The sequence below is a fragment of the Cinclus cinclus genome, chromosome 2 (assembly GCF_963662255.1).
Source record: "Cinclus cinclus chromosome 2, bCinCin1.1, whole genome shotgun sequence".
NCBI lineage: Eukaryota > Metazoa > Chordata > Aves > Passeriformes > Cinclidae > Cinclus > Cinclus cinclus.
The window spans coordinates 73,180,600-73,252,688 of record NC_085047.1 but is presented as its reverse complement, the minus strand read 5'-3'; the positions used below and the strand labels follow the sequence as shown (position 1 = coordinate 73,252,688).

At 35.2% G+C, this 72,089-nt stretch overlaps 1 protein-coding gene across 1 annotated transcript; it reads left to right on the top strand.

The window, feature by feature from the left end:
• The first annotated feature begins 52,516 nt into the window (after positions 1–52,516).
• On the top strand, positions 52,517–55,039 carry SLITRK6 (SLIT and NTRK like family member 6). The gene has a single exon (XM_062514812.1). The coding sequence runs from the start codon at positions 52,517–52,519 to the stop codon at positions 55,037–55,039; it is 2,523 nt and encodes an 840-aa protein (XP_062370796.1).
• Positions 55,040–72,089: the final 17,050 nt, after the last annotated feature.

Here is a 72,089-nt window from a genome sequence, read left to right as displayed (position 1 = left end):
TGTGCAAAGAATAATTTCCTAATTAGTAATGTGCCATGGCTGTAAAAAAGAAACATCATTCTACATGTTCTAACCATCCTTATGCTTGTGGTGGCTGTAGTGATCACTCTTAAAAGCACAGTAACTATAGCTCTCACACAATATTGTGAACCAACCATCCTTGCAATGGACAAGAAATTAAGACACCACATTTAAGATACCAAAATTCATTTAGAAGTGTGGAGTAAGAATTAGAGGCCAACTTGTGGTGAAAATTTCAAAAGCTTTTTTTTGGTCACATAGGGATAACTTAGATACAGGAAGCAGTACATCACTCTAGATCTTGTAAGTTAATGCAGAAATGTGAGCATATGTCTTTGTGCCATTCAGCACTGACTGCACACATTGTAGGGGTGAAATGGATTTACAGGTCTACCCTCCCACCTAGGCCACTACTGGATGTAGAAAGTGTGTGGTAACCATGGGTATTTGCATGACACTGTTTTGGAGGTAAAGCCTAAATGCCTTTGGTAGGGTGGTGAAGGCAAAGTCCCTCATCTTTTGCAGTTTCAACGTCAATGAAGATTTCATCAATAATTCTTGGAGAAGAATATAAAATTATGTGTATTCTTAAGTTTTTCTGTGTCTTGAAGGAACTTTGCTCCAATTTGTTTAATATGTTCTGATAAAAGATTAAAACCACAGGAACTATCTCTCTAGCTGTCTGTTTCAAAGGTGAGTTGAATGTGATGGCAGAACGTAGTGTTAAGTGACTTAAACTTGATAGCTTTGAAAGTCTAAAACTGAAATTCTGCCATACTTTTGTCAAGGCATAGCATCAAGGATGCTCCTTTACTACACCGGGCACAACAGTTTCATTCTGGCAGCATGCAGGAATAATTGTGTCGTGTATTTCTTTGTTGGATATGGGACTGTGACTACAACTAAACTGTGAAGGTCACAGAAGAATAGAACATCTGAATTTGCATTCAGCAATATGTGCTAGCAGGCTCTTCAGTTCATATCATTACATGCCATCTTGCTGACGTGTAACATCAACTACCAAAGCAATTAAGGATGTCACTAGTATAAATGCAGCTACCCCAGTCCATGAAACTGAGCCAAAAATATTTCACATCTTTGAAGGGTACATAGGTATGATTTGCCCTGTTGTTTGGCAGATACAGGTAGCTCTCTGCATTCTGTCTTTGAGGGCAGACAGGAGATTTTACTGCATGGAGCATTATGGAGCAATTATGGGAAGGACTGAAAGACCAAGATCTGTAGCATCTAACAATGTGACAAATGGATACCACTAATGTGAGAGATAATAGATGATGCCTGTACTTAATAGTAGTAGGTCCTGGACTGCTTATATCTTAAGCAAAGGCAAAAGACCATGAAAACAAACCACTTCAATGTCTGCCACACTCCAAGGCTGCATGAAATGCATAAATGCAGAAGGAAAAGCACACAGAGAACTTATCCAGCTAATATCAAGAAGGTTCTTAATTGTGTTGATACTCAAGTTTGTAGACAAAGACCGATAGACATGGCTACATAAAATGTCTCTCTATTACATATAGAATGAATGGGGGCTGTTTGGTTTGGTTTGGTTTGGTTTCAAAGGAAGCATTTACCTCTATAGAGATAATAAAATATGAAATGCAACTCTGTATGCTATTTAATTATAACTTTTAATGTAACATGCTTGACACAGGTGTCTCTCTTAGTACACTCTGTATTTCAGAGATGAAAACAATCCCCAATTAAAAAAAAATTAAAACCAAAACAAACTAACAAAAAAACCCAAACATATTTGAAAAAGGAAGCATTTTACATGCTGTCATAAATTGGCCATGTGTGATGAAATCTGGGCCAAAGAACACAGTGGGTGCCATGGAAATTCTGAATAATAGATTTCCTCATGTGAAAGTAATTAAGACATTGATCTAAAGACTGAAATAGTCTAGTTGATACACAGCTTGCAATATATTAAAGGAGAGATGATCTGTACAGAAGTCCTTACAACACCTGAATAAAATAAATTCTGGTTAAGATTCAGACACCATGTATTTTGAGATACAATGTGCAATTTCAGGTCATGGATGCACATAATGGAAAATACAGTCTAAACTCTAGGCCTGTAAACTACATAAAAATTTATCATATGTGTTCCAAAATGGTTGACTTACTAGTAAGGATTTTGGAAATACAGTTAATAACAATGTTTATGGACTAAGAATAAGCTCATGCTAATAGAGAATCATGAATCTTGAGTGTTGTAGCAGCATGGCTGCTAAAAGAAAAAGCAAAAAGAAAATCAGTGTCCTGACACTCTAGTCTATTTTGATGTAAGGTAAAACTTGACATTCATCATTATGTACATATTCATCTTTATGTACATGGTAATACAACAATGCCATAATAATAGGAGTCACTTTAAATTCTTATTGTGATCAGTTGGACAGAAGATAAAATTTTGGGATTTATGCTATGCAGAGAAAATGTCACATCAAGTAACTAAATATCATCCTAACACCTTCCTGAAATTGCAAATTAAAATTCATACACAGAGACTCTTCGACACGTAGACCAAAGAGTGAAAGAAAACTTTTATCTCAGTAGTACATAGGTCTGTACATGGGCTGATAACAGCCCAGGACAACACGGTAGATAATCAAGAAAGATTCAGAAGAGCCAATGTTTGAGAGTATGCCATAGCTGTTCTACCATCATCTCCACAAGGAAGCTTCATTTCATGCTTTGGACTGAGTTTTAATTGTTTTGTTTTTGCTTTTGTTAATGCCTATGTACAAAAGAAATCACCCCTCTAGCAGAGGAGGTCTCTTCAGGATATCATGTGCTCTAACATCTAGTTCCTCTCTACAAGTGTAAGAAAAAAAAAATAAAAATCTTGGAGATTCCAGACATTTTTTCCCTGCACTGATGTGGAAAGAGTGAGTCTGGATGAATGGATCTGAATTTCCTATGTATAAATGAAGCTGCAAAGGATTCAGACTAACTAAAAATTCTACATGGAGTGTAAGAACTTCTGTTATTTACAGTCAGCTTTGTTGCTACTTATTCTATGTGAATTTTATCTGCTACAGGCAACTTCCTTGTTCTAGCCACAGGAGGCATCGTGCTTGTGGGCACTTTTCCTGCTGGAGGATTTCAACCACACTGATATCTGCTGAAAAAGCAGCACAGTGACCTTCAGGCAATCCAGGACACCCCTACATGCACTTATCAGTGTGGGATGTATTACTAGACCAGTTGGCCACTCATGCAATTGAACTGATCATGGACATTAAGACTAGAGGCAATCTGGGCTGCAGTGGTCATGCACTAGAGGAGTTGACAGTCCTGAGGGATATGGGTCAGGTGAAGGATAAAGTCTTCAGAGTAAAGAATTTCAGAAAAGCAGAATTCCAGTTGTTTCACACTTAGTCAACAGGACACCCTGGGAAATTGCCCTCAGGAACAAGGAAGAAGAACAGAGTTGGTAGATCTCTAAGGACACTTTCCACAGAGTGCAAGACTTCTTGATCCCCAGGCGTCATTAATCAAGAAAGGAAGGCAAAGACTGTCATGACCGAGTTGAGACCTGCTGAGCAAACTGAAGGGCAAGATGAATAACACAGGAAATGAAAGCAGATATAGGTATCCTAGAAAGACCATGAGGACATAGCTCAGTTGTGTAGGGATGGGGTCAGGAAGGCCAAGGCGTGGCTGAAATAGAACTTGACAATGATGCAAAGGGTAACAAGTATGTCAGCCAGAAAAGGATGGCAAATGAAAGCATATGCCCCTGATGAGCACAACTGGCAAACAAGAGCTGAGGAGGAGAAGGCTGAGATACTTAACTTTTGCCAGTTTTGGCAGCATCTCTTCCCACATCCCTTGAGTAGATGGATCATAAGACAGGGACTGGAGGGTCAAAGTCTTTCCCACTGTAAGAGAAGATCAGATTCATGACCTGCTTGGTGGCAAAACCAGATTGATCTCCACTAGTGCTCACACATTTGTTCACATACCTACACTTGCTCCAGTTCCTGATACCACTGATACTGATCTATCAAGATATGATACTGCCTTAATAAGAACAAGACATTCAGCTAAAAAACAAACAAACAAACAAACAAAAAAAACCCCTGGTGTTCAGAGAATAAAGAATATCATAATCATGGCCATCTGAGGAACCTGAATATACCTAAGTCTGTGGGACCTGATGCCATGCATCCCAGAGTCCTGAGAGTCCTGATGCAGTTGCCAAGTTATTCAGCACCGTATTTGGAAAGTCATGTCAGATGAAGTCCCAGGTAACAGGAAAAGGTAGGCATTGTAGCCATCTTTAAAAAGGATATGAAGGAGGACCCTGGGAACTACTGATCTTTCAGCCTTACCTCTGTGCCTGATATCATGGAACGGATCCTCCTAGAAGCTCTGCTAGGGTACATGGAGGACAGGGAAGTGCTTAGGCTTCACCAATGGTAAGTTCTGCCTCACCAGCCTAGTGGCCTGTGAGGGAGTGACTACATCAGTGAAAAAGGTAAAAGGCTGTCAGCTAGCTATACTTCTGGAGTGCCTTTGACACAGTCCTCAACAACATCCTTCTCTCTAGATTGGAGAGTGATGGGTTTGATGGATTAACTTTTTGATGGATAAGGAATTGAATGGGTTTTTGCATCCAGAGGGTAGTGGTCAATGACTCCATGTGCAGATGGACACTGGTGACTAGTGATGTCCCTCAAGGGTCCATGTTGGGACAAATGATCTTTAGTATCTCCATTAATGACACAGACAATAAGATTGAATGCATCCTCCATTGTTTATATTGGAGACATAGTAACACAAGATTAGATAGATATCTTGAAGCACTAATTCCTGTTTCTTGCCATTCATGAATTCAGCAAACTCAATGTGGAAGACCACCAGACAGGTTTCTGGTATTTTTTCCCCCCATAACTCCATTGATATCACAGTTAATAATGATTATCTCAATATCCAGTGGCATTTATACAATTAAACATCAACTTTATCAGCAGGCTACATGTTGTACAATACATCTGTCCTTAGGCAGAAGATAAAGAAATTATGAAAGTCTAGACAGTTCCTGAATTTAATCTCTAACTTTTATCTGAGAAAGTTTTTCTATATCCAAGACCATAAAATGAAAGATAAAATACAAGGATTAAAGTTCAGAGGTGACAGTGATGTTTTAAGATATAATAGGAAAGGAGAAAGCAAAATATTTTTTAAAATCCTCTGCAAATAGAGTATCTCATTGTATTAACTATTATTACTGGTTTAAGAATTGGAAATGTGGTTTCCACTCCATGAGGTGAGAACATTAAAGGCTTAAATACCATTGATTCTGGTTGTAATGCTTAACACAGTTTTGAGGAAAACACCATGAAATTAAAGAAACATCTTGAAAGATTGATATTTAGCTGGATGGCACAGAGACAATTTTTACATAGACATATATACCTCCTTTTTCTTGGTCCACGTGACCTCATAGTGAGCCACATATATAATTAAATATAATAATTAGTTTCATACAAGCACTTGAAGAAAAACACAACCATGTTTGCTTCCTTTGTACTTGTGACAAACGTCTGTGATAAACTGGTTTTATTCGTTTTATTTTTATAAACATAGCAATGCAAATGCAAGGAGATGGTAATATTTAGATACCTATTTTTAAACAGATATTGGAATCCACTGATTTATGAAGAAAATGGTGTCTAACTGTAGGTTGTATCTTTCCCTCTCTTCTCTCCTCTTCATATACTGGTCTTAGACATTTAGCTTTTCCCTCCTCCCTCCCTGATCAGGCTATGATACTGTCAACCTCTATCTTAACAGTACATTCTTCTTTAACACCTATCTTATATTTAACCTCCCTTAAATCTCTTTTGATATCATTTGTGGGCTCATGGCTCATCTGAATGAGGAGGAAAAAGGCAATGAAACACCTCTCTCTTATACCCTCTCAAAAAATGGAAACTTGCTGCATGTGTTAAACCCTACTAAAGCCCTGTCAAAATCACGTGGGCAAGAGTGCAACTGTCTGATATGGTACCAAATCACTGGTTAATTTTCAGGTCACAGAAATTAATTAAGTGACCCTAATTAATGTCAAGGGGTCAAGAATACCTCCATTCAGTTTCCAACAGTTCCCCCACCAAATAATGACTATGTTTCTGTGGCTTTGTATTCTATAAATATTATTCAACATGAGACTGTACAGACTGCTGCTGACATTGTTGTTTGGTGTTTCTAGGTTCTGACCCAGAATCCCAAGACCAAAAGGGAACTGACCTTATGAAGCTGAAGATCCAAGGATTTATTTTTGCCTAAGTGTAATCTTAAAATTTTAATGAACACACACATTTGCTTAGATTAGTCAAGCTACAATATTATTCATATATTCCAAATGACTACAGAAAACTTTGTTTAAAATCACTCTGAACTGTGTCAACAAACATGTTAATATTCATGTTTAGCAAGTACAATAACAATAACAAGTTCAATTATTTGCCTTTTCCACCGCCTCAGATTCTTTTGATGTTAGATGTTACTGCCTAATTAGAACAACTAGAGAGATTAGATTTTCCACTTGTTACTCATTTACACATTCTGGTAAAGTTAATTCATATCAAGAGATAAATTCCTTTTATCCAAACTCAATACCATGTGTTTATGAAGATTTATTATCAGTGGTTTAATAGGCTGAAACAATTCTGAAAAAAAACTAAAATGTCAAAGAAATTTTTAAGAAACCACATAAATTCAGATAAACTGCAAAGGGTCTTTTATCCATGTTTATCATTGCAAACAGCTGTTTGATTATTATCAGAAGATAGTTAATTCATTGTAGCATAAATAGGATTTATGTGATGATGAAGTATGACTTTCAGATCAAACTTCCATAATTCATTAGTTTTCTTTGCTGTTTGTGTTTTTACTCACAGTACAAATGAACTTTAAATCTACTTTTTTTTTTTTTTTTTTTTTTGTCTAGGGGTGGTAAAATCCTCTAAGGAAATTGCAAAATCCTCAAAAAAGTATGAAAGATTTTATCTAAAATTTCTAGAGTCCTTCTTTCTGTTTACTAGACAAAAAACTGTGGCTGCACAACAAGGTTTAATTGTCTTGACCAAAAGTTTCAGGTTTTTTTCCTACAGTTCAAGAACTAGAGATATCACCAGGCACCATTTACATACACAGACACACACAAAGACATTAAAATTTAAAAAAAAAAAAAAAGAACAAAGCATCCAGAACATAGACTGATGAGATAAAGGGGACAGACACATTCAGTTGCTGACTATCTTTAATTAGTGAATAAACGGTATTTTGTTTAATTTTGTCCAAACATAATAGCCTCCTACTACTGATTAAAAATAACATTGTGATACTTCTGAGAGACTTTGAGATAAAGTGCTTTTCAGAATTTATTCTTCTCTAAGCTAAAGTCCAATGTGTTTTTGAAAGAATTGTGAATGTCACCAAGTGGCATTTTTCTATATATTTTTTTTTTGTTATAACATTGTCATCTTTAATTTGGCATTTGTAAATATCAGTGATCTCAGAATACCTGTGTATATTTTTCCACTGCAGACTAAAGAGATCTATGATTTTGATAAACCTAAACAGATCTACCATCTGTTCTTTTTGGCAGTACAATGGAGAATACATTAAACAGAAAGGTGCCATCAGGCAGTTATAGGACACTATTTCATAAAACCTCTAAAAATCCTCATATATCTATTTTATAAAGCTGGTGGCAAAATCAAGTAAAATAATATACTAAAGAATATGCTTGGTTTTTGCGTCTTTGAAATATTGTGGGGTAAGTTTATAATTTATTTATTGTTGGAAAAGTTTATAATTTATGTGTGTATTGTAAATGCAACCTGTAATGTAAATTGCCAAATAGTGCCATATTCCCTTCAGTTTTGTACATCACAACAGGGAAAAATGAAATCTTCCAGAAATTTAACAGGAAGAGTAAAAGGTACTGGATTTTCCCTCCTGCATTTTTTCTAAATTCAGGATTTTTAAAATGGTGCAGATAGGTCTGCATTTCACTGAAGATGTCAGTTATTTTTATTACTGTTGTTTCTACCCTCTTTCTGTGTGTGTCCTTCACCCACACAAACAGGTATGTATGTAAACACACACACACAGATAATTAAATATTGGGAGGCACACTCATTGTAATTAAATTACTAGCTCCAAATAATAATAATAATAATAATAATTAGCTCCAAAGAAGTGAACTGCGTGAATGCTGATTATACCAATCAGTTTGGATAGTTACAACTAAATATAAAGTTATACAAGTACTTCTAATCTAAATATACCATAATTTAAGATAAATAACATGATGTTTAAAATTCTGGCATCCTCTGGACAATTATACAGATTAATCTATGTGTTCATGTTATTTTTGCCAAAGTTGAAGCTATAACTAAAGTTGGGGGTTTTTTACCCTGTCCAAAGGACAGCAGTGAATCGCTTTAAATATATTTTTCTGTTTGCAAGGGCTTTTCTTTAAATCATTCTATATTTTTTAAACCCTGTCAAAATAGAGCTTTTTAATCTGTTCCCAGAAAGATATTTAATATGAATATTGACAGTATCTGTCATTTTAAGAGAAGAACTGGACAAAATACTAAGCGGTTAAACTCAGTGATTTTTTTTTTTAATTAAAATAGATTTTAGAAGTTATTTCTTCATTGCAGCCTTACTATACATACCTTTATTTTTAATATCTCCGAATTAAGTGGAAACCATAATGATATTTTCCTTCATTATAGTCCAATTATTGGCAGAAAATAACCATAGTGGGCAAGAGATTAATCAGTAAAACAGTTTTGTTTTGGTTTTTTTTTTTTTCAGTTAAAGTTTAGGAAGTAAAGGTTCTTCTTAACTCAGAGACATTTCTATGTTTTTGTTTTTCAGTAAGACAAAATTCATTTCTAACCTCATTGAAATTCCCAACCATAAGGAGTTTTATTAAAACAGGTAAAGAATAAGGTCATTCTGTCCTTTCCATAAAGAAGATTAAATAGCTACTCTATAAAAACATTAGAGATGAGATTACCTTGAGATTCACTGAGGAACTTCAGACATCCCATAACAAATTTTCTCCAAAACTGTGTAGATAATAAACAAACAAAAAGGACTGGTCCGCTCTTCTGAATAAAAGAAGAGCAAGATGTATCACTGAATCCAAACTTAATTCACAAGGACATTTTCTTTTATAAATACTGCTGAAATTGAGCATGCAATTTAAAAAGCCTCATACTAATAATGAAAAGTGAGCTGCTTATTCACAATAACTATGACAACCAAAAGACAATTTTGGTAATATTGAAATAATTCTGTATATAAATATATTTTAAAACTGGTTCATATGTAAAGCACATTTGGGCAAAGAAAAAGAAAAGTTATTTTTTTATAAAATATGCTGGGGATAAATGAAGAAAGCTTCAGCTATATATAGCATTCTGCTGCTGGGAATCTAAAGTAATGTTCATGATTAATGTTCACCATCCCTTAGCTTTCATCCTATTTTTGCAGGTAAACCACCAATTTATCGGATCATCTCTGACAAGATCATAAATTCAGAGCATTATTTATATGTTTGCTAGTTACACTGAGTTCTAGTTAGTATGTGGATGAACAGCAGAGTTTGGTGGTTTTTTTGAAAAATTTAATTGCTTCATAAATATATCATGAATGACTACAATAGTTTGATTTAATAGGTGAAGAATGTAAAATGCAAACTTATTTTTTCACACTCTTGGCTGTTTGGGCCCTTCTAAAAGGCCTATGTTAGGAGAGAGGTTTCCTTGTTTCACTGAGGGAGTGCTGTGTACTGCACCTAGAAGTAGCAGTGGGTAGTGCCACTCTATATGCAGAAACTCTGTCCCAGTTGCCTTTCCTAGTCCTTAAGCAAGTGCCCTGCCATCACAAAGGGAAGTACAAATCTCCATCTCCTCCTCTACACGAAGGCAGCACGAAGAAGGTGAAATCAGGAGCCTGCTTTTTAAACACAGACACATAGGCAAAATTACCCATCTGTTTGAAACTTTCCCTCCTCCTTTCCTGGCTTTTCTTTCTCTTTGCATTTACTTCAAGAGACAGAGGAGTAAAGTAGGCTCTAATTTAGACGTATCACTTAGGTGCCTGGGCTACATGAGAACTGTCCTGTCAGAAGTGACTTGTGAAGGATATACACAGAATTAAGTTTGTGCTGCTGACTTCATGAGAGATCTTGGACTCTCTGGCAGATGCCGAAACTGCTTATGACTCAGCTCTGGGTCAGAGCCAAGTACTCATCCACAGTGCTCCGGTTTCCAGGAAAATGAAAGATGAACTCAGAGGCTAACTCTCTGAATTTATGAAGACACATCATCTAAAATAAAACTGAAGACAACTATAGTGAATCACTGCGAAGCTATATATCCTGACTTCTGGCTGTTTTCTTTCCCCTTGAACAAAGTGTAGCTATTAAAATAGTATTAAAAATGGAAAAATTTAAATAGTTCCTAAAGAGGAAAAAGACTACCAGTTCTTGAAAATATTTTAATAGAGACTATATAAATGAACATATTTCAGGTGTGTTTTTAAGTAGCTCAATATTTAAAGCCCATTGTTTAAAAAAAAAAAAGAAAAATGTTTAGGTTGTAGGTCATGTTCCTGATGAATACATAAAATTTTTCTTTTATGAGATAGTTTTTCAGTATTTCAGCTTCTGAGTTTATGCAAAATAATTGTAATTATTGAAAAACAAATACAGAAAAACAATGTAGCTTAAACTTGACATGTTGTTATGCAGATCAAATTCCAAATAGTGCTGAGGCTGTGCTTGTAGGCAAAATGCAGGGAAAATATTAAGCTTGGTAAGACCTGCCTTATAAGACTAGCCTCAGGAAAGAATTGCAACTGCAGGTTTCTCAGTCCTGTACCTATTTTTCAAAAGGTACAGTCAAAGGTTGATAAAAAACTAAAGTGTAGTCTAGTTTGAGGATGGATCACTACAGTATTTTTACCTTTTTGTCACTCTACGTCCTTGAGTAAACCAACATTTATTATTCAAGTGTTGCACTTCCATTTCTTCTTCAAAGGGCACACACTCTTTCTGGATCAGCTTATTTTATAAAAGCAAAATAAACCTCATGAAACAGATATTTTTAGCATTTTATCCTTCATTAGTTCCAGTATCTTCTCATATACACCTTATTCTAGGTGTGCATTTATTTGGTTGGTTTGTTTTTGTCAATAGCTCATCATAATTGCATGGCTTAAGCCTCCAATCCGTATATTTTCATGTCAGCATGCCATTACAGAATGTAATATATATGATAATGGTGCAAAGCTTAACTAGTAAGCTCCTTCTTGTCATCAAATTCGAAATACTACCAAGGCATCCGCTTCTGTTTGTTGCAGAAAGATTACACAAATGCTAGAAGGACTAGTATTTAATGCATCCCAGTCTTAGAAAAAAACATCTTACTGTTTCCTTACTGTTTCCTTTAGGTGGTTGAAACTACATTTGCCAAATATGTTTTTCCATGTGTCTTACCTTTCTTATCTCAGAGGCCCAGAGTATAACTTAGCATAACATTTTAAAAGTGATTTATGTGCATAGGAGCCTGAATCTCAGAGGATAATAATGATCATAGGATCATAAATTATTTGCCCTTTTGAAAACCTGAATTTTTGCCTCCTCTGTGTATAGAGAGTAAGGACATAACCTTAGTTTTATGTAACTAGAAAATTAATAGGCATCTTCTTATAGAAGAGGAGATGTTTTCATGCTTGGTCCTACTATAACTGTGGAGCAAGCAACCATCAAAATAATGGAAACATATTTTTGCCCGTATGTCTTGTCAGCCAAGGGGAACTGAGTCATCACCACAGGAGACAAAATTTATCAAAACTTTTTATACTGGCCCAACTGCACTGATATACATATATATATATATATATATATATATATATATATATATATATATATATATATATAACTATACACTATACTTACTCATTAACATAACAAAATGGAGAGCCACTTTGCTAGATGAGCTAAATGTATCCACTCTTTCATATCACCTGTGAACTGACATGATGATTTTCAAAGGTAAATCTTATCACTTTGAAGAATGGAGAGCCTAGAATCAGCAGCTCACACTGAATTTCCAAACCTCATGTTTTTTAAAGGTTTCTATGAGCCACTATCATCATTGAAATATGCCTCTTCATTTTTCTTGTTATTGACACTTCCTGATTCAGAGTAGTCATTATTTACTTCTAATTCAGGAAGTCCCTGTATTTTGTAATCTTTTAAAAGTGTCTTCCCTATGACTTTAGCCTTGTGCAGATGAACAGAGAAAAATGGAAAAAATGAACATTGAAATACCTACAATTAACTTCTCAGAAGCATAAATGCATTTGTTGTTTCCTGTTGGCTCCAAAACAACTTGCATTTTTCTCTTGCTTTACACTTTAAAAAAAAATTTAGATCTGGTAGCTGCAAAGCAACATTCACACTGTAGTCTTACCTCTGACTTTCATATTACAGTTTATAGCACCATAGATAATCCTTATTCAGGGAACTCCACCAACCCGAGTGAAGTCTCTTGACCATATCCAGCTGTAAGTGAAAATATTTACTAATACTTGACACTTCAGCTTCATAGCAAGGAATGGAAATAATAAATCAAAAATACTCTTTGCCCTTCATCTGAAGGGAGTTATTCAAGTATTGATCAGCTGTCAGATGTACAATAATCAACACAGCATGGAACAGGCCATCTTTATTTCAGTTGTCCACTGAATTCTCCTCCGAGATGATCTGGGTAGAAGCACTTTATGCATTTTAATCTGAAAACAGTATTCCACCTCATATCTATTCTGCATTATCTCAAATTACCACTGTTACATTAAATTCAGCCAGTATGCCCTGTTTTATATATATATATATATAAAAACATATAGATATATATGTATGTATGTGTGTATATATATAATATAACTGTTGTAGTAAAAAAGTTTTAATGACAAGGCATATATTTATAAATAATTACTTGTAACTTTTGTCATTTAACTTCAGGCTGATGCAGTAATGTTTTTAAGAAAGATATTTCATTAAGATGGGAGACAATGAAAACCAGATATCATATTGCAGTGAATGTTTTGCTGGAGAATTGTGCTTGATATCTTTCAGATAGTAGTTTTATTTATGGTTTGAAATTTGCTAAGGAAGTTTCTTTATACAGATATATTCATGTTTTAGATCCATAAAAGTACTCCCTTGCTCTTTGTGTGGCTTCACAGGAGCTAAACCAAAATAAAGCAATTATTTGGGCATTGGCAGCACTGGAAACTTGAGAAAGCTAACTTTCTAAAGAATTAGAATTCTTCTTTTAAGAAGTTTTGGATGTTATAGATCAAAATATTTCCCTTGGTAGCATCATGCTGGAAGAAAAACAAAACTGGTGTAAAGAAATGCAAAATATCACAGAGATTCATAGGTCTGCAGAGAAATTTGACTTGATTAAAGTTCATATAGATAGATTGTGATCATCCACTATGTAATGTGTGTATATCCTCTGGCCTACATCAACATAAAGAGTTTACAATTAAAAATATTAGAAAGACTTCAAACCATCTTATTTCAAATGAAAACCTCCCAAGGACAAGAGGATCTCAGTAGTTTACCAGTACAGGAAAATTAAAAAATAAGAAAAGAAAAGAAAAGGTTTTAAGAAATTAAGATAAATAAGGTTATTTTGAGCACTGCTTAAAATCTGTTTAGTTGTTCAAATTTTTTCTCTCTATGAAAAATTTGAATAAAAGTTTTAGGTGTACTTACTTATAGGTAAGTACCAGTAGATGTAACCAGGAAGGAAAATGCTGCTCTGTATGGTGACTTTCTATTATGAGCTCAGCTTTTTTCAACATATGTGTCACACAGAACTTATTTAAGTTTTAAATATTAAATATTACGTTAAAGATTTTAATTACTTCCAGGTTTTAATTTTATTATTAGGAAATGCATGTTAGGTTGCAAGAAACTCTGACTCACAGATAAATCTGATAGTTGTACATAATGCCTTCTGAACACTTTCTGAACAAGCACAAAGAAAGAACATAGCATATTTTACTATGGATAATTTAACTTATATTAACACTTGACTTCAAGAAAGCAATGAACTCCAGCACACTCCCTAGATTTCATGCTCATCACTCCACTCTCAATTTGCCCTCAGTGCTATGAATCAGAGTGCACAGGTCTACAAATATGTCAATCACACTGTGCTCCTTATTCAGGATTTGTCAAAAATCCCAAGCCTTGTCTGTACAGTCACTTAGACAAATAATTTCATCCTGGGTTTATGTATATTGCTTTCAAAGCCATTCTGGTTGCCTCTAAGAAACACATATTCAAGGGGGAAAAAAACCCCTGAGATTGAATGATGTTACCTAAATAAAATATTAACCAAACTTCACACTACCTTCTGAAAGTAAGTGGAATGTCTGGCAGCATCCTCAGACACATGAATGCCTGAAAGTCTGTTCCAAAAGAGGTATAACCTGGGCTCCCAGGCAGCTTCATCTGCTCTCTGACAATTCTGGGTTGATGTTTGCTAGTGATCACACACTCACCTACACAGCTGCATTTGCTCCAATAACTGGCAGCACAGGCACACGGGTCTCTACGACACTTAGGTCCCACTCTAGCTGTTGGCACATTAGTCCACTCTGCTGTCCCCAGTGCCTGGCACTGTGACTCCTAGGCCTGCTGATGTGTGGGCTGACTGTAGGGGCTGACACTCAGACTCTCTCCTACATTTTCCTCTCGATACTGAATGAGAATACATACACTGCAAAAGGAATTAGAAATAGCATTTTATAATTCAGGACACACTATGCTGATGACATTCCAAGCATTGCCAGATAAACGGCCATGGGTTTACATGGAATCAAGCCTTTTATCACCTTATTGCTCCGTTCCTTTTTTCGGTCTTACACAAAGCAACAACTTCCCTCCCTCTCCTAACCTTCACTTTCTCTAAGAATCCCACAGTACATCTTGCACTATCCCAAAATGCTCTTCCCCTGCATCCCATAATGTGTCTTGGACCTCTAGGCAGTGACCCCTCCTCAGCCCCAAAGGATCTCTGAAGATCTACTCCCTGTCTCTTCCTGATGGATGTCACACTTGGGCCAGAGCCTGGGAGTCTGCATGTGAATTTATAATTGTGGACATGCAAATTTCTCAGCTCCAGCCAGTGTCTTCGAGCCAATAGTTACAGACAGATGGAGATTCAGAAAGAAGCACTTACAAGAGAGACTGAACTCATCCTTATACAGAACTATTGTCCTTGATTCTCTGCGATTTTAACTAAAGAAAAAGCAGATATAGAGTGCTGCATGAAGCAGCTGGAAATCAATTTTCAATCTGAAAGCTGACAATCAATAATACTTTCCACACCTGAGAAGCTGAAGGCTAAGGGGCAAGGTTTTCCCTCTGGACAACCAGAGCATCCATACTATCAGTGTGATCCACCACAATCTTTCTTTTGGTTAATTCAATGTATTCTTTATGTTGCATTTGAATATGTGTTTTGTGGCTACAAGATAGCCTAGACTTTGTCCTAAGATCCCCTGGATAAAGAGCAATGGGATTCAATGCTTCTGAGATGCATTATTCGAACTGCTCTCCCAGATCCATATTATAGCATATTTGAAAATCATTCCAATATCCAAACGTTCATTTTCATAGTGCTTCATTTTTTCTTCAAACAACCTACAACACAACGGTCTGTACAACAGTGTGTCGCATTGATATAATCAGGGGAATAACATATGTGACCCAAAGGCTTTTTGTTCCCTGCAGCAGTTCTCCTGGTAATATCCCTGCAGTAATTATGAAGAACATGCAATGATGTGCAGAGATACTCTTTCCTCTGACACCCTGGGGAATTCTACAGGGACATGTCCTTGGACTTTTAACTAGATTGATGTCCTACAGCTCTTTTTTTAGCATGGTGTATGTGGATAATTTTTTATTCTAATGTCTGTGGCACTCTTCAGAAGTGATGCCCTTGAACCCCTGCCAAAGGGATTCCCTGAAGGCCTTGTGTTAGACAAGCATAGTTTGTCCCAAATCTTTCAGAAAAATGAGTTTATCACTCTTGGAGGTTTTAAGAGGGTGATGACTCCTGCAGTGTATATTTGCTTCGGATTTTAGAATGACAAAACCCCTGAGAATATTCCATGTTGTTGTTTTGTCACTTGTATTAGTTGCATTAATAAAGGTTTTCCCCTTGTCATTCTCCAGCACTTACACAAACTACTATTTTCATTTAGAAAAGCTCTTGTGTATTCCATGTCTGATGTCACAATCTTATCCAAGACTACTTTATATTAGCTGAGTATAGGCAGCACAGCAATCATGTTGTAAATATATATGACAATACGTAACCGTGGAAATACACCAGTGCTGGTGTGATGGAAGTCACTGAGAGCAACTTATGAGACAGAATCAAATGGAATCAGGGGAGATATGTGACTTGGGTAAACAAGCTCACCAATTTATAGCTGGGTGCAGAATCATACTGGGAAAAGTGAGAAGCACATAGTGTTCTTTCCATACTATGAAGAATAAAAATTTTAAAAAAAATTGTGAGGAGTTAAGGTGATTAGAGATTGTGTCTCCATTTTTATTTTCAAAATCATTGCTATGGTAACACTCATAAGAAATTCTGCAGCTACTCTGTCAGAAAGTTGGAGGGAAAAATATGGACAATGTGCCTTCTAGGATAAAACAGTATGGATCATAAATGCTTTACCTGAATTGTTATAGGTCTTTTGACTTCTACTTCTTGCAATCTTATTTAATATATTCTTTGATATATTGCACATAGATATACATACTTTTTTGTAAATTAATTACTTTCTAGTTTTCCTTACAAGAAGTAAAATCTCAACCTCTTTGCTTTTCACCTAAAGCCACAAGGATCACTACTAGGTTCAGAAAATCCCTATCAGTGTCTGACATAACTTTCCATATCCTTTCTTTTCTACAGAAAGCAACTCGATTGAAATCAGTCTGTAAGTACATCTATTCTTATCTACCTGCAGGATTTTCATTAAAGATAGAGGTAATGAGGCTGTCTAGTGCAAAATAAATGATACAGAGTTCTGATCTCCTGCCTGTCCAGGGCATATGTGTTCTAGTCTTTACTCCAGGCATTCTTCTTATACTTCCTCTGGTTAGTCTATTCATGTATGTACTGGGTAAATCCTAGTACTTGCAAGGTTAGTTAAGATTTATGACATGGTAGAAATTATCTCACATGTTCACAGGCTCTCATAGAAATATGATCATGTGGAAATTTTATTTCGGAACGACAAAGACATTACCTAGTTTAAAAATCATAGGCAACAAATGTAGCGTTAGTTAGATTAGAGCATTAAAATTATCTTAGATAAAACATTTAGAAAATATTAATTCTTCAAGTGTTACATTTTGACACTTAGCAAGGAGCATTTTAGTGGAAACAAACTTCCAGAACTGGCAAAATAGCAATGTGGTGAGATATTAATAATAATCCTTGTGCTTCAAAAACTCTTCATAAATCTAATTTGAAGATATTCACTCTTTCAACTGTAAAAGAGCCCCCACATTAAATTGTGGGTAAATATAAGCAGTCATGTATACAAAATCTGAAATGTCTTAACAAGTGTTTGATTCCACACCTTCTAAATGGCTTTTGAAAATACTGTTTTCTTTTTTGCTCCTTGCTCAATGGTTATTTATGCAGACATAATATTTTTTAGAACTTCTGAAATGGAAAATCAACACTGTAAGGTTGTGAAGAGTTCCCTGTAGCCCTGGTGATTTACCATTGCATGAAATTCAACCTTTTTTTAAATATAGCACTATATTAATACTTGTGTACAAGCCATGGGGCAGGGGGGCAGGGGGGTGGGAATATTATTTGCAATGTGATTGAAACAAGCAAAGTGCCACATGGGGTGCTGAAGGTGTAATGGTTGATGTTCATTCACAAAACTTGCTGACATTAAAGCTCATAATAGTCTTTGAAATGTAAAGTGGATATATAAGTCAATGGAACAGTGTGCCTTTCTTCCTTTGAATATAAAATAAAATATAAAATGGGGCAAAGAAATCCTGTTCAGTTTTCCTTTATCCTGACAACTTTCAAACTTAGGATCCACAAATAGTCTTAATAGTTATGCAAGTGCATTATCAATTCACGTGACCCAACATTACATGTTTCCACAATGCAATACAGCCAGTAAACCCACACTAAGACATAGATATGGTTAAAGACATGGATTTTTATAGGTCATCATATAGCTATGTCAAGTCTCACACAGTGCACACAGAACTTGTGTGTCACTGCTGGGAAGCCTTCCCACTACGGTTCAATTGACACTCACTCTGCACATGCAGTAGAAGATGTTCTGCATGCAGGAAGGTCTTTGAGATTCCCTGTGCTAGAGGAAAAAGATTCTGTATGACACTTGAGAACTTCTTTCCTTGTTGCCATGTCAGTTGGTGTACTTTTCACAAAGCAGATGCAAGATAAAATTTGCATGAAAATCCATGAGACTTGGCACCAGAAGCCACATATGCATTTTAAGAGAAGAGTCCGCAGATACTCCAGAGCACGTTCTCTTTAAAGTTTATGTTTTAAAGGAATTACAAAACCCCAAATTTGTTCAGTAGTCACATCCATAGCTATATCAGGGTCTTGACCTGAGCTGAACTTTGACCCTGATTCTTTGAACTGAAGCCTCTGACTTTCACCACTTAGCAAGTATTTCCAGCTACCTGTTATCAGCTGCATTCTGCTGCTTTGGTATTTCAGCCTCAGGTAAAGTGTTCCTTCTAAACATTTTAACCAGGTTTAAATTGTTATTTCTAATTCTTTCCACACACTGCATAGGGAACAAAGGTATCTCTACTATGAATCTTTTATTTTCAAAATGTAGGCTAAGAACCCCACAGTTGTTTTTAGTCATTAAGTAGGAAGAAAACCAAGGCATATATGAATGTGCTTAGAATAAAAATACTAATTTTTTTCTTGCTGATCTCGAGAAGTGTGCCAAAGGTGAAGGCAAAATATTTTTTAATTGTTTTTGCTTGAGCCACATTTTAGAGGCAAAAATTAATACAATAATATTATAAATCTGCAGCAATGTTTCCATGTTGTATTTTTTTATTATAATTACCCCATAACTTGAAGATGTGAATAATTACATTGCATTTTATAAGTAATTTTATAAACATCAGAATTTTTTATAAAATGCTGAAACTACCAAAATTTCCTGATTTTTTTTTTAACCTTTTGTGTTTATTTAGTTATTAAGTTAATGAAGTCCAGCATTTATGAACTTGAAAAGGAAAATTTATTTTCATAGTTTGGACTGACCTTGAAATTTAAAGTACAGCAGCATGACATGAAGAAGCCAACACTCAAATAATACAAAGATAAAAAATGATGATTTGCCTTATTACGAAGTTATCCTTATACTTGCACCTTCTATATTGTGAATGACAGACATTATACATAAATCATGAAAATGTTTGCATAATTTGAGAAAATGTTATAGTAGCATAATTATTATTTTAAATAAAATATTGCCATGGTAGTTATCAGACTTAAGAAATTGGCACTACAAACATCAGTGAAAACATTGAACTACTGCACATGATCAAATAATATTTACACAAGTGGAAAGAACAATTGGCTTTTTGTGCATCTGCACATATCCAAGTAACAATTCAGTTCACAAGAATGAAGGTTATGAAAATGTGGAACAACATTGAGGCTGGGAGCATTGCTGTCTTTTCTTTTCTTTTCTTTTCTTTTCTTTTCTTTTCTTTTCTTTTCTTTTCTTTTCTTTTCTTTTCTTTTCTTTTCTTTTCTTTTCTTTTCTTTTCTTTTTTTTTTCTCTGTTAAGGGATATCCTTGTAATAGAGCCCTACTACATTGCAGGGTAATTTGGCAAAGGTTTACTAATGTTGTCTTAGTTTGGCATGAAGTAGACAGAAGACTTTCTGGGTTTACCCAGAATAAACTCCAGTGTGACTTCTTTCTGCTTAAGAAGAGTAATAACTCTTTATTTAAAAATTTTAATAACTAGTTTTACATAATGATGTCAATATAAATATCTGAGTTGCTTCATCATTTGCAAGGCAAGGGAAGCAGGTGCCAGAAATTTCTGTGTCAAGGGGTTTAGTCTGTTCAGTAAATAGTGCATTGCTTTCTTTCACATACAAGAAATTACACAATCTTTGGAAATATAGCAGATTATGTCCTGCAATAGTGGAAATTATAAGGACAAAAGTATTAGTTAAATTATTTTGTGCCTGAAAATATTATCTCCAAGGCATAATTTTTTTTTAAAATTAGGTTGCTATAGCATAGTGAAATATTTAAGGTAATGTCTAGTCAACCAAACAAAAGTATTGTGGAGCTTAATAAAAATCATACAGAGCCAGAAAAAGAAAGAAGGCTCCAAAATAGGTGTTTTGTTATATGTTAGAGTGGCAGTGAAAATCTGCTAGAAATCTTGTAATAGACTTCATAAAAATATTTTCATTTATTTTTCTAAAAAAAAAAAAAAGAACATAACTATAGCACTTGCATGTAAAACTGGTTAGTCTAAGATATACAGGAAAAGATCTCCAAGATTCCCTGATGATACTTACCTAGCATGATACAGGTACATATTATAATATGTAAAGGTTTGTTCTTTTCTCATTGGTTTTGCATGAATCATTGTAGAACAGGAAATTTGCATTTATCAACTTTACAAATATTGCTTGCTTTAAAGTAAAATAGTACAAAGCAGTGTCTGGAGAAGAAAGTAATGGAGTTATATGCGTGGAACATCAGTGCAAAGAGGACAAGGAACAATTAACCTTTTTTTTGTACTTTTGAGAAACTCACTGGCAAAAGCAATTAGATACTGTAGGACAAGCTAGAAATAACAGATCTCAGGATGAGGTGATCAAGAGGATTATACTATTTCTTGATACAACATAATATCTGGAGAGAGAGCACTCTGTTCCCCAAAGTAAACAGTATGGTTGTCCTTTTAAAATGACTTGGCAGTTACAGACTCCTTTCAGTAAATCCATTTTTGCTGATGCTAAAGTACTTCCAAAGCAGTTAATGATTGCTAGAAAATGAAATCAACCTGGAAAGTAGAAAGTGGAAGCTGTCACCCTCAGTACAGAGCAGTGCAGCAGTTACAATGTAAGGGGTGAGATCAGACTAAAATGCCAATCCTTTCACTGCGTAATTGGTAAGACCGGGAGTACAGTACTTTGAAATAGGTTTAGCAGTTATATAATGCAGGCAAAACATATGGCCCTGAAAAACAAACAAAAAAACCATTAGATTACAGCCATAAATATTTCAGGAGGCCTATGATTTCAAAGTACACATTTGATTTTAACTTACACACCCTCCACACCAATTATTTTTCTTTATGCCTAACCAGGGATCTTCATTCATAAAAGAGGAGATCATTCACTCATCTCAGATCCATAGACGAGGCAAGAAAAACAGAAAACATTCAGAGCATAGAAGACCTTTCTATAGAGATCAATCTCTCCTGCAGTTCTTTCTGTCATCAAAGACCTTTTGTCAGGACTGCACTTTTGGTTTAACGCAGGAAAGCTGATGAAAAAAATCAGACACTTGAAAGAATAAAGGGAATAAAGAACAGCAGAAAGTATTGAAAATCATTTTGAATGCTCACTTTGTAAACAAAGCTACAAATGTTCCTCTCTAGTCTATGACTTCAGGGGCTTCTAGCACAAGGAACAACAAATTCAGCTGACTGGTTATGATTGTAGAACAGTGCCAAAATCCCAGTATAGGTCAGAAGAAGAGAGAGATTGATTGACCTGTAGAGCTAAAAGGCACAGAGAAAAACAAATGTTCTGTATTTGCTGTCCTTGATATGTTCCAAATCCCCAGTTGTCTGGTCAAGTGGATTATTGCTAAAAATGAGGAGGCAACAAATCTTGACAATTCTTACTATTGCTAAAATATCTAATATCTCAGGAAGTGACAGAAAACCAGGGTGTTATGATTAGTGAAAAATTTAGGGCATGAGATACAACTTTAAAGAAACTTTGCTTGTCTTCACATATCTATATGTAAACATATACATACACATCTACCATGCTATTTGATAATATCTTATGCCGCTGTACACTGCTCCTCATTTATGACCATCAGAAAACATTATTTTATTAAGCAATGAGATACTTTAAAAAAAAAAAAAGGAAAAGGAAAAGAAAGCTCCCTGCAAACTCTCTTTGAGAAAATGGTAGTAAGAGAGAGTGCTTGGACAAAGAAGGAGAAAACAGAGAAATGCTGCAACCACTGTTACTTTGAGACTCCTGCTTTTAGAGGCAAAAAAGATCAAGAATTCCTCTGTGATATCCCAAGGAATTTTTTTCCTTGTACTTGCTTTTGGAGAAACAAGGTCAGTCTTTCCATATCACTTTGTAAATGGAAGAGATCTTTTGCTCACCTACCCAGCACTATAGAGCTTTTGAGACCACTGCATTATTGATAGGGATGTTGCAGACCAGCATCACAGCTTTGCCCTATTCTTCAGAATGATTTCAAGACAATCTGTCCTTTCAGTTTTACTGTTCTTCCAGTTCAACTACTTCTTTCTATAAATCCTCAGAAATCTCAAGATTGCTTTCTATTACATGGGAAGGGATAAAAAAAAAAAACTGACCACCTGAAAAACCACAAAGCACAAATTAACCAAAATTCTTACACAGTGAGAGATAAATGAATGTCTTCTCCAGAAATGTGATCAAGTTCTCAATGCAAAAATATAAATTCCTATATAAATCTGCCTTTTGGAAAATATGCATGGCATTAGCCTAAATGACTGATAAAATGATGTATCTTTAAGGCTCTGTGAAAAATAAAATACCCAAAGTTTCTTATAGTTCAATATTTTTCTCTTTAGCTTCAAGTCTTTTAAGCACAGTTGATTTTTGATTTTTTTTGCATGTGACCATGAACACTAGTAACCACTGGAGTACCAGTCATGGGAAAAAGGACAAGTTTTGCACAACAATTTTCTTAGATACTGATGTATGGGTCGTGAATTGGCCTTCAAAGCAATGACCATTCATCTTCACCACTTTCCAGGACTGTTTTAAAACTTTCAAAGTTTCCTTTTATTTTTAATATCAAATCAACATGCATTGCAACTTGCCTGACAGAAAGAGACGACCATTTTAATTGGTGTCTCTGCACCAAACTGATAAAATCCCTGTAAATATCTATAGTAATCATATGAATGGTAAAAAAATCAAATTAAAATGTTTTTTATGCAAATGATTCCTTATTTCAGAAACAAGTTTCTCTCCAAGGAGATTTTGTATCTATTTTTGCTGAATTACATCAGTCAATATTTTATGGCAAGACTAAATGTCTATTTTCAGGTGGATATTTTAAGAGCTCCAAGCAGGAAAATTTTTCCACTTCTTGGGAAGCCATTCACTGACATTTTTGGGTGGTTGCATATCTGAATAAAATACGTGATTAGAAATGAGCTTGTATTTTTTTTCCATCATTAGTATCTTCCTGCTGTCACTACATGGATTTTTTTATTATTTTAGTCTTTGTATTCCATAGTCATTCCTGTAATTTTAATGTATTCCTGCTTCTGCAGAGATCACAGAAGAATAAGTTGCAAGAAAAGTAACCAACTCACTTATTTTTTACAAAAGAACTGAAAAATGCAGGAAATTATGGCAGTACTTATGATGTACTAGCATAATGAAAAGAATATATAAACAAAAGACTCCCACACAATAGTATGGTGATGACTCAAATCATGAAGAGGAGAATTTGCATGTTAAAATAAGCTATTTTAAGTAAAATAATATATTTTATCTATTAATCTGTAATTAAAAATGTGCAAGTTCCTGTCTATACACAAAGCACCAAATAGAGTTATGCTCCTTTTTAAGACAGTGAATGAAATGAGAGGTAGGAAACCAGGAAATTCGTTCTTAATTCATTTGTTAACTTGTTCAACTCACCTTTCATATGTGGAGATGGTTTGAATTCTTATCTGGGTGCTGTTGCCTGTGCTCCCTTGAGTGTCTTCTCAGACAGCAACTTATTAACAGTTATGATAAACACCCTAGGAAAGTTGACTGAAAATGTACAAACTACCATTGAGAAAAAATTATTTTCATACATCTTCTAAAACTCCCTATTCTCTGCCTCCATCTACTGGGGAATTCTCAACAACTAACAGACTGAATTTTCTAATTCTTCCTCAATGCATCTGTCATTTTCAAGGAAAGCTAAACCCCAGTTTAGGGAAGGAAAAATACTTCAGGCTATATCTCTCAAAAATAACATTTTAAGCCTAATCATTAGCTCAATCATTTATATTTGGATATAACTACTCTTATAAACATCTAAAGTTACAAAAAATATAGTGACCTAAATTAACTAGCAATAATTGTTTTCAAAAAAAGACAAACAAATGAAAAGCAATCAATCAAACAAAACCCAGGCAATAGAGATTACCTAGATATCTTCAGCAGATTTGGTGAACTTCCCTGAATTCCAAGACTTCCATAAATGTGTGGGTGTATCTATATTAAGAGTAAATTTAATTAAATAAAGAGTACAGAAAATCAGATAGTGCTGAGGACCTTAGCATCCACATTACAAGCATTTTCCAGTGTTTTACCCCAATGAAGTTATAGGCTGATTCTGTGTAGTAAAAACCCTTCAGCAGATGAAATAACAGCTTTTTCTGGCAGAGTATCATTGGAAAGATGCCCATTGTGTACATTTTGAGGATCCTACATGGACAGCACTTTAGCACACAGAGTACAAATGAGTAATTTACTAAAGAATGGACAAAAAAGGGAAAAATGACACATCTGGTCTGAACTATAATGTATATGCAGCCATGCTGAGAGATACCACCACACAAGCAAAGCTAACCCAAGCCACTCACAACCTACCTCTTGCCCTGTGTCATTTGAAATTCAGGTTTTGTTTCCAATCAAGTCACCGTGTTTGCAAACAGCTCCCTTAACACAGCCCAGCAGCATCACTTCCAGCATAAAACAGCAATCTAACTATAGTTGGAAAAGTCAAAACTATATCACTGTTTTTGGACAGAGTGGGAGACCTGTATTACACATCTTTCTAAAGTTTAGACTACAAGTCCACACCCTCTGTTTTCCAAGCAGGATCTCCTAGATGACCAGGACAAAAGTACTTTGGATGAAGAAGGGGTGATACGCTGATTACCCCCAATTATTGTTATTCCAATTATGATTATCCCCTGTTGAAATTGAATCACTTTTTTCAGAAAGGAAACTCAGGCTCAGAGAATTAGGAGGAAAAGGTAAAAGAAAAATGTTGGGAGTCTTTATAAGAAATGAGTAAGGGTTTTCCTTTTTAGGCCCATGAAATAAGTATGAGGCATATGAAAGCAAGCAAAAAAACCTGTCATTTTTCTTTCAAGACAAAACAATGTCAGTAATTTAGCTGAGTTTATTTATTATATAATATAGAAAGCACATCTTTAACTTCAAAAACCTAAGGAATAACCACTGAATAATTATTGATGCTGCGTACGGTTTGCATTTTTGCTTACAAAACACATTTGAAATAAATACAAGCATATGCAATTATGTAGGAAATACAAGCATATTATCCAGGTCACATTCCAGTTAGTCAGAGGCTACTTAATTCACAGAACCTTATGGAACTTTCATCATGTAGAAAAAAATTGTACTAATAAAAGAGCTGATGGAAAAATCCAGGAAAAATTGTCATGTAGAAGTATCAAGTTGGGTTTGGTTGTTTTTTTTTCTGTTCAGGTGACTTATTTACTGTAGGTTACTCCACTGCATATGCTACAGGCCTGAACCTCCAAATTTCCAGACCAAGTACTTACTCTTAGTACTGAGAACCACTAACTGACCTAATTTCCAAAATCCAGTTTGTAAAGGAAGGTGAGAAGCTGATGTGCTCTGAAGTTTCTCTTAGATATTGATTTAGGATATTGTCAGAATATCCACTTGGGGCTTAGCACTCACTCAAGCTTGGGAAGTGGAGCTATAACTTATCACTGCTTCCATTAGAAAATTTGGTCTTAGTCACTATTGTTATGGTTAATCACATTATAGAAGCACTTAAGAATGTGGAGTATGTCTTAGTATTTATCACCCACTTTTTTCCCTATTCGTTGTAAAAAAGCTAGTTTTCAAAAGACCCATTTGAGTACAGAAGCATCAGTCCCCCAAAGAGAGTGTCAGAGATGTCAAAAGCACCTGCAACAGACAGCAACAACTACAATTTACTCCTGTCCTTTTGTCTGCAGATGCTGTTTTCTTATATCAGCAAGTACTGCAATTCTTTCACAAATCACTGGGGTCATCTACTGACTCATACTCCTCTAAACCTACGGACTCTACCATCAATGTAGGCAGAGGCAGAGTGAAGAAAACGCCATCAAAGTATAAAAAAAGACAGGAACAGAGACCATCCTGTTCCCTGCTTCTCCTTCCAAAACCTCAGCTTTGATTTGAATCTCAAAGCTATTTAAGAGAAAATATTTTTCCTCCTTGACAGGCTAGAAAGTATTCTGTGTGATTCATGACTTTTTGGGTGACAAGACACTTCTGAGATGTTTCTGAAGAGCTGATTAATATAATTGGAGATTTCCCTCTTGGTATAAATGGCTGAGGAAGTTTAAATTAGATTTATGTTTCTTCTTGAAGGTAGTGTGTGAGCTTACTTCCCCTCTCTTTCTTCTTTATTGGTCTACTTAAATGTAAATGCTGAGAAAGCAAGGCCATAATTCAGCAATTCAGAAGTCATGGCATACAAATATACTGTGTTCTGTCTCACCAAGTATATTGAGGACTTAGGAGTTCAATAGGAGGGATCCAATATCATCAACCTTATCAAGCATTTATTTGAGTTGAAAATATATTTGGTTCTTACACCAGATGTCATTGTGCTTTTATGCTGTCAAATGAAAAAAAAAAAAATCAAACAAAAAACCATAACCAATTAATCAACCAACTAAAAAAGCCCAAAAAATAATCTCTCACACGAATGAACCAACCAACCAACCAACAAAACCATAGCAAAAAAAAAAGTAAAACTTTAATTCATCTGCAGAAGTAGTGAGAGCTAAAAGGCATTTTTAAATAATGCCATTTAAAGAATAACATGTAGATTAATTAAATTATATATAAATATTCCTGTATGGCTATTTAGGGATATAAGAGCATTAGAGACCAGAAAGAAATAGATCCCCTAACACACAAGGACTAAGAATCTATAATTTAGATTTCATTCAAACTAAAAAGTTTTTCCAGGAGCCTAACTTGTATACTGTAGTGAAGTTATTTAATCATTTGGTTTACCAGTTCAGAAGAACAATGAGTCTTGTTTTTCTTACTGTCTCTCATTCTGTTTTTAATTGTCATAATAATTTAACAAGAAGTTATGCTGTCAGAATTTAATTAAGCCTCTCAACAATGCCATCTGGTGGAGTTAAAACTAAATTATTTTGATCTCATACCTTTGCATCTTAGCTCATACTTTACACTGTACATGAATGCAGGCAGTCTGGGGAACAAACAGGAGAAAATGAAGATATGTGTGCAGTCACAGGGCCTTGATCTCATTGTGGTAATGCAGATGTAATAGGATATACAAGAATGTTTTAGATGTCTGTTGGTTGAAGACATGGTTGCAGTCTCAATGTGTTATGGGTGGGGGAAGGCCATGAAACACGAAGTGCAATGGGTTCATATACATTCAGTTTGAGGTGGGAACACCCAGGCACCTCCCCTGATGGGGAGAGTTTAACCCTGTTTAATGTAACACTGTGGGTCATATCCATATGAAAAGCAGTTGGACATAAAATGTACAGGAACTGAAGCGTTTTAAGAAAACAAAACATTAAAACCCCTTTTCTATTATCCCTGTACTTTCTCTTGTATCAAATTCCTGAAAGGTACCTTTGGTCATTTAGTCAGCTTAAGAACAGAGAGGAAGGGAGTAAGTGATAATATTTGGAGTACATACAAAAGCCAGTCACTGCATTCCTGTATTGGTAATAAAAATGTGAAGAATTAAAAATAGTAAAATATCACATATGAAAATCAACAGTAACTGCTGACAGTTTTCCAGAAGTGCTGCAGTAGTCTTCACTTACACCACTGCTTCACTACTCTGCCTTAATTAGTTGTTTGAGAGAATATGGTTTCCTAGTGCTAGATTGCAGGGAATTCTGGACTCCACCATGGGATTGGGCTGAGAGGATTTAAACCACATTCTCTGTACTAGTGGCAGAACAAGGAATGGTGGTGAGCACTTGGAAGGAGAAAACGCAGTAGTGACAACATATGCATGAGCTAAGTGTGAAGAGGTGTGCCAAGCTGCAAACCTAGGAACCATGTACCAGGAATGAGGATCAGCCAGTCATAAGAAAAAACAGTCTGGAAGTAATCTGACATTGTCTTAAAAAGCCACTATGCTATTAGATGACAGAAATTAAACTAATAAAAAGCAGAGCAGTCCATCAAAAATTCTTACCCTCAAATATTAAGGAGATGCTAAATCTTACATTTAAAATTAATAGAGACACTGCATGGGAATATCTTGATTCCGTCAGGGAAAGTCTCCTAAAAATTTAAGTATGAGATATGACAGAAACTGATTGAGAAGTACAGAAGAAGCTGATTTCTGCTACTGAAACTAATGCAGAATGCTAGAGAATTATGGTACAAAACCTAATTTTACTGCACTTTCAATAGATATCTATAAAAACATTTTGCCATTATTTTAGTAAACACTATAAAAATGCAGTGTTTTTTATTACAAAAAAAAGTTGTATTTTAATATATGGTAACACATGTAAATTTTAAAAGTGAACTCATAGGAGACAAGAATAAAGCAAAATTGGTTTTTTGCCACTTGTGTCCTTGCAAACTAGTCCTCTGTTTCAAGCTTGATTTCAGCTTGGAAGTTCAGTTCCTTTTTCCTCTGCTTGTTTTTAGGTAATCCCTTCTGGTTCCTAGGTATTCCTTCTTTTTCACACTTTGATCCTTATTTTCAACAGTATTTTTGTAGACTTTGCTATGTTGCAAGCAAAGAGAGAGATTGAAGGTTGGGAGATTGAAGGTTGCATGAAGTTGAAGTGACTGTTGCACAACAGAGTCATTTTGTCCTTTCACCTTCCACAGCTGCATCATACTGAAAGCCAAACAGGGCTGGCAAAAAGGAGCTGTACAATTTGGAACAATGACTATTCAGAGATAGAGAGTTTCCTGATTAAGGAGGACCTACACCATCAAGTTCTTTTTTGAATGGGAGCTATTGTACAACCATGGAGTGTTTATTTAATTTTTTGCTAGCTATGACAGCAACCATGGGCAGCAAAAAGGAGATTTGACAGTCGTCTTATGAGAGCAACAATTCTGAAGACACTGCTTGAGACAGACTGAGACTGCCAAATTTGGTACAACCATAGCAGTAATGCAGCACAAGACACAGTCAGGTCTAGTATTGACCAGTGAACTTCAAGGATAGATCAAAGGCTTTACCCTGCTGAGTCCTGTGAGAGGACAGTTTCCCAGTGCTAGGTTACAAGGAATGATGGATGCCTTCCCAGGACTGAGCTGGGCTAATTGTGAACACCAGTCCTCCCCTTACTGAAAGGGACACAGTAAAGGATGGATAACCTTTAAAACATCAGAGCAGTACTCAGCAGCAAGAAGATTGATGAGTTTTTCATAGAGGCCCTGGAAGTCCAACAACCTCAGCTCTGCTTTGTTAGGAGAGGAGAGCTGAGACTGTGCTTGAATCAGTAAAGCTTGGAGACTACAAGACTGGGGCAGGCTGAAAGACTGGCTTTTCAGGCAACAGGATAAAAGCTTTTCTCCTCTTGTAGACGTGCTGATACAGAAGAGGAACTAAGACCTGGGAATGGATAAGCAGGATCAACTTCCACAGGGAAAGGCATAACAGGAAACCAGCTATGATATGGTACTAAGATAGGGCAGTCTGTGATGCTGTTCAGAAATTTCTTCCTTCAGGGTTAGGATGGGATAGTAGCGAAGGCACCATTTGCTCATTGAGCTATCTGAGAGGTTTTATTTTTTGTCAGGGTCTTGCATCCAAGATGTGTGGACAAATTAGTGAGGCCTTGGACAAGTGTTTCTTGCTGCTCATCCATGTGAGTATTAATGACACTAGCAAAGTGAATGCTGAGCATACCGAGGATGAGCATGAAGTTCTGAGTGTAAGGAACAGTGACATAGTTTTTCATATGGGGATGTCCTTGCTTCTGTCAGACAATGGAAAAGAAGCTAGTAGGTGCAGCTGAAGTCTGCCAGTAACACAATCACAGAGAACCACAGAACCATCAGGGTTAGAAGAGAACTTCAAGGTCATCCAATGCAACCATCAACCTATCACCACCATAATCACCTCTAAGCCATATAGCCAAGTGCCATTTTCAGATGCTTGATGAACACTACTGGAGATGGTGACTCTACTACCACCCTGGGCAAATTATTCCAATGCCTAACAAACTTTAAATTAACATTTTTTCCTGTTCTCTAATGTAAACCTTCCTGGGTGCAACTTGAGGCCATTTCCTCTTGTCCTTTCACTTGAGACATGGCAGAAGAGACTGACCCCACCTCACTACAACCTCCTTTCAGGTAATTATACAGAGATTGTACAGAGAGTTCCACCTCCTCTTCTCCAGACTAAATAATCTGAGTTCTCTCAGTCACTCCCCATAAGATGTTTTCTTTGTCCCTTTATCACCTTTGTTACCCTTCTCTGGACTCAAACCAATACCTTAATGCCCTTTTTGAAGTGAGTGGCCCAAAACTGGACACAGTACTTGAAATGCAGCCTCACCAGTGCTGAGTACAGGGGAGCAGTCACTGGCCTGGTCCTGCTGGCCACACTAACCTTGGTACAGTCCAGGATGCCATTGGATTTCTTCATCACCTGGGCACACAGTGGCTCATGTTCAGCTCTGCATCCACCAGCATCCCCAAATCCCTCTCTGCTGAGCAACACTCAAGCCACTCTTCCTCAATGGCACAGCACTTCATGGTGGGGTTGTCGTCCAAATGAAGGACCCATCATTTTGCCTTATTGAACCTCATGCAGTTGTCCTTGTCCCATCAAACCAGTCTGGCAGGATTCCTCTGCAGGGCCTTCCTACCCTCAAGCACATCAACACTCCCATCTTACCTGGTGTCATCTCTGAACTGACCAAGGGTACACTCAATCCTCTCATCCAAATCATCATTAAAAAGATGTTAAATAGGACAAGCACCAATACTGAGCCCTGGGGAGCACCAATAGTGACAAGTCACTAACTGATTGAGGAGCTGGCATCATGTGTCACTCTTTTTGTCTCAAGACTCCTCCTGACTACTAAATGATAGGACAAGAAGGTAAAGCAAAAAGTCTTTTCAATGAGAGTGATGAAACACTGCAACAGACTGCATAGAGTCTGTTCCAGTGACTGTGAATTCTTCATCCCTGAAGAATTTGAAAGGGTGAAAGGACAAATCCCTACATGACAACATTCAGATTTGAAATATGTCCTCCTTTTACTGATCTAGGACTGATGTCTCTAGGGCTCCCTTTGAACTAGAATTATAATTCTCTGCTCCTCCAAAGAGCAAGGGAAAGTCAGGTGAAACTTGCCAAACAGAGAAGGCTGTCCCTATCTATAGAGAGCTCCTGAACTTTGAGAGAAGGCTCAAGAAGAGTCAACCATCTGGAGCAGACAGAATTAACAGACATGAAGCAGATGAAGCTTCCAGCTGCACCTCAGTTGAGATGTTGAAAGGATTAACAAACTGTCGGACAGGTCACAGTGGTGTGGAAAAAGAAAACTTCCTAGGGGCAAAAGAGGATTTTTAGACTTGGCTGCCAGCCAGGAAGTGACTTTTTTTCCTGAATTCAAGCCTACAAGCAAAAGTTTATTTCAGCATGTAGGGAAGAATATCAGTAATTGCTATTTGCACAATTGGAATTGTTTTATTGTAAAGAATAAATAACACTGGATTACCCTTTAGAACACAGTTATTAGATTTATCAAAACAAAATAATTACTATAGCGCAATGTTTTGGTTTTGTGCTAATTTTTTTTTTCCTTAATTTCTTGCCCTGAATGAGTTTGGGTATGTCTCATGATGCAGTGCTTCAAAAGTGAAAATTTCTTAAGTGGATGTAGTGAAACTGCAGGGCAGCATAATTTAGAAACAACTTTATACTGTACAGGTCATGGAAAAATCACCTTTTTTGATTGTTTACAAAGTATTTGGTTTTTATTTTGAAAACATGGAGGTATGAATCTAAACTACTTGCATAAAATAATTTTCTACCAAAAAAAGTTAACTGAATTCAGTAAATTAGGATTAAATAAGATAAAATCGATAAGGAATGTATTTCTCTGTTGTGTTCAGTTCTTTCCCTCTTAAGATATGACTGAGAAACGCCATGACCACTAGAGGGCAGAGACGGATAACTTTTTAAATACATTAACCGTAATTCTTTCTGAAAGTACTATTTTTGTGACAACTCAGTAATTTTGGACTGCAAATGAATTCCTGAGTTAGCTACTGACTAGAAATGAATGAAAGACAGATTCAAATTCAAACATTCATTTGAATACCATTAATTAAGGTATGTGAGTCAAAATAATTTAAAAAATTACGAGGGACATAATTTAAGATAATTGCTAAATTACTGATGAGACATGCAATCAGTAATGGAACAAGATGATGGGAAGAAAATATACGAGCATGATAAAGCAATTGTGAAAAGGAAAAAGTAATGCTAACTGGGGAAAAGAGAAAGTAGTATTTCCATATGTCCTGGAGGATGGGGAAAAAATGATATAAATTGCTGTGTTTAATGAAATAAAATACAGTATTAAAATATTATATATGGCTTATTTCATACCTTTTCAGGAGAACATGTTGACACTAACTTCTTTTATATAGCATGTATTTCCAAATAACTCGTATATATGCAAATATATAAATAAATTTATAAGTTCTTAACATTGAGTCTTGTTGACTTCATAACATTTTCTCACATACTACACTGGAAAGAACATAACCTTTTAATCACATTTAAACATGCACTTAATTTTCTTACATTAATAATGTCTATAAAAACGAATGTAACAGTGCTAAAATGCATTTTGTAATTGCAGCAGTAAATAGTAATAGTAAAAGTGTGAATTTTCTGTATTGTTATAATAGCTAAGCTGTCTTTTTCTGGATGATATTCGGCTTAGGGTTTAAAATATTAAAATGTATTTTCTTGACCCATTTCAATGTTCAGTGGAAAGCTGGGATTCAATTTAGTTGCCTGAACAAAAACTGTTAATGTTTTATGAGACAGCTTAGCCTGTTGGAGAAATTCAGAAGGGTTTTGCAGTTGTGGTGGCAAAATTATAGGAGAGTTGCAACTTTTGGAAAGCACCTGGGGCCCATAAATGATACACTGGGTAAACATGAATTTATGCAAGCACCAGGACAATTCTGGTTTTACACTCAAAATCTGGTTTCTTGAGAAAGAGGAAGAACAACTTTCAGTTAGGTCCTGTCAATAATTTATTGTTAATATAAATAATATTTTAAGAGTCTAATCAGTTTTAGTCTTCATCTAATTGTTGTGAAAGAAGAAGAAGAAGAAATATTAATGTAGTTAAACTGTTGTACACACTTCTTTTATACCCCTCTTCCTGCTCTTATGCTCACCCTTCCCAGGCTCCTTAGATTCCTCAGGCTGGTGGCTTCATTTACGTTGCATTTTGGAAGGCATTGCCATTTTCAGTCTCTGGACTTCTTTGTCAAGAAAAATATGACCTTCATGTTGATGGTTCCTTATTCCTTTCTCTAGGATCCAATTAGGATTATTCTTGCGTGCTTGCAAATGCACTTGTATATCTGTGCTGTTTTCTCACTGGTTTGCCCTTCTGTATTACAACCAATGATACTATGGACAGTGCCTTTTACTCATCTTTGATATTATTGCTTTGTTCTCTTTGTTAGTTTCAAATCTAGTTTTTCCCTACTGGTTATATGACCTGATGACATCTGCCAGGGAGCAGAGGGAATGAGTCTACTTCCCAGAAGAAGCATGGAGCCAAGATAACCCCAGCACAGACCCTGCCCTTGCTGAGGGGTTGCAGCCCCACAGCAGCAAAACAAGGTGACCAATGCAGGGCTGGCGTCAGCAACAGGTCTCCCCCACAGTCCAAAGACACTTAGACAAACACGAAGTGAAAATTCACAGCTGAAGTCAACCCAAGTCAATCCCTCCATCAGCAAGTCACGAACATCATGGGGCAGAGCTGGTCAGAGGCAATGGATGGCCAGGCCTAAGCTGAAATGGAGCTGCTGGATCCATTGTCAGGGTTTTCCAGGTAAGGCTGGCCCAACCCACTGAAGCTTAACGGTGCCCTCAAAGCCCTGACACTATAATGAAATCTGTAAATCGATGTGAGAAGTTAAATTATGATAACTTCAAGATTTCCAGGGGCAAATGTACCTTAGATAAATATATATGTGCTTCTAGAATATTTAAAAACAGACAAGATAAATGTATGGATGCTGAGTAATTTGAAGGGTTCTGCTTCTATTTAACACTTCCCTGAAAAGCTTTTTTTTTTTTTCCCACAAGTTGAGCAAATGGTTTTCAAAATTGCAAAATATCAAGATAAGAATGAAAGACATCATGTAGTCCTCAAGATCATCAGCTGGTAGCCAGTATGTAGAATGAGTAAACTGACATCTCTGTTGTGCTGTTTATGATTCCGAATGCTTTCCCCAGAAGTAGAAGCACAGAAATAGAAAAATATGTGGTCTGAATGAAGATACTCAGCTACTACAGCATGGACAGGATCATGTTATAGTCAAGATAAAAAAGACATTCTTAGGGACTCAAAGTTCTGAATGCGTAAGGAGAAAAAATGGTATAGTCATAAGGAAAACAAATGTTTTAGGATAGACACCATCTGATCAAGTATCTTCTGTGTGTTTTAGTCTGAGAACACCCAGCTCATCTAAATTCTCACTAAGAGAACAAGAATTATTTTCCACATCATAAGTTGAATAAGTACAAGTTCATTTATATAAATAAAATAATCCTGTTTCCTATACTATGGCATCCCATTATGTAAGGTTTCAGCTTTCAAGTACTTTAATATGTGCATGGATTATTACAACAAATTAAAATATGTAATGTCCTTGATTAGTTTCTAGAAAATATAAGAAAATATGCACAACAGTCAGCTAAAAATAGGAAAAGGGATAGAATATTCTTGTTGAATTACCCTGAACTAGAATTATTCAGTAGCTTGTATAGCATATGTGTAGAAAAGGATATTAAAATAAAGAATTAACTTTTAAACTATAATTAGCATACTGTCATCTGCAGCTGCATTTACCCAGTACTGTTATTTATCATAGCAAAGAGAAGATCGAGCAGGTCATCAAAGGCTAATAACTCAATAAAGTTTTAAACCATTTAAAATATAATGAAATAAGAACAGTTTAAAAGATATTAAATAATGAAAAACATAAGACAAGTTTGTATTTCACAATGTTTTTCTTACTGAGGTAAAAACAACATAAATGAAAGATTATAACTCTTGACTTTATATTTACAGAGACAAGTTATATTTAATCATTTATTCTGTTGCAATATTACAGCATGTCATTTGTCAGCTTTCCACAACATTTCAATGATTTAAGACTTCACAGCTAATTAAAAGTAGATAATGGGAGTTTATCTTTCAAGGCCAGGTTGGATGGGATATTAAACAACAATGTGTTCTACTAGAAGGTGTCCCTGCTTATGCAGGGGGGTGGAACTAGATGATCTTTAATGACCCTTCCAACCCAAAACATGATATGATTCCATGAGACTTTCCCATAACCAGTGGCTTACCATGTTTCACAGCCTATTGTTATACTGGAAGCATAAAATACACTAATTTGTGGGATAGAGTGGTTTAGGGTGAAGCAGTGTTTAAAGATGAATATCCCACTCTTAAGGGAGGTTAAGCTTGTAAATCAGTCATTTGGCTGCTGTGAAAAAGATGTTGACCCCTGAAAACAAATTTCTCTCTAATAATTAAGATGTTAACAAGAATTGATTCCACCTTTTCTCTTGGGTTTTGCATGACAGGATAGACTACTGTTTTTACAGCAGCAATACACTTCTTCAGGTAGCTGTTGGAATTCTGACAATAGACCCAGTCAGGATTTGACACTGATTGTTATAGGGAACATGTAGATGCAAAAAAGCTGTTCCAAAGAGCCTGCAGGTAAATAGAAGGAAGGAAAAGCTGCAATTCCTCAGCAATGTATCAAGTAAATAGCTTATCTGAATACATTACTTCATTACTTATTACTCTTCCCAGTGTTTCAAGTGCCTTTTTCTTCAATTTTTCATATTACATTTCAACTGTAATAAACTTACTATTTTTCCCTTGATGATACTATTCCCCTAACATTTTGAAATATAGACTAATCAATAGAGGGAATAAATAATATTTTTCTAAGTGATTAAATTATAACAGTGTTAACTACACATGGGCTGTAAACAGTCAGAAGGCTGGAGAAGTTTGTACATATTTTAAAAGTATGTAAAATAAAATATCTTAGATGAATGGAGCTAAAACAAGAAAACTAGCAAAACCAGAAGATTTTAGTTTAGTGGTTTGCAGTTCTCAATAGGAAGATAAGAATTGCTTCTTCTCTAGTTAAAAATACTGTTTGAATTAGTAAAAAATTATCTCTATATTTTGAAATCAATACAAAAAAATCCCTAAAATTTTCAGAACTGTCCACTGATGGTATTTTGAGATGCACTACCAGGAGAGGGTGGTGTTGAGCTATAAATCTAAGGAATTCTTGCTTGCCTTCACTGACAGTTCACTCTTCACTTGAGTCTAAGTATATTATTTTTCCTAAGAAAGACTCTGTAACTTTCCATTTTGACAAATAACTAATTCAAAGGCCAGGACATTTGAAGGTTTTCAAATATACTCTATTTAAATTTTCAGAATGAATAGAGAATGGAAATATTTCTCTGTTGAATTTCCACCCTACCAACCTCAAAGACAAACATTTGAAAATGAGTCATAATAATATGATTGTAAATTATCAGTGTGTATGCATATTTAAAAAAAAAAAGAAATTAAATGAGCACCATGGTGCAAAAAAATCATCTAAGTTCTTCACATAGTCTTTTTTTCTTTTCCTGTTGAATAATTTTCTTTTCACTTAAGTTCTCATTCAGTTAAAAAAGAATTACAGATTATGAGTGACAAGTGCTATTTGCTGTTGTGTTGTGCAAAACATGATGCAAAATTAATTATAAAAAATTTCTCATATAAACTGGAACATAGGAAAGCACTATTATTGCCATAGTTCCTATCGGCTCCCCATCCTTTAAGGAATAAAGCAGTCTGTATCAAGGAATCATTTTTACAACCGGGAAACACCTTTGCTCTGTGCCACCACCCAATTCTAAAGTCAACCATACTGCAACTTAGATCCAGCAGCTTCATGCTGAGGATCTGCCATCATGCCATCGGGCTTCTTTTTGATCAGTGTCTTTTCTACTAACACAGAGATTTTTGCAGAATTTACATTTGTAAATATAAAACATCTCTGATTTGTACTTAGAAACTGATCCTCCGTATGTTATCTCTATGATGCAGGGCAGTAAGTAGAAATGGAAGAAGAAAACAAGTTTTACATACTGTGAGTATCTCTTAATATTCAGAACATTGGGTGATTTGCTGGGATTTTTTCTTCCTTTGTAAGTCAAGTGTTAGAGAATAAAAGATGAAAGAGGAATTAAATTGAAAGCTGGTATTGGAAGAGGTGTGATCATGTTTAGTGGTAATATATTACTTAATATTATTTAATCAGTTTTTGTTCATAAACAATTTTCTATTAAAAAATCCCAATATATGGATTTTTTTTTTTCCAATAACTCTGTAGGGTAAGCAAAAGCTTTGGTAGAAATCAATGGGTGTTTTTCCTGTTTACATCAGAATTAGTCTTAATGAGGTTTTAGCAGTTGAATCCCAATCAACATCACCGGGGTAAAAAATGACACAACTGGACAGCAACAAGGTAATACATAGTTAACACACTCTTTATCTTTGCAACCATATGGACATTATCTATGTAGACAGTACTCTCTATAGATATATAATTTTACTCACATTGTGTTATTTTGATCTGTAATCAGAAGTTCAAATTCAGACATTCATTGTTATTTATTATAATTTATTTGCTATCTGTATAAATAATAAATGAGTACACTAATGTTCAAGCACTTGAACAGTAGATACTTCCACAATTTAAAAAAGATGCAGTTAAAAGCTTTCAGCTATGAAATGCAATTTGTATTTTTCAGAAATTAAAGAATTAACATAATGCTGACATAGTCAAAAGAATAAAAAATGCTAACTGAAACATAAAAATAGTTATGTAAAAGTCTGAAAACAAAAAGTGGTAGCATTGCTAGAATGGGAAAATACGCTGTATTTTTCCTACTTGCACCCACCAAGCCAATAGAAATTCACTGATTCTAAGTGTTTGTTTTAATTCACTAGTGTAGTGCATTTTAATTAAAGTATCTTTGTTTGAGCTTCAGTGATTTGTTCGAGCCTTAGTGATTATTCAAGGAATATATGTGTTTATGCTGACTGGTTGTAAAAGATGATCAATACTTTGAGGACCAATGTACTGGCATCAGTCCTTTGAATTTCAGTACTTGCTTATGTTGTAGTTTAGGTAAATACAATTGCTTGAATATTTTAGAATGAGAACTGAATTTTAGGCAGAAGACCTGTGATCTTCAAATAAGATTCTAAAAATGTTTGCTTTTAGTCCTTTTCTGGCTGGAAGTTCACTCAAAGTGCCCAGTGCTTTAAAAGTTACATCCTTTTGTAACTGAAATACTTTCTTTAAATAGCCTTAATAACAAAGTGCATTTCCAAAATTATATATACAATGTCACAGAAGTGCAGGTAGTTTTTTAAAGAGCATAAACTGATGTCTCAGTGGATTTGATTATCTGTTTTGCACACATTTTCACTTGTTTTGACTGGAATGGAGATCATTTCCTTCACAGTAGCTAGTACAGGCCTGTTTGGATTTGTGTGGGAAACAGTGCTGATAACACAGGGATGTTTTCATTATTGCAGAGCAGTACTTACACAGAGCCAAGGACTTTTCTGCTTCTCACATCACTGCAACAGCAAGAAGTCTGGGGGCACACAAGAAGCTGGGAGGGAGCACAGCCAGGAAAGCTGACCCAAATTGTCCAAAGGCACATCCCATACCATAAACTTCCAAGCTGGAAATACAACCAAGGCCAAAGCTGGCCAGGGGGCCACTGCTCATGGACCAGCTGGGCATCAGTTGATTGGTGGTGAGCAGTTGTTTTTATTAGCATCACTTGTATTCCTTGAGGTTTGTTTCCTTTTTCTAGTTTGATTTTCATTAAACTATACTATTGTTATCATTAATAGCATCATTATCATTATTATTAATATTATTGTTGTTATTGTTAATAACTACATATTTTCTTTAATTTCAATAATTAAACTGTTCTCTCAGCCCACAGTTTCTCTCACTTTTATCTTTCCAATTTTCTTCCCCTCGCCCTCTTGGGACAAGGAATAAGCAAGTGGCTGTGTGGTGCTTAGCTGCTGGCTGGAGTTAAATCACAAGAGATTGGAACAAGAAATATCACGTAAAACAGAATTAATGACCTACATTTTTGTTGTAAAAAGGTATCTTTCAAAACTGGATTAGGTCAATATTTTAAATTATAACGGAATAACTGTCTGTTTTGCTCCAGACAATGCATAAACATTACAAAATAATCAAAGATTGGTGTAGGGGTCTGCAAGATTGAATAATAATACTTTTTTACAAAGAACACATAGTTATAACAGTTGTCACTAAATGAGCTTCTTCATGTATTTGGATTTCTCTAAGCCAACATAACATGAGTTGTTTAGTATGAATTGTTTTACTTTAATGTGGTATTGAAGAGATTGTACACTATGTTTTAAGATAATTAAAGTATTATTTAGATTTTTCTCCATGGTAAAAAATAATACCATGATACATGACTTTGAATAAGACCAACTACATACTAATTATTGTTTTGAGATATAGTAATCCTGTTCTGAGAATCATTTAAAAGTGACATGCCTTAAAATTCTGAGCCCAACATAATTTGGATTCCCAAAGCATTTCACAGAATCACAGAACCACTGAAGCTGAAAGGGAATCTGCTTAGATGATCGAGTCCACCCTCTGTGGCTCAGGCAGGGTCAGCTACAGCAGTGTGACCAGGAACAGGACCAATCAAGATTTGTGTATCTCTAGAGATGGAGACCCTGCAACCTCTCTCTGCAACCTGCATCGTGATTTGAAGACATTGCAATATCAAGATGTCAATTCTGTGCATAGTAGGCCTCTGAAAGATGCAAAATATCAATGAAAAATACAAGTTCAGCTTTGGCAAAAGTATGGCTATCACTTAGAAAAAACGCCAAAAAGGAAAGGTATTTTCAGTACTAAAGATAGATATTTATTTTTCTAACTAAGACAGATTGTATTCAATAAAGAGCAGTGCTCTCTCAGTTGAACAATATGGTTCATTCTGAAACACTTTTTATTATTGTTTCAAAACAAATCCAACTATAACTTGAAAATGGGGGATGGGGGAATAATTAATATTTATTCAGTCAGGTTACACTGCACATTCTACTAATTCTCTATTCACATTCTTAGTTATTAATTGGACTGAGATAGTGACTACCATGCTGTAAGTGGTGGTCGTGAAAAAATATATCCCTGATGTCATGCAGAATATCAGTCCCAGCTACTGACTCAGTAGCTGTCCTACAGAGAAGCTCACTCCTGCTGATGGTCTGTGACTCAGTGGAATCCATATGGCTTTTCACAGGTGCCAGTAGATGGTCAGTTTTTGTTACATCTTTCAGTCAGATAAAGATTTATGGAAAACTCATAAAATTTATTTGGAATTTGTCATCTCTATGGGTTCTAGACAAAGATGCTTTGTCTGTAAAATTCCACATAAAAATGAGGCCAATTTGTTGCAAAGGTTAAGTGTTCAGAAAATACTTTATTCATAGGAAAGCTACATAGCAGGTAGAGTGTAGGGCAATAGATTTTTGACAGCAGAAATAGTGCATATAGTCCTGCCTTTTGTATCTGCTGGTGTCATTGAGAAAAAGTAAAGGTGTGCAAAAACATGATCACAGCTGGTGAAAGGAACTCTCTCAAGGCAGTCACAACTTTACCCTATTCTCATCTTCTTTAATAGAAGAAAGAACAGAAAGTTCACTCTTTCTGACCTACTTTCTGCATCTTTTTTCAGTGGAAATATCCCTGCTCCTGTCCTTATCCCTCACCCTGAGGAGACTAAATTGATTTTTTTTTTTCTTCAGCCTAAAGATGATTTTCTTCCCTTTTACAGAAGAAAAAAATTTGAATCTGCCTGTACTAATGTTCTTCCTGGTCCATGTAAGAAATCCCAATATCTGAACCACAAACAAAAGTCCAAGGAAAGATGCAGTCTTACATGAATAAAAATTCCTATTCTTATCTCCAAAGTGAAAACAAAGGTTCATTTGGTCTGCATTATCTGACTGCATAAAAGCAAAGTAGGAGTCTGCATCTGCCTAATAAAAAGTAATGCTAAATAAAGTTGTATAAGCCCAGTCCTCTTTCGGAAAGAGAACCATGTGAGTCTGAAGTCATGCCATCAAATTTACAAGGCAAGCTATTGATATAACATGCTGAAATGATTAAAAAACACCTTTCAGTGTATTTCAGCATTTTTTAAATGCACCTCAGGTATAAATTTTTTAAAGAAAACTCTGACCTATCTTCTCAAAGAATGAGCTTAGATATAACTGCACACTTTCTTGAATAGGGGGAATTTTTTTTTTAAATTTAGGAAATGGTATACTCCTTACTCTGTTGATTGTAATTTTTTTCTACATGTGTTTATTTTTAGAGTGACTAACATGAACCTTACATTTTTTTAAGTTGATTTATAAAATAAAAGTCTGTTTGAAAATAGAAGCCAAAAATGAGATCACTGGCAGATGTGGGTTTTTGTCTTCCTTCCCTCTTTGACAGAAAGGCTGAAGTGGGTTCTACATCTATTAGATTGAATTTCTTTAATGTGCTCTATTTGTTCTGTGATAAAAGTGTGAGTGGAAATAAGGAGTATGGGTACATGGCAGAATGCTAAGCTAAGAAAACATAGTCAAGGATGTAACTACATGTAAGAGCACAGATCTGTCACAACAGAGTTGACTCAGTTCCTGAGTTTTATCTGTGGTCAGGTGTATTCAGATTTTTTATAGCTTGTGTACTTCCAATTAGAGCCCAATATTCTTGCCATCTTAACTCATCTGTGAAGCAACTGCACCAGGGAACAGCAAATTTACCTACAGACCTTTGAAAGTAAAGCCAAAATAAGGAGTTTGGGGTTCCATTTCCAGTTGTACCACTTCCTGAGAACTCTGACTACATGAATATGGTGCAAAAGAGTTAATGGCCACTACGGATTTAGAGACAGGGAACTTTATTGTACCTCTCTGTTGTGGGTTAGCCACCTAGGCAGCTAAGCACCACACAGCCACTTGCTTGCTTCTGATCCCCAGTGGGACGGGGAAGAGAATAGAAAAAGCAAAAGAGAAAAAGAGAAACACTCACAGTTCAACAAAGGAAGGAAAGAGAGGGGGGGGAAAGTATGTAAAAGTGGTCACTCATCGCCTCACATGAGTAGGCCGGTGCCCATTTTCTCCCTGATAAACAGGTGCTTTCCCAAAAATGGCCCTTCCCTCACTTTCTCTTGCTGAGCATCACACTCTGTGATACAGTGCATCCTTTTGGTCAGCTGTTTTGGTTGTGCCCCTTCTCAATTTCTTGCCTGCTCCCAACCTACCTATGATGGGGTAGAGTTGGAAGAACAGGAAGTCTTTATATGGTTCAAGTAGTTCTCAGAAGCAGTAGAAACACCGTCATGTTATCAACCCTGGTTTAGTCACAAATCTATTATGTGACACTGTACACATTGCTGTGAACATCAATTCCACCCCAGACAGATCCAGCATACACTGGTACCTGCCATCTTAGGATAATTTAGTTCTAGAATCACAGTGAATTACAGTGACTTCCAAAGTAGTGCATTCCAAAGATTGGCATCTTAAGGCAGACAAGACAAATTAACCCAAATATGTCCATACATTAAAAAGCAAAAAAGGACAATAGATCAATGAACTTGGACTGAATGAACTTTTAGGCTGAAAATTAGCTCACATCAATCCTCTATTGGGCAGTCAGAGTGGTGAGAAGAGTGCTACCAGCCATCATGGTTTCCTACTCTGTTGAACACTACCTATGACTTTACAGATCCAAAGAGTGTTCTTTGACATGGTGCTCACTTCCTTCAGTTCCTGCATGATGCATTCAAAACTGGAATTCAGAATGCAGTACCTTTGTAAAGGACATACATTCTCAGAAAAAAAAAAAAATTCAAAGCAGAGCTGAAATACTAATTCATTACTTCATTAAACTGGAACTGGGTCTGTGAATCTTACTGTGTATATAATACCCTCCAGAGTAACTTGATTGGCTGCTGCAGACTTTAGTCTTCATGTCTTTTTCCAAGTTGCCTGATATAATTTATTTTAGCTGGATTTGGTGGAATAGGAGTAGCACGTAATGCACAATTAGGTTAGGCACAGGCGCATATTATCATGAATAGGTTTAGGCATAGGCAGCATGCAGAAACTCATTTGTGTTTAACAGGATACTAATGTTAAATATCAATGCATTATTCATAGACAAAAGGAAAGAAAATCATTTTACACAGCAGTTTCAATATTTCATCATTTCTCATTCATGTTTATTGAATAAAAATAGGAATTTTGTAACACCAAAAAATAAAGGTAAACATATGCAAATCATATAATATCCTCTGTTCTGATTGTAGATTACCACACACCCAGTGGTTATTTCTACTTCTCTTGCAGCAGAGAAGAAGAAAATATTGCAGTACTAATTTCAAAAGATTTACACAATTCTTATAACTTTGGGCTGCATCAGATATTGGTACTGAAGTGGTATTCTTTTAAGTCTTATGAGGGCTAGGCAGTCAGCTGCTCTCAGGCAAAAAACACAGGAAGTATGACTATATATCAATTGGAATATTCATAACTATAAATTGAAGCTGACTACACAGATGTGCAGTTGGTAATTAATTGGCTGAATGCAACTTTATTTTTTTAAACAAGGTAAGTAAAACATAACTAACATATATAAACTTACAACTATTTTCTTAAACTGGATACTTACTGGAAACCCAAAGTAATCAGAAAAGAAGTCAAAATCCATAGAAGTCTGAGCAAATTCTATTGGTTTCACGCTAGGTTTTCTCTTCTACACGGACAAAAGGTACTTTATCCCATTCAGCTCCAAAGAAAGTTTTGAATGGCTGTGTGGTTGCAGAGAGCATCACTTCAATCCAGCCTACAGTAATTAAGGTCAATGGACAACAATTCTTGAAAATTCTGGGGTTTAAAAAACTAATGAGAAAAGGGAGTACAAGTCAATTAGCAGAGATTTTTTGTGCTATTAACACATTATACAATGCCAAATCATGACTCAGTTTTTTGTGTGTATGTTCTTGGGTCATTGGCAAGCAAAATACATTTTGAAAAATATGCAACTCATTCATCATAACTGAAAATTGCAAGCACTCAGGTGACTTTTGTTCTCTACAGACCAGTCATCTCCAGGCATTTTTTTTTAAAATGACATTCAAATATTGTCAAGTTCAGGAGGAGAGGCAATAAGAATCTGTCTGTTCCAAGAAGCTGATTCAGATCAAAAAATATTTCTCACTCCAATACCAAAATTTATGAACAAGATGAACAATCTCTGAATAGGATAGGCAATTTCAACTTTGATATTAAATTTGTATTACATAGAACTGGAAGATTTCTCTGTCAAGGGGTTAAACAAACAAAAACCACACACAAACAAACACACAAACAAGATTATTCAAGACCTATTGCACAGATGCTGATGAAGGAATTCTAGAAATGTTGACACATTTCCAGTGATCTGAGTAATACAACAAAACAGGAATGCTAAAGAGTATGGAATGGAAAATATTTTGGTTTCATCTGTTTCCATTGCATCATATTTTATTAAATTACAGAGAAACAATCCCATATAAAATTAAGTATAAAATGCATTTTCGCTCAAGCAGAACATTTAAAGTACCACACAACATTTTAACTTGAAAAAGGAAATATAAAGAATATTATCCACAATATGCCTTTGACATTTTTTTTTTTCAGGGAATGTGATTTTTGCATGATGATAAATACCTACATATACAATGTCACATATGTGCAGGTCCAGCCTAGAAAGCCAACCGTACCTTGGCTGCATAAGATGTGTGGCCAGCAGGATGAGGGTGGTGATTCTCTAGGTGATCTTTAAGGTTCCTTCCAACACAAACCATTTATGATTCTGTGATATTATGATTTGTGTACTTACATATTTGGTATACAAATGTGAGTCTAAATTAATTTTGTTAGAAAATGCATAAGGGTAATAGAAATTTGTTCCTTTAGCCTGGCTGTTTTCTTATAAATTGAAGTTCTTTTTCAGCAGATTTTTCAGAGAATTGCCTCTCAATAATGGCCATATAAAGATGAAACTAAATGCTTAGAAAATAGCAGCTAGGTCTGTGTATCACTTGTAGAGGGGAATCCTGACCTTTATTTACACAATTGCAATGTGTTCGTGGCAAAAAGCCACACAAACAGTGTGTTCAGGGCAGAAGGTTTTGAGTAGGACCTACCCCAATACATAGAAAGGGACATTAGTTCTGTGAGGAAAAAAAGGTGTTCTGTGTCTGAATTAAATAATGCAGTAGGCACTGGTAGCTTCCACAATTATAGTACATTACATTATGTTTTTGGGTTTTGTTTTCCTTTTTGTTTTGTATGTGTGTATGTGCATATGCCATGTTCTTAGTAAAGTTTTACCCCTGGTAAAAGAGAGTTCCTCCATCTATAATTTTATTTCATAATATATGTATGAGTTTTGAGATCCTCAGCAGGCTCTCTCATGTGTGAATAGTCAGATGCTACTTAGTGGTTCCAGGAAAATGCTTCCTTAAATATGGCATATTAAGCTGTCAGACCTGTACTCATACAGAGTTCAAAGGGTTCATGTTGCAAGAAATATAGTTGAAGAGTTGTTGATACAGACTTGAAGCTTCTTGCAAGCTTTTCCTTTTCCTTTTTTTTTTTTTTGCAGCATTTTCTATTCACTGAAATAACAAATGGAGATTCTTAGTCCTCATGTTATGGTTAAACAATGAAGTTACAAATTAACAAATCACCATGAAAATTAATATTTCAAAGACTAATCTGTAAATCATAAGCCTGCAGTAAATGTAAGCCTGACAGTTTTAGATTTTATATATCCAAGGTTCACAAAATTTAAAATTTTCAGAGCAATTGGTGATGAAGATTTGAAGTACAAGGTACAAACCCTGTGTCAATTCAACTGACATACAAATGCACTTGCAGAATCACATTCTTCATAATAATCTGCTTAATGATTCATAAAATTATGACAGAAAAAAAATTAACCACTTTTATAAACTTGGTAAAGATGCAGTTTTTGAATGACAAATATTATTGGCTAACATTCTCAGTGGATTTTAATCCTGTATGCTTAGGTTAGGAAACTCTGTCCTATTTTTAGCAACTGATTTCTGGAAATGTTTTGTGATCCTATTTTATTCTTGTGGATGTCAACTCAAAAGCAAAGAATGATGCTATTATCAATTTTAATGTGAATATCTATATTTAGAGATATTCTCTCTCTCAAACAGCCAACCACAAGTGTTAACACTTCAAAAATGTTCAGTAAAAAATGGAAATATTATTACTTAAAATACATACATTCAAAACTAATAAAGAAAATAATTATCTATTTGGCTGGTCACAGATAGCTGAAAGCCTTTGAACCTTAACAGTAAAAACAGCCTGCAAGTTGAGATTGAGTGACAAGGCTCATTAAAAAAAAAAACAAAAAAAAACAAACAGAAAACATTGTGTTTAAAAGAATGGACATCAAATTATCAAATTGCCACTATTGCTCAGGAATATTGTATCTTGTATTTTATTATTATTAATAATAATAATAATAATAGCAATATTTTTTTCTAAACTACAAAAAATTCTAAATTTACATATAAAAGTTTATGTGTACGTTTGTGAGTATAAATATAGGACAAGATCTTGATAGCCTTCATCACATGGAACAGGATATTGCAATAGCCCTTTTAAGGTCAATGAGGCCACCTAGAGATCTATCGGTGCAAAACAAGTTACTGACTGGAATCTGGTTGGATGCTGTAGTAAACAGTCTGTATAGTAATCCAAGACACAATAAGAACAAAACAGAAATCTTATGCTCTAGAGGGCAAATATGCAGGAGCACCACATCTATCATTGCTCACCAAAAGCTTTTGTGACTCTGTGGCAGTGGGATGAACAAGGAAGCAGCATTTGCCACTTACAAAACCACCTCATGCACTGCAGGACAGATAAGGGAAATACTCCTTGAGTGGAATAAACATTTTCCTGTAGCTGTACTGGATCTGCTAATTACTTGTTTATGAGCACAAGGAAAACAATACCTTAAGCATGATACATGCCTTAAAAATGCCCTTCCCCAAACCAGACCGTTTTTTATCAAAGCAGTATTTCATGGAAATACAATGCAATCTCACATGGACAGATACCAACACTGTGCTAACATCTGTAAAACAGACAATTACAGTCAACCCAGCCTTCTTCCTACAGAACAAGATGGGCAGATTTAAAAAGGGATCATGGCAGTCATTGTGCGAGCATGCACACTAATATTCCATATTTTATTTTCTCCAAATAAAATATGTGCAACTGTGCATACTCACCCCTACCCCAGTCTGAGGGTGGACTGGATTGAGAGCTTTACAGTCCCATTTATATATTTGAATAATTCTGCACTTCAACATGATAGACATATTTTCCAGAGGACAAAGTTTCCCTTGTGACGTTTTGTGGAGTCTCTTTGGACTGGAATGCTTTCCAGTTTCTAAAGCAAGCATTTGCAGATACAAACTAAATGCAAGGTCTGCCCAAGAGAACAAACTGCAAGAGCTGCAGTGGATGTTTACTGTTTTGCAAAATCGGGCATTAACAGTCCTTAAGCAATCTAGAAGATATTTAGCTGACTTTTACTTTCTGAGGCTGACTTAGATAAGGGGAAAGGGAGGTGAGAGAAATTGCAGGAGGAGGAGGAGCTGATCTGTCTCAAGGTGGAGCTGTATCTTGTATTAAATGACATTGGCAGATTAAAGCTCTCTAGTGGGGAAGGGCTTAAAGGCTGAGTCAAAAGCCAAGAAGTCTCTTTATTTACGCCTACCTCCCAGCCCCAGGCAATCTGACTAATAACAAACTGAGCTAACAAGAAAGACTAGAAAGAACAGAGAGAGCACAGGAGCAGCTTGCATCTAAAAACCTGACAAACCAAGTGATCAAGTCAAGCTCTGCTGAGCATCTTGTTTGTTTACCGCATCCAAATGCTTGCAAACAGTTAACTATATGCAGAAAAGTCAGCCTAGCTGTGAAGTATGCTGTGAATTTTAATTGAGGAAAAAGGACAACTGCTTACAGGATGGTCTGACGTGCACCGCTGCCTGGAAGATTTTTTCAATCGAACGCTTTGTACTTTGTCTTCTGAACAAGGATTTTAACTTTATGGAGCTGTAGCATTACCGGAGCTTGCAGCAAAGGGAAACTCAAAAGAAAGTGTGCGTTTTTCAGAGGGGAAAATTACATTACATGGAAACAGCTGCTCCAACTGTGCATTGCTGAGTGTACCAGAGAGTGTTGCTGCTGTACAGGTAAGAAAGACTCCAGTTAGTTAATTAGCTAAACACATGAGAATTTCATTTCTCAGTACAAGTTAAATTTATTTTTCTGCATGATTTTGTATAAGATTTATGTTAAATTATGGCAGTTTATACTGTATTTTGAACAGTTTGCAGGCACATTTATTCAAACTTTACTGTGTTACTCTGTAGAATATATGCATTAAGGGAATGCTGTTTTTCAATCCCTTGGGGGAGAGGAATGCATGTTTGGTTTTTTTTCCTCAAGTGCAAAAGTGGTATTAAATGCATCATCTGACTGTGATTCCCTTAAGAATTTAATAAAAAACCCCAAAGGCTTTTAGAAATTGCTAATTCTTAGCTTGGGGTTTCGAAAATCGTCAACATACAAACTTCTTTTTTAAAATAGCTGAAATAAAACAATCAACCCCCAAGCAATAATGAAACAAGCATTTCGATGTTTTAAAACCAAATCAATTGGTACTTAGCAAGCATGAGATGTCTTTGCTGTAAGGTGACTACTTCTGGAAGTATTCAACTTTACCTCATAGAAAGAACTGTGACATTTTTTAGTCTTTTAGAATTCCTATACAGTTTAGTTACAGCATGAAGTCAAGCAGTGACTTACATGAAAGGAGATAAAGTAAAAAAAACACTTAAGTTATCATGTGGAATTTGTTGAAAGACCTCACTACATGAAAAGGTCAGTTTTTCAAGTCTTTCAAATGACATTTTGTTGTGTTGTGATTTCTTTCAGTTAAATGTTAATAATCTGTTACATGAGAGAAATTTTTATTTTACAATAGCAGCCCACTGAGGACTTCATTACATTTTTCTGGGTGTTTAGAAAAAGAAAAAAAAAGACTGAAGAAAGGGAAAAAGAATACAAGTCTCCTATTAATTTTTATTGCATGCCTATATATATATGTGAGAGAGAGTTCTGGCTGTGCTTCTTACAGAAGTATGAGGATGATTAAAATGTGAATGTTGGTTACAAATGGTTACAAATGTTGTTACTTTCATCTCTGAGGGGAGGGTTTTCTTTTTTATAATCTGATTTCTCAATATGCAATAGAATTCAGCATGCCTTACAGATTTTTTTTTTTTAATTTTAATTTTGCTCAGGGGCTTTATAAATGTTGCTTGAATTTGATGCAGATTGATGCTAGAATTTCTAATGAGAAAAAGTGTGCAGAAATAAAGTTGTATTAGTCATAGTGTAGGTTTGAAGCTGGCATCTGTGTCAAGAGCTTGTATTTTTTACTTTGGGTCACTGGAAAGGATAGTGATGCCTGTAAAGCAAGATTGAGTCTCTAGCATGATATGATCCTAGAATTATTCTGCATACTTCAAAATAACATCTTGACATGATGTGTCTTATCCAATACTTCTTGGGAAGAGACTTAAAGGCATATATATTAAACATAGGAAACTAGATTTCAAGGAGGGTGATGTGAGACAACAAAATTATATTGCAACTACTGAAACAAAGATAAGAACTCGTATTTAAGGACCCTTTTTCTCACACTGTGAATTGCACTTACTACTTCTAAACTCATATTTCTACTTTCACTTATCAGAAGCTACTAATGGAGAAAAACAGAATTCACTGTGCACACATTTGCTATTGTTCTTTGTGTGTGTGTGTAACACTCATGCCACAGCATTAAAGTGCCTGCATGTGTAAAGTTTTGCAATCTGTCCTAAGGGAAACCTTGGGAAATAGTGTTTCTAGTAACCAAGGTGCCTGATACTTAAAATATGCATTGATGAGATGCCAAATCATATGGCCACACTATGAAAATGTTCATGTATGTAGTTGAATTGATCCTTGTAAAAGGTTCTAATCTTGTAGAAACTAGCACAGCTGGTTGTGTAGTGACATTCTGTACTTCATGTTTCAATAGCTTCGTTTGAAAGGTTCTGATCTTTATTAGATAGATTACTTAAGAATCTTGCTTAGTTCAGTCCTCAAATAAATAGCACACCCCATAAATATTACTCTTTAAAAAATCATCCATTGTATTTCAGAGGGGTTTTTTTGTTATTATTTACCCTTTTGGAAATGTGGAAATAGTTAACTAAATATTATAAACAGTAATTTCACTCTACCTTATATATCAAGAAAGACCATTGGCCTTGCTTATTAGCCAGCCTTGACAGAAAGAAACAGAGAATCTTCTCATAGACTGTCGGACAAACTAATTCAAATAATAATAAATGACTGATTTAAACATCTAAATGTTTCTTGAAAGTACATAGCTGTATTGTAATGATGCATTTATCAAGTGTTTAAAAGTTTAAGATCAGATTGAAGCGTGATAATTATATTACATAACATGGTTGATACTGGTGATAATTTTTAATTTGTAAAGCACAGTCAGTTCCATGTACATTTCACTGTGGAAAATGATTATAATCTTTGGGAGGAGACTAAAGATTAGTCTCAAAAAAAGTTGCCCCTTGCTTGCTTGTTTCTTCTGTCATGTACTGCGTTGTTAATGTTAATGTGTATGTATGTGTACGTATGTGTATGTAATTAACATGTTAATTGTGTATGTATGTTTTTGTATGTATATTACATGCAAACATTACATTGCTGTGTGCTGTGGCCCCCCTTTCACCCACAAACCACAACATATGCATTAAAATTTAAGCAAAGAGAGATGATTACTTTGTCTACTAATTTTTCAGTTTGTGGGTACGAGGATTTCAGAGGAAATATCCTTTCGTTTCCATACTTAATGCAGAACCATAGAGAGATACCCTGCATCCTGACAGAATGGGCTTTTGCTCACAGTTCATTACTGATCCAAACCAAATCTTATTTTTTCTCTTCAGCAGCTGGGTAACATTAATTTAATCTTAGCAAGAGACTCTTAAAATGTGCAGTGCTATGTCATGACATAAAACAATGGTTCAAAATATTATATTATCTTCGACATAAGTTGATTGGGATGGTAAATTATTAGTGCTGTCCACTGGCAGTCTATATAGTGTATCAATAAAACCAACACACTCCTTATTACTTCCTACTTTCGATAACAGCATGAAAGTACTTCAGATTTGTCCTTATGACTCTGTTTATTCATTCAGTACATTAAATTAGATATATATTCTCTAATTAGAAAATAATTCAAGTATTTTGCATGATATGATATGGTTTGGAAAGTTAAATAGTTCAATGACAAGCATTAGGAATGTTTTTTTCTTCCTGTTGCACCAGGGAAAACAAAAAAAAAACAAACAAAAACAACCCCAAACCCTTTGAAAATATAACTCTATTATTTGTCTTTTTTTTTTTTTTAATATATAAGCTGCAGGACAAGATGAAGCTTTGGATTTTTGTTCTGTGCTCAATTGTGGTTGCATCTGATCCTTTCCAGTCACAGCCTTCTTTTTCTTCAGTCAGAGGATCTTGTCAGAGTTTGTGTTCCTGTGAAGAAAAGGACGATACCATGATTATCAACTGTGACAAAAGAGACATCAAGATGATATCAGAAATAAATGTCCCACCATCACGGCCTTTCCATCTTAATCTGTTAAACAATGGTCTGAGTATGTTACACGCGAATGATTTTGCTGGCCTTGTTAATGCCATTTCTCTGCATCTTGGTTTTAACAATATAGCAGATATTGAGCCTGGGGCTTTCAATGGTCTCAGCCTTCTTAAGCAACTTCATATCAATCACAATTCTTTGGAAACACTTAAAGAAGATACATTTAATGGATTGGAAAATTTGGAGTTTCTTCAAGCAGACAACAATTTCATCACAGTGATTGAAGCAAGTGCCTTTAGCAAGCTCAACAGGCTTAAAGTGCTTATTTTGAATGATAATGCTATTGAGTATCTTCCTCCAAACATATTTCGTTTTGTGCCATTGACCCATTTAGATCTGCGTGGAAACCAATTACAGACACTGCCCTATGTTGGCTTTTTGGAACACATTGGAAGAATACTAGACCTTCAGCTGGAAGACAATAAATGGGCCTGTAACTGTGATTTGTTGCAGCTGAAGATATGGCTAGAAAACATGCCACCTCAGTCCATAATAGGTGATGTTGTATGCAACAGTCCTTCAGTTATCAAAGGCAGCATATTAAGTCGGCTGAAAAAAGAATCACTTTGCCCCACCCATCCTGTTAATGAACTTGAAGACCCTTCAGGATCACTGCCCTTGGTTGTAACCACCTCTATCAGTGATAATCATCTATCTACTAAGGTGATTCCTCTCCTGAAAGCTCCTACTAAAGAACCAAATTTAATGCTTCATACTTCTAAGCCTACTACATTTCCAGGAATCTCTTGTCCTGTCCCTTGTCACTGCACCAGCCATATGCTCTCAGGAGTTCTTATGCACTGCCAGGAGCGAAATATTGAAAGCTTGTCTGATTTAGGACCCCCTCCTCCAAATCCTAAAAAGCTTATCCTAGCTGGAAACATTATTCAGATGCTATTGAAATCAGATCTTGTGGACTATGGCAGCCTGGAAATGCTTCACCTGGGGAACAATCGCATTGAGATCCTTGAGGAAGGTTCCTTTATGAATCTGACTAGACTACAGAAACTATATCTCAATGGCAATCATCTTACAAAGCTAAGTCAGAATCTCTTCCTTGGCCTTCAGCACCTTGAGTACTTGTACCTTGAATATAATGCCATCAAAGAAGTTTTGCCAGGGACATTTAATGTAATGCCAAAACTGAAAGTTCTATACCTAAATAACAACCTTCTTCAGGCTTTGCCACCCCATATCTTTTCAGGTGTTCCCCTCACCAGATTAAATCTGAAAACAAACCAATTTGCTCATTTGCCTGTGAGCAATGTCTTGGATGAACTGGATAAGCTGGTACAAATTGAACTTGAAGACAACCCTTGGGACTGTACTTGTGATTCAGTTGGACTGCAAAAATGGATACAAAAATTGAGTAAGAATACCATGATGGGTGATATTTTTTGTAAATCTCCTGGGCACTTAGCAAAAAAAGAATTGAAGTCCCTAAACAGTGAAGTCTTGTGTCCAGATTTAATAAACAGCCCGGCCCTACCAACCCATGCCAGTTTTGTAGTTGTGACAACTTCTTCTCCTACTGCCAGCACTGCAGACACCATCCTGCGGTCCCTTACAGATGCTGTCCCACTTTCTGTTCTAATATTAGGACTGCTCATTGTGTTTATAACTATTGTATTTTGTGCAGCAGGAATAGTTGTTCTTGTTCTGCACCGGCGCCGAAGATGCAAAAAGAAACAAGTGGATGAACAAGTGAGGGACAGCAGCCCTGTCCACCTTCAGTACAGCATGTACGGGCACAAGACAACACATCACACCACGGAGCACCCAGCTGCGACTCTCTATGAGCAGCGAATCGTTACCCCCATGGTTCAGGTGTACCACAGCCCCTCCTTCAGCCCCAAGCATACTGAGCAGCAGCAGGAGGAGGGAAGCGAGAAGGAAGCTAATGATTCTAAATATCTTCGCCGAAGTCTCCTGGAAAGAGAGAACAGTTCACCACTTACAGGTCCAAATGTCAAATACAAGGCTACAGATCAGTCTGCTGAATTTCTGTCTTTTCAGGATGCTAGCTGCTTGTATAGAAACATTCTTGAAAAAGAGAGAGAACTGCAGCAACTAGGGATCACAGAGTACCTAAGAAAAAATATTGTCCAGCTCCAGCCTGACATGGAAGTTCATTATCCTGGAACACATGAAGAATTGAAGCTAATGGAGACACTCATGTACTCCAGGCCCAGAAAGGTTTTTCTAGAACAAACTAAAAATGAGTATTTTGAGCTCAAGGCTAATTTACATGCTGAGCCTGACTATCTGGAAGTCCTGGAGCAGCAAACGTGAAGTGATAATACATTGGGCTGGGGCCGAATTTCTGTGATTTGACTTTAAGGTGGAATCACTGTAAATAAAAGTGCCTTATAATAACATGTCAACAGTCAGAACTTTAGCACAGCAGTAATCCTAGCAAAATAAAACTCAGGGATCACTGTGGGAAGCCATGGGGTTGTGTGCAGACAGTATGTCGCACCCCAAGTTAAACAAGAATTTTGTGTGATTGGACTGTGGGAGGAAGATTGCTTATTGCACTATTCCTCATTTTGAAAAGGTGTGTATACCACTCTGGGTTCTGTTCTCTGTTTCCCAACCCATGGAAAAAAAAAATGTTCATTTACTTTACCCCTTCTTTTTTCCCTCCATTTAATTAGATTTCTTTAAAAAAACCAGAAAGACCAAAAAAAGAGAATCCCAAAACTTGTGTTTGTATTTATAACCTTAGAGTGTGTATGTTAGGTTAGTACATGCACTGCATACATAACCACTGTCTACAACTACACCTAACATATCTTTATAATAAATATGAAAGGAGTTGAAAAGTTGTCATACTAAATGTCAGTTAAAAAGGAAAAAAGAAAAAATATTTTTGTGTATTCACCCAGAGCCTGCAAATATTTAAGCATTTTTCACAAAAGTTCATGTGCAGTCTGTATCAGTATGTGGAAGGAAAAATATGTAACTATGTTTACCCAACATCTTCAACAAAGAAAACTGCAAGCCTTTGCTACTTTCCCTATCTGATAGCTTTACTTAAGTTTGGACAATCTTTTCTTGAGCTGCTGCTATAAAATATTGTGCATCACTGGTGTTTCAACTCATAATCCTGGGCAATTTGAAGAGCTACTGAAAATCAGCTGTAAATATGTTACTGTGTTCAATAAGTTTGATTTTTTTTAATAGATATACATATGTATATAAATAACTTCTGTGCTGGCTTTAAATATCCTTGAAGGGAATGATTTTGCTGTGGCTAGGAATTTCCAAGTGCATATACAGGTCATTTTCCACCCTAACCAAAACCAACGCTCAGACAGAAAAACTGCAACAGTACACACATGAGAAAGAATAATAGTATTTAGCTATTTGTACAAAAATATATTTTCTGAAATTAGAAAAAAAGAAAGCATTGTGGGAAATATAAATTACAAACATGTAAAACACTGCAGGTTTATTTTTGCAATGAATTCTCGCTGGATTTATATTTACTATTTATTCTGTATAATTTTGTATTTTTTTCTTTCCAACTCACAAGAAAACAAAAAGCTTATTCCTGGCTGATTTTCAAGCTAATCAAGGAACTGCTCTCTATCAATGAAAAAGAAATAAAGAGTTTTTAAAATATCTTTTTCTTAAAGGTCACTTTTTAAAGAAGGCAGCAACTTCTGCATGCACAATTTCAAAACTACTTGGAAATTAAACACAATGATTCTCACTCTTGTCATGTGGACAGAAGCATCTTATTCTGAGTGCAGTAAGGCCATTCAATTAATGTGCATGACTGACATGGTGCCAAAACACAATTTCTGACCTGTATTGTTCTTCCTCCAAGCAAATCTTTTGTAAACTGACTATGCATGAGGTTTTCTTTTCTAATTCCTCTTTGTAAAGTGAGATATCAGCTCAATTACTACATGTATACATATGTATGCTAAATTTAGCATTGAAGTCTTGATAAATTCAAAGTAAAAAAATATATTCTTTAGTTCAAAATACTGTCCATGTCTTACCTATTTGTATATACAAATGAGAATTCTTCATATTCTTCTACATAAGTTTCTTACAGAAAAAAATTCCTATATTACATATGAAAGTCAGATTCTCAGTTCTTTCAAATTTGCATAGATGTAACAACTTTTATGGTGCTATACTAATATATGTAGTTTGAGGACCTGACCACATTTTATCTCTGTTAACAAATCAACTTCCTTATTAATATTTTTGAGGTGTTACCAGTTTGTTATGGAAGTAACATTTGTTGGCTTACAAAAAATCAAAATTTCAGTTATTAGAGAAGAAGTATTATTTCTTCTTTCCACATCTGAGAATAATTTATTCAGAAATCCTGTCTATTTTTGAAGTACATGAAGAGTAAATGTGGTGATGACATATTTGTTTCGTTGCTATCTTTATTCCAGACAATGAAAGACAATGTCGAGTATTGCTTGTGCAGGTAAGGGTGAGAAAAAAGGAAAAATGTAGGTGCAATAACTTTGCATTAAATTATTTATATTATGTAATTTTAGGTGTATTTGCATATTCAAACATGTAAAATGTGCTTCATGATCATGCCATAGAATCTAAGGAGACCCATGCCTGGATCTGGAGGAGCAACTGGGGAGCCAGTGGGATGGTTTAGAGCACCAAAATGATACTAGATGTCTCAATTTAAAGAATTTAGTTTCACACAGGAAAAAAAATTAAGTAAGTTTATTATATGGAATAATTAAATGCAGTTTAAAAATGAATTTATTTAATGGAAATTGAATACTGAATCAGACCCATAAAACTGTTCTTTTTTAAATTCTCAGAGATCTCAAATTAGTGTAGAGAAAAAAATCAGAATAAAAATATAAATGGTACTTGATAACAGAGTTTATTATTTCAGTGTCTTTGATTTCAGTAGTTATTTTCAAATAAAAAATGTGTGTAAAAATAACACCCTGCAGTTGGCAAGATACAGAGAAATGGTGATTCAAGCCCTGAGGCTTAGATTTAAGAGAAATAGCTTCAGACTAAAGACAATTGCCACATGCACAGATGTCACTTTGCTTAGCTGCTAACAGTTACTTGGCAGAATGTTGAGGACAACTGTGTGGCAAACATTCTTTTCCCTTGCAGTCCCAAAGCATCAGAAAGAAGAGTGAGCTAAATTGGTGTCAAAGCAAGTCAGCTACACAGCTGTATTGGAGCCTCGCTCAGCAGGATTAAAGAGACCTTTAGCATTTAACTTTCCTTCAGAAGGGAGAGTCGTGCCTTTCACTTTATAAGGACAACGGTGCTCTGTGGCAGTCTGTAACACCACAAGTGGTTTGGCAGTATCCAGCAATCTCTAGGATGTAGCTCGCTGTCCACTTTCCTATCATCATGTTTCCTACTGGGCTGCCATGTAGTGAGTTTTCTTAATGAAAAGACAGGGATGTGTCTCTTGCCTTACATTCAGATAGTGATTTTTCCAATTATAAGGAAAATTTACATTGCCATAACAAAAAAAGAGGACAAACGTTTGACCTTACATGATCATTCTTCAGCTAAAGAAAATGGTTGTCTGTCTCATAAAAATAAAGTCATGACAAAAGAAAGGCATGGCATAAGAACAAAGGATGTGTTATATATTTCTAAAAGTTCCTTAGAATATTATAACAACCGGAAATGTGTTGTTAATGCAAGTGATGCTTGTGGAGAGATGGGAAGTGTATTCATGAGTATTCTTGTTAAAACACTATTGTCTTTTTTTTTTTTTTAAGTGACAGGCAGAGTTAAGTGGTTTGACACATTTTTACTTAGCTAGAATAATGGAGGGTGGAAGGGAAAGCATGTTTGATGGCATGCAACAAAGTGGATCCATTTTTCTCCCGTCAGCATGATAGTTTAATTGAGTAAGAGAACAGTGCTTCGTCAAGTACACTGGTGTAAGTGGCAGCTATGTTATTGTTGCTAGGGTACCTCAAGGTAACCAACACTACCATTTTTCACCTCACATTTGAGTGCAGAAAATATATTAAATAACACCACAAACCTGTTCCTTAAATAAACATACTAAAACAATTAATACATTTTTATTTTAAACTCTTCTTATCTTTTCAATTTCATAAGAGACAAATGTATTTCTCTTTCTTTTTCTCCCTGCTTCAGATAATTTTCCCACAGATTTTAGTATTGGTACTTGATTATATTGCCTACAGTGATGCCTCTCCAAGCTTTTAAAAAGAAATAAAATCCAGTCCCACACTTAAAAAACCCTATCCAACAGATTATAAATATATATATAAATTAGGGTATTTGCCTATTCAGAAATGGCCTAATATTTTTATACATTATTTTCCATTTCCGTCAGCTATTTTAGACTGAAAACTAGTTTTTACTTATTTTCAGTTATGCATCAATGTATCAGATTTGAATATAACCCTTTTTAACTTGCAGTCATTGTTTCTCTGATTGGAATCCAAGGATCAGTTTTCAATCCCTCTTTGCATGACAAAAAAGTTCCCTGTGTGACTCCAAATGGAAGATGTTTGCCATGTACTACTTACTTGCCTACGAAGAGATTGCTAATTGTATAGTATGCTTAAACTGAAGAAATAAGTTTGACCAGGATGGGAAACCACAACCTTAGAAAGATCCTTTTCTTATGTGCTAATAAAAAATTATATTTACCACAAAGAAGATATTATTTCACAGGGTAAAGTAATAGTGGCAAGATGAAGGTGGACACTGAATCTCAAAGTCATCACCAGAAGGAATTCTGGATTATCATTTTGAGGATGTCAATGTCTACAGCAATACACTTTATCAGTCACACCAAAACAAACTGCTAAGTTTCATGGAGATGTACTGAAATCATCCTGAGATTAAAGACCAATCAAACAATTCAAAAGATCAGAAACTTTTTGAAGACTGGCACATTTGCCTTCTGTTGTACTCCCTAACACCGAATATCTACATTTACATTAATGAATTTCATGCTCAGCCATAGACTGCCTTCTGGCATTACAATCTGTTGCAATTGAAGTCTACTAGTTGAGTTTTTTCAATGTATACATTGCTTTCAGTGGTGAGTTCCTCTGGGACCTGATGATTCTTGCACCACTGGGGATTTGAGACAGAGAACATAATCTTCTGTTATAAGTAAAAAACTATCTTCTTTTTCAATTTTACAAAGTTTATGATATTCTTGATGTTCTTTGAGAAGCCAAATCCTTTTCTTCCTTAAAACAGAAGTGAACTGTAGCTAGACTCAATATGGTGAAGTTAATCTCCACACTGAAAAGATAAAGCATGGTGTTTTCTTTCCTGCCCATCTCCTAACAGTCAGCCTTGGCTTTTTGACACAACAGAACAAATTCTAAAGAACCACAGACTAATGGAAAGCAGCTAACCTCGAGGAAGAACATAAAAGGCCAGATGCTGCTCAGCTCTATGAAAGCAAGATGTGATGAGGAATTTTTATTTTATTTATTCAACTTCACCCACCAAGATGCAAGAGTGCAAGTACATGTGCACAGTACATTTCATAAAACATTTACCAAAGTTTTGTGTTCTAAGACATTAACTTCAAAACATCCACAGTATGTGAATATTACTGCTGTAAGGACTACTTCTACTTGATTTTTACTTATAGTTTATGAAAGAGAATGTTGGAATACAGAAAGGAAGAAACAATATGGTTTCATATTTCAAGGAGAAATGTTATTTATTGTAACTTCAGTTGTTTGTTTTTGTTGAAAAATTCATCCAGATAATTTCATTTTCAGATTCTTTTTTATAAGTTGAGAAGTTTTAAAATTCTTCTAGTTGTGATTATTTACCAAATAAACCACAGAAGAGTAGACAATTAGTTTTTCAAACAAAAATAAATCTGAAATCTTCTATATCTGAAGAAATCCTACTGCATGTTCGCATAAACTTTCTTTTTAAAAGAAACTATGACATTTATTTTGTCAGCTCATAAAAATTAATACTATTTTAAGTTTTAAATTAAGAGACAGCTCAGCATTTTTCCATTTTTCAAAATTCAAAGCCAACATAACACTTCAATAATGACACATATTAAGGTTGAATGCACATTAAATGGTTCCAGTCCAAGATATATTAACAGAAAAAAAATGCTGTCAAATATAATCTACTACTTTCCCTCATTTTCCCTACTGAAATGGTGTGGTGTACTGTGCACTGGGTAAGGAGACTAGACTAGACAAATTATTTTGTGTCTTTGTTATATATCCTTTTTTGGAGAGTAGAAAATAATGGATTTCCACCCCTGCAGCACAGTATGTTTACACAGCTCATACAGCATGCAAAACAGAAGGATTTTGCCTAACTATTAGTCTATGCAAGCACTCTCCTTTCTAAGTAGAAGGCTGTTGCCACTGCACTTCCAAAAAATCTTGTGTGTCAAATATCCTTTAGATATCCCTGTTAGATTAGACCCCATAGATAACAGATATTTATGAAACTTGATATAAGAAGTTTCAAACTTGATACAAACAAGATTCCAAGCTGGCAATTCTGGGCTAGTTTACTGGAATCCAGACATCCTGGAATTTTGAGTACTTGGAGGAGAGTGAAAAACATCTATAATTTTTTACAGAGAAAAGGTTCTTGAGCAACAGTTAAGTCTTTAACTTTACTCATCTTGAGGTGTTCAATGTTCCACCGTGTTGTATCACATTGCTTAAGGATGAACTTAAGGATTACTTAAGGATGAACATAAAACATCACTAAACTGGAAATGCAGCATTTAGATGCCATTGTTCACAAAAGGTAAATGTTTCCATGAAATAATAATGAAACTAGGATTAATATTTGGAGATTTTAATTGCCTCATGTGATACACAAATGTCTATATATATATGTCTTTATATATTTACACAACTAATATATCACTTCAGGAGAGATGAGGGGAGGTGACATTGCTGTCTATTGATCACTCACACGTTCAGAATTCCTGAAGGGAAATGTTGAGCAGAGGATAGCTATCTTCAAGCTGCCATACATGATAGTATGAAGGCTGAATCATATTGTATAGATCCTAATGTAATTGTTTACTATAGGCTGTAAGGACTGAAATATCATCTGAAGTTGGACTTCTTGCAGTCTCAGATTCCATGACTATTTTTATTTATAAAAATGACTACAGAATATATAGAAACTTTATTAATTTCCCATATAATTACAGTCATGTAAATAAAAAAATTCTCCTCTGAATTTTTGATTCATGCCCTGATCCAAGGGCATTAAAGCTAAGGAATTAAGTTTTTTGGATACAGAGTGATACAGAAGCATCTCAGAAGTCGAGGATTTTGTCTGCACAGATAGATATAAAAAGAAAGTACATATAAAATCATTGGGGTATTGCTGTACACAATTGTTTTCCAAACAGCGTAAATTGGAACTAGAAAAGACCAGTGCCTGTTCTTAACTATAAGACCTGAACATAAGCTAAAAAATACCTCATAAAATTTATTCTGAGGACTCCTATGACACAGTCTCCTGCAAAACTAAACGATCTATGTTTCTTCCCTTCATTTTTTATAATATCTAAGTATGCTAAGAAGATCACAGTGTGGGTTATAAACTTAAATGTGAATAGCAAACACTTAAAAGACATTGGAATAATAAGAAAACCTTCTTCACTACTGCAGCACTGAGATAAAACACCTAAAGTATCCATGGAACCTCAGCCCTTTGAAGCAGGAGGCTGGACTAGACAGCCTCCAGATATCCCTTCCAGGGACAATACCTGTGGTTCTAATACGATTCTGCAAAATATATTTTTAGGGCAAAATAGTCTACAGTCTTTCTTTTCTATACACAAGCTTCCTGAATATTGAGTTAAGGGAAAAGGCAATATTTGTCAAACACTGTCATGAAATAAAAGTTTTCACATAACTCTTCATCATACTCTCTGTAAGATACAGAGATGTAATAATATGAATGATGCATTAACAAAATAGTACTTCTCCCATAGTTGTATATTGGTGATGGTGAACTGTGGCTGGCTAAGTTTATTATTAAAGCCACTTTCTTCCAGAAGAGATGACTTCGGATTAAATAATGTACTGAAAATATCTGAAACCCTTGAAAAGTAATCAATTTCTGTACTGGTTGAATTAATGATCATTGTTTTTTCACATACTGCTGGTGTAATTCTTCACTCATTTCAAAGGTTACAATCTTAGTTTTTCAAAGGTTATTCCAGGTTTTAGAAGTATTTAATATATTCTGTTTGTCAAAAGCACAAAGTCTCAAGCAGTATCTGAGTAATGTATGTTTTAAATTAAAAATACTTTTACATAAAAATTCTATTTTAATTCTTTCAAATTATGAAGCAGCACTTGGAACAAGACTCTTTGGTCTAAGTGCTGCGCTTCATGCTAATTAGTAATCAGCCTTCTCAAAATTCTTCTATGGTATGTTATCTGTTACCTGAAATTTGATACTTCTGTACAGATTAAGGGCAAATATTTATGCAATTATATTTCCACGTTTCTTACAGTCTTTAGGTATATAAGTTAGCTATTTTCTAAGACTTTTGAAGATACTAAATGGATCTTTGATTTGTCCTAGGATGGCTGTAAGTAAGTTCATTATATGTGCTTGTATACATATAACATACTTGTGGAAACCAAATTTTTCAGGCCTACCTAGATCTATACCTGGAAGTGGATTCCCAACTTTCCTAGTAGAGTCTTTTTTAATAAAAATGCCTGCAATTAGTATGTTTTTGATGGGTTTGTGATATATTAATTTTGTTAATTATACCTCTGAAAAGTAGTACAAACAAGGATATGTTTTACCAGAGCAATTAGTTAGCCACATGTGGAGGAAGCAAAGGATTGAAATAATCACAGGTAGTCATCCATAAAAACTAAATGTAAAAATGCTAGCTCGAGATTAAACATGAACATAAAGGTTCAAAGGTTTTTTTTTAGAAATAGACAAAAAATGCTTGTTATTCCTAAAATTTAAGAGAAGAAATTTAGACACAAATAATGTAATTCTTTGACAATGAACATCAATAAAAAAATTTAGTTGTTTTCTACCTAAATAAGTAAATACACTGCCACAAAGTTTTGAAATTTTTATTCCTGCATAAAATGCTTTTTCAGACAACAAATACTCCAAAAAGCTATGGAGTATAGCTGATTTAATACAGAGTTATATTCTCTTGGTACTGCAGTGAATCCTCAGCCTCACTTCTGACAGGTAGATCCAAGAGAGGACTGAAAAACGTTTTGTTTTAATTAAAAACAACAACAACAACCAAAAACCTGCAAAAACCCCCACAATAAAAGACAAAACTAAAATGTTATTAATTTTAAAAAGGATAAAGAAAAATCATTAAAATATTTCAAGTATCTATCCATTGCTCTCTGCATAACCCATCACCTATCACCTATTTGTCTTCATCATCTATTTTGCTTATCTGTTTTCTTTTTTTTTTCTTTTTTTTTTTTAATTTATATTTTCACGTATGCAAAACTTTAGCCTGGATAAACTTAAGTTGTGGGGTTTTAAGTAGCAGCTGTCTAAGTGTTTGTTGTTCACCACTGACCAATGATCTCTATAATGGGCTTTTAAAACAACACATATATTTAAGGTCCTAAAAAACTTACTGGTGTAGAACTAATTTTTGTTCCTTTCTCTTTTGGGGTAAAAATATCACAATGCAAACAAGCAAATAAATATTTATATGAGGAGGAGAAGAAAAATAATTACATCTCAAGTTGACTTGGAACTTTCCATCAAAGTACAACTTCATGGAAAAATATGTAAACATAACCCTCAATATTTCACACAGGAAGACTTTTATCCAAAACTAACACCTATTATTTTCAGTTAAAAACAGTTGTCAATAATTAAATATTTCAGTTTGTCAGATGTGTTGTGTTTTGATATTACTGACTTCTAATCTTTCCTAGAACCCTGTAGAAATTTTATGAGGTAAGCCTATAATTTTTTTTGCCCTTGAAAAATTTTATTCAACACCTTCTATTATATTTTTAAAATTTTCCATCTACCTTGATTGCTGGAAGGCCTGGTTACATAGAAATGATAAGAGAATTGGAAATACATATTGCAAGATAGAAAATTATTATGGAAGTTCTGATACAAGTTTCAGTATCTGTTACAGAATAAATTTGATCAGCCAAATTAAATTGAAGGTTTTGCTTTAGGAATTATATTCCTATTATAATTATAATCTTATGTATTATAATTTTAATCCTATTCCTTAAAAGTGAAAGTATTTATGAACAATAAATAAATAGTTTAAATAAATATTTTTCTATTTTACTTCCTGTTTTCTTAAAACCCTTGGCAAATTTGAAGTTCTTACTTTTTTATTTAACTTGATGAAATGAAAAATGTGTGTAAAATGCAATAGCTCATTTGTGTAGCATATCAAGATTATAATTTCTCATTACCCTAGGATAAGAATACAAATTGCTAGGTGTGTGTGCCAGACTGTTAAAATGCATGCCTGGATAAGATCTCTCACACCAACCACGGGAATTGCATTTGGATTAGGTGCTGATGGTTATTCCAACCTTCTAAAGGAGATTGTGAAGGAGATAAATTGCACCATGTACTTAGTGTTCCAATGGTAGATGAAAGAGCTAAGGAACTTATTACCACAGCCTGGAACAGCCTTTAGTGGTGAATCAAAATCTTTTCCTGCTATTCCCTTCTAACTACTTTAGAGGCATAAGGTGGTTACTCCTGAAAAATGTTCTCTTTCCTTGTTACTATATTTAGGAAAATACAAAGTCATCCTCTGCGTAAATCTTGTCCTATTTCTTCAGGTTTTGATGGGTTTGATTTTTTTTTCCTTAATTTTAAATTTTCTTCTTCTTAAGCATCTAAGTCATAAAAAAAAACCTACATAATTTTTCTTGTTATGCAAGAATAGGTATCATTTTTTTAAGGCAAGTTGCTGCAGAGCAAGAGGAAGCTGTGTAATATATTAATGTTACATAATTATTTTCTATTAAACATGATCACCTGACTGAGTCTTCAGCTTTACCTGTGGGATTTTTGCTAAGAGAATATTTTTCCTGTTTCCACCAGCAAAACAGGAAGAAAAATTTGAAAGGAAAAGATTCACTGCTAACATGTCTGTGACATAAGTTTGTGTGTTTTTCTACCCATTTACCTACTAATCTTTGTTAAGCTATTGGTGTAGTGATGGATAAGTTTTTCACTCCAGCAGCCATTGCGTGTGCTTGTCAATCATTCCTATTAAACACGCATTGGAATAGACATCTTGGCTGGACTTCCCATTAATTGTTTCATTTAGTTAAAATGTGGATTTTTTATGGAGGCATTTCTAGAATTGAATGGTTTCCAATTTTTTTTTTCCAGATCGAGAATATTTTACCTATTACACATCCTGCTTTTTAAATTATCAAGATGTTTCTAAAGAAATAACAGATCTGTATTTCCCTATAGTGCACACTGTTTATCTAGATTTGCTCCTAGAAATCTGTTTTCCAAACGAGACTGTGCCAGGCATTATTCAAATGAAGAGCTACTTCTTTCCATATGCATGGGATGGAATATAGTGGAAAGAAAGTTAATCCTTCTTAGTGGAGGCTGTGCAAGTGTTAAAACACAAGAACAAAAAATAGTACCTGATGGAATTCTGTTCTGAAAATTCAAACTTTTAAACAGTTTTAACAAAAGTTAGAAATTAAATAGGATCCAGAACTTGAAAAAATGCAGGACCAACCAGGGCATATAATTTTTTATAATAAAGGAAATATTAAAGATTCACTATCTCTGAAGTATTAATTGAGAGTTTAAGTAGCAAATTTAGTAATTTTCAATAATTATTAATATTTTGCTCTAACACATTTCATATTTATACTGGCAAAGACATTGTAGAGACTAAAGAGCCCTCCAATAAAAAAATTAATTAAAGATCAACTTAATATAAAATAGACTTCTGAAAATATATGGAATAAAAAAGTCCCTGAAATTATAGGACAAATTCTTTGTTTGCCTTTAAGTTTGTACAGTGGTTGTGTCCACATGAACATGCTAGTGAGAAATGAAAAAAAGTATTTATATTTTGTGCTTGTCCCTTTTGACTTGCAGAGCTGAATAGCACAATAATAAAACAGCTGTAAACATTCACTGGGTTCTTCTTTATTTTGCCAAGACCCTTGAATAAAACTTGCCTAAATGACCAAAGCTGCAAATACACTGTCCATTCATTTTTCTAAATGTCTCCAGAGAGATTTCCTTACAGTTTATAGCAAATAACTTGTCAGCTTACTGTAGGATCTAACAGAAAATGACATTTTCTCTGGTTTATGGAAAAAAATAGCATTGTAAGGTTTGAATTCAGACTTCTAATAACAAGAATTTAACTCAGTCTCTCAGTCACATCACCTGTGCAGTTTCCATGAAAAAATTGTAGATTCATGGTCTTCAGAGTAATAATCTATTATATTCCTTAAAGGTATAATTGCAGACAGAAAATCAAATTAAACAGTTTAACTCCAGGATGTGAACATTTGTTTATCTCTGTAAAAAATCAGGAATTCTAAAACTTCACTTTCATTGCATAAAAGTTTGTTTGTATTTTCACACATATATCTGCACACAGCATATTATTTGTGTTAACATATCCTTTCCAGACATGAAAGAGGTTCATTCTCTGTGATAGTCTGGGTTCTTCAGCAATAAATCACAGGTCTTGTTCACCTTAGTTGAAGAGATGTGAACGTAGGACAAAGCAGCTGTTCAGTGCTGAACTTTTTCTTTGAGTGTGATCACATGAGCTCTCTAGCAACAATGAAGATATTATTTTTGCCAATATTAAAGGTAAAACAACATCTGTAAAAAAAACCAAATGCTTGAAAGAAATAAAGCATCATGGTTAAAATCATAATAAAAAATATGCTTATATGCATATATAAAATATCCATGGTCTAAAGCATGTATATATGGACATGCAGAAGCATGTATGCATGCCTATACCTCACATTGAAATAAAAAATATTTTCAAGACACTTGGTGAAATATTAGAGATTAACTGACTGTGATTAAAGACTTCTGCAAAAAAACACAGTCGTGCAACAAATATTAGTATTCCTGTTTATACAAAACCACAGAGGGTACATCCAAATACCTACTGTCAGGTTTGTACCATACTTAAAGTAACTATTTGGACCAGCTGGAAAAAGATGAGACATCAGAATTATTATCAGTGTCTAGGTAATATGATTTCTATGAAAAGATTGAATGAACTGGAACTGGTTGTCCTAATGAAAACCATTAAAGAAACAAGATAACAATATTTTAAATACCTAAAATTATGGTATAAGGATAAAAGGATTACAAAAATTGTAACGGTCCTTAAATTTTAATGGGGGAAAATTAGATTGGATTAGATGAAGCTAAAAACACCCCATGAAACTTTATCAGAAATGTAGCAGAACATTAAATACACCAAGATGCTCTTAAGCCTCTGTTATGAGTGTTTTAAATGAAGCTGGACAATAATCTGAAAAATATTGTGGGTACAACTATTCCATCTTTGGAATGTCAACTTTACACTGAAAATTCTAAGATTGATGGTGAGATTTTTAGTTTTGAATACCTTATAATTATCATCATTGCTGCATTCTAATCCAGAAAAGGGCAGGAAAAAGGGGTAAGTATTTTTTTCTTATAGTCATTGTGACTAGATATACATATATATATAATACAACTTGAATTCTTAAGACTGAATAGAGAGACACAGTATCATGGGTCAAGTACGATAAATCATAGAATCCTAGAATATTTTGGGTTGGAAGGAACATTAAAGGTCATCTACTTCCAACTCTCTGCCATAGGCATGGACAGGTTAATCAGAGCCCCATCCAGACTGGCCTTGAAAACCACCAAGGATGGAGCAGCCACAGCTTCTCTGGGCAACCTATTTCAGTGTCTCACCACCCTCACAATAAAGCTTTTCCTAATACTTAATCCAAACCTTCTCTCTTTCAGTTTGATTCCATTCCCCCTTTTCTTTCACTACATGCTCTTATAAAAGGTCCCTCTCCCTCTATCTTTCAGGCTCCTTACAGGTCCTTGAAGGCCACAGTTAGGTCATGCCTAAGATGTCTCTTTTTCAGACTGAACAAACCCAATTCTCTCAGCTTTTCCTAGCAGGAAATAAAAAAGTGTACATGTTACATTATTGTCACTACTGCAGGAGGAAAAAATTCACATCTTTCTTCTTTCAGCAGACTTTGAACCCTCAGCTCAAGACACTGTTGACTCTTCGAGTCACTTCCAAAACATGAGACAAAATTAACTGAGAGTTGGTTTTTTATTCCATTTAACATTGTATTTTCACGGAATTTTTAAACAATTTGTTCAGTGGGAACCATGAGGTTTTAATAAGGTTCAAACACTAACAAACAAGAAGTTGGATCTAGAACCTGTGCTGCTTAGAAATGTGTACATGTACACAGAAAACTTTGTACTATAATTACCATCTCTTCTCTATTTAACACACATCTGCTTCAGAAGTTCTGTCTTTTTGTACATTGCCTTTCTACTTCTACTCAGAGGAGCACTCACTAATTTCTTGCCAGATCAGGCACCATGTTAATTTGTGATTCATAAAGAATTCATTGAAATAATCTATTATAGAAATGGAATATCAAGCATAAATATGAAAATATTTAAATCTATTTTAAAAAGTAACTGAAATGTCTTTCTTTGAGGACTTTTTGAGTACTGGGGCTTATCCTTTGGGTATCTAAGTTCTTTTTTTACTTCAGTCATAGTCATTCCATGACTGTTTTGAAGACATTTTAGAAACCACAACTGTCAAGTTCAAATTGTACCATATGTATTTTTGTGATGCTAAGTTTATAAAGGTTGTGATATTTGACTATAATCATTAGATACTTGATCCATCATATTAAGAGTTTTACTGGAAATTTACATCTATGTAAATGGTTTGGTTTCTTTTGCATATAAATATGAAGGAGTGGTTCATTATCGTTAAGAATGCCTGGACTTTGTCTCATTAACATGTTCTTCTCCTTTTAAAGGAAATATATATATAAAAGTGATGGATGATACAGTTTATGTATTCAGCTTAGAATTTTGTGATAATCAGAATTATTTTTTCCTGAAAAGAAAACCCTTTTACAGAGCATATTTATTGGAATAGAAATATAAAGCTTTAATGTAAGTTTCTTTAGAAAATGGAAAGGAAGCTGAACCAGACATGGTGGTTTGTACAGACTGTGTGTTTCCAAATCTTTTTGACATGCTGTCCAGAAGAATCAACCAGACTACCAATGGGTTTGAAAGGAGACTTCCTAAGTGATTTTAAAAAGTAATACAGTTTCTTAATTCATCAACTGTTATTAAATTAGTGAGTTCCCTAAACTGTCACCTTGGGTTTCGTCCAAACACGACTTTATAGTTATGTCTTACCACAGGGCATGGATTCACAAAACCATTTAAAATACTTTTTTTTTTTTAACAGATGTCCTCTGTGTATTGTTCCACACTACAATTTTTTTTGTAATGATTACAGCAATACTGGTAAGAAGATAAAGTTTTATAACATGTCACATCTTCAGCATAGAAATTGTTTAGCATAACAAAGAGGAGAATGTCTTCTTCAAAGCAAGTGCTGTTGTTAAATCTTTCCCTCTCAATGAAAATGAGTGAACAGCACATATAACTAAATTGTTTGTGTGCAAATTATGTAAAATATGAACAAGTATTCATGTATACATCTATGCACTTCCACTCGCTGGTTTGTCCCTCATGCCTTTAAAAAAAATGCAGTCCCCATCTCTGTTCTCTAGGTCACATCTGAAAATCCATTTTCCATTATGCTTCAAAAAATATTTTAAAAGTTTTATTTCTGGTTTTGGTGAATAAGCAACCCATTTTTGTGGGAATTTGAACATTTCAAAAGAAGTTGATCCACATACAGGCCAGTGGACAAACAAGGTTCTTTGTCTACCTGTTTGTTTTTTACACTCAATAAGCTACTTCACCTGCTCACCATCAAGAGCAGATTGATCTTCTCTAATGTTCACACATTCATTCACACACCTACACTCACTCTAGTTTCTGAGAGCAGAGACACCAATCTTTGTAGATCAGGCATCATCTTAAAAAGAGCTAGTCATTCAGTAAAAAATAAGCATTCAGAGGATAGAGGATCTCAGGTTTGTGACCACCTGTGGAACCTGACCATACATAAGTCTATGGGACCTTACGCGATGCATCCCAGAGTCCTGAGGGGATTAGCTGATGTAGCTGCCAAGCCAATCTCCATAATACTTTAAAAGTCATGGCAGTCAGGTAAGGTTCTTTGTGACTGGAAAAAGCAAAACAATGCACTTATGTTTAAAAGGGGCAGAAGTGAGAAGACCCTGGGAGGATCATGGAACTGATCCTCTCAGAAGCTGTGCTAAGGTAAATGAAGGACATGGAAGTGGTTCAAAACAGGCAGCATTGCTTCACCAAGTGCAAGTGCTGATTGACCAAACCAGTGGCCTATGATGGAATGATTACAGCAGTAAATGAGGGAAAGGCAATGGATGTCATCTATCTGAACTTCCTTTGGCCTTTGACATGGTCTCCCAAAACATGCTTCCCTCTAAACGGGAAAGAGACGGATTTCATGGATGGACTGTATGTTGGATGAAAGATTGGTTGGATAGTCACATCCAGAAGGTAGTTAGTGGTCAATGGCTCAATGTTCAGATGGAGGTCATTGGCAGGTGGTGTCCCTCAGGAGTCCATATTTGGATAAGTACATTTTCATGTCTTAATCAGTGACATAGAGAGTTGGATCAAGTGCACCCTCAGCCAGCTCACAAATGCCATCAAGTTTAGTGGTTCAGAGGACACACCTGAAGGACAGGATGCTATTCCAGATGGGACAAGTGGGCTCAGGTGAACCATATGCAAGGTACTGCATCTGGGTCAGGACAACCCTCAGTGTCAAAAAAGCCTGGAGTTGAAGGGGCTGAGAGCAGCCCTTTCAAAAAGGACTTGGGGATGCTGGTGAATGGAAATTGGACAGAAAGACAAGAGAAGAGTAGCCAGCAGGTTGATGGAGGTGATTTTCCTCTTTGCTCTTTTGAGCAAACCTGTACTGCAGCCAGCTCTGGCTTCTTCAGCTCAGGAGTGAGGTGGAGTGGGTCCACTCCTATGAGAAGTGTCTGAGATGGCTTGGGTAGATGAGCCTGGAGAAGACTTCAGGAAGACCTCATTGTAACCTTGCAGTACATAAAGGGAGCTTGTGAGAAACATGGGGACAAACGCCTTACATGGACCTGCTGAGATACAACAAGGGGTA

What these genes read in the sequence shown, in the direction of transcription:
- SLITRK6 (XM_062514812.1), top strand. Translation starts at nt 52,517, where the DNA reads ATGAAGCTTTGGATTTTTGTTCTGTGCTCAATTGTGGTTGCATCTGAT.